At 50.6% G+C, this 71,124-nt stretch overlaps 1 protein-coding gene across 7 annotated transcripts; it reads right to left on the minus strand.

Annotated features, from left to right (window-relative positions):
• Window positions 1-201: 201 nt before the first annotated feature.
• On the minus strand, window positions 202-45,464 carry LOC101873575 (carboxyl-terminal PDZ ligand of neuronal nitric oxide synthase protein). Of its 7 annotated transcripts, none has more exons than XM_034063637.1 (12): window positions 45,317-45,464; window positions 35,276-35,347; window positions 15,097-15,189; window positions 14,648-14,706; window positions 14,081-14,189; window positions 13,704-13,845; window positions 12,364-12,527; window positions 11,661-11,828; window positions 8,667-8,832; window positions 7,953-8,102; window positions 2,403-2,664; window positions 202-2,318 (listed from the first exon to the last, which is right to left on the minus strand). In XM_034063637.1, the coding sequence occupies exons 1-12, from the start codon at window positions 45,419-45,421 to the stop codon at window positions 1,841-1,843; spliced, it is 1,968 nt and encodes a 655-aa protein (XP_033919528.1). In that variant the 5' UTR covers window positions 45,422-45,464; the 3' UTR covers window positions 202-1,840. The 7 variants fall into 7 exon arrangements, with proteins under 7 accessions (XP_033919528.1, XP_030903062.2, XP_033919527.1 ...); XM_031047202.2 differs by having other exon boundaries at window positions 12,364-12,506; window positions 14,648-14,721; XM_034063636.1 differs by having other exon boundaries at window positions 14,648-14,721.
• Between the last annotated feature and the right edge of the window lie 25,660 nt (window positions 45,465-71,124).

Genomic DNA, 71,124 nt, shown 5'->3' on the forward strand with positions numbered 1-71,124 from the left:
ATTGTCCTGTGTGATCACTCCAGCAAGCCTGGTGCTGGAGGGTGGCTTTCCCCAGCACCCCTCAGCATCACAGGGCTGCTGCCTTACTCTTTGGCTTTGCAGCCCCCATGCAGGAGCATCCAGCATGTCCCCAGGCTCATCAGGAGGCTTCAGGGCTATACCACAGGTGGTCCCTCCCATCAAAGGGCTGCTATGCATCAGTGGGTAAAAAAACAAACAAAGAAAATTTATTGTGCAATCTGCATCTTTTGTCCCAAACTACACAGACACTCTACACAAATTAAATAGAGGGACTGGACCAGCAGTGAGGTTCCCTTGTGATTGGCAGGGTTGGAAGATGCTGGTTCTTCAAAGAAGAGCTACAAGCCCTTTTTTCCATCTACATAAACAATGCAGTGTAGACCTAGGCAGCATACACATATACATACACAGATTTCTGTTTGTGGGGTGGAATCAGCCACGCACAATGTAATCGCATTATACACAGGGTGTGTTATACCTTAGCACTGACCACAGGCTGGCCACAGGCTCTGTGAGTCTCTGATGTCTCCTTTATCTCCAGCAAGGCCTTCCCTGGGGACAAGAGCTGCAGAGCCCCAGTGCTGCCACAGCATCCACCATGCCAACAGGCATGATGGCTGCTTTCAAAATGAAGGGATTCATGCTCACGGCCTTCATCCTTCAGGAGGCCCACAACATGGTTTTGGGTGGTGAAAGACGTTTCTTCAGCACAACCATCCTACATGGCATCAGAGGAGCTTCAAGCAGAGGTGTCCCATCCATGACTCCCTAGCATCCTCCAGCTCAAATGTGGTCTTGGGAGCTTTTCCTCTCAAAACCACCTTTGTGGTGAGGATGCAAAAACTGCCATCTCACAGCTGCTTCCTTGCACCAGCCCATGGATCCATGGGCTGTAATTCATGGGGAAACAGTCATAGAGGAGTATTGGAGGGCCATATGGCTTCCTGTGTCCCAGTTTCATAAAGACATCACCATGCCAACAAATAAAGAATGGTGGCACTGGCCTACACAGTGTGCTGCCTGCCTGGGCAGGTCATCCCTTTCCATGGTGGCTGGGGAGAGACCAGGAAACAAGCAGGAGCTAGAGGTGGGTCTCACAGATTGGCTCAGCTCTCAGCCAGAGCCTACTGGCCAGCAGCTGTGCAGCCCCAGGTGACCAGCCCTGCTCCCTACCAAAACTCACTCTGTGAGTGGGTCCCCCAAAACTGGGGCTCAGGTGCAGAGAGATGGCACTGGGCAGAGCAATGCTATAGGGTTAGCACCTGGAGAAGGTGCCATCCTGGCTCACTGGCACTAGACTCCAGGGGTGAGTAAGCCCACTAGCACCCTGGGACAGGCTATCTCAGCAAGCACATGGCATAAGCTGAGAAATCCTCCTGACCAGGGAAGCCAGCACAGTGTAGGACCCTTGCCCGGGCAGAGTGGGCAGAGCTGGGGGCAGGCTGGTGCTTGTGCACCCATGCACGAGCATCCAAGCTGCTGAGTGACCCCAACCCTTGGTCCGCAGCCCAGCATGGCTCCTGGCTGCAGACAGGATGGAACCACTGCGGCAGGATGGGAGCTTTGCACAGACCACAGCAAATAAACCCAGGATGGGGCTGCAGAAGCCATAGCAGGAAAAGGCTGTGCCCCTCCTGGGAATCTGGGAAGAAGTGGGGTGTTTCAGCTCCCCACACGGGCGGCAGGGGCTCCTGACACCCTGGGGATTCCCCCTCTCCAAACTAATGACCCCAAAGAGACATGGGGTCAGGATGTGGCAGCAAGAGACATGCTTGGGAGAGCCAGCCCCCACAGTGCCCCTGCTGTGGCTCCCCCACTGCTACTCAAATGACAGTAAGTCAGGATGGGGCCCCTCCACCTCCCAGCCAGGGGTACATGCCTCTGGCCGCCCTGTGCTCCCCAGTGGCTCATGCTCGAGCCCTGGTCTCCGGGAAGACTTCTCTGTGCTGAGTGACTCTCCTGCTCGCCGCTGGCTCTCCAGGTTGCCCTTATGGATTAGGTCAGGCACAGGAAGAGCACCAGTGGGCTGGTCCCCACTGGGACCTGGGGTGGCCATCATGCTGGGGACCCCAGGGCATTCCAGAGGGGATGGTTCCCTCATCCCTGGCTGCTCCTCTGAGGGGTCAGGGTGGGGTGTGGGTGGTTCAGGGGGCTCCTCCATGCTGCTCACTGGGGTGGTCAGCACTGGCTGTGGAGCAATGAGCATGTCCTGCGGGGTCTTCAAGGCACGTGGTGTCCGCTTCTTGGTGACAGGGGGTGGGGGGTCTAGCCGGGGAAAAGCATCCAGCCCCACAGCCCTGCAAGCACAGAGAAGTCACATACAGCCCCATGCTGAGGTCTCTCCCGCCTGTCCCAAATGGCCCTATCAAGGGAACACTCACCCGTCCTCACTAGCTGGCTGTCCCATGCCCAGAATGGCACCAGCTCTGGGATTCACCTCCATCACTCCTACAACAGGGATGCCGCCTGGCTCCTTGCGGCGCAGGAGATCATTCACCTTGGCCCCCATGGCCTTGCCCAGGTTGCGGAGGTGCTGGCTGCTGGCATGGCGGGAGGGCTGCGGTAGGGCTGCAGTGGGGCTGTGATGCGGCCGTGGGGTGGGTGCTGTGCTGGCACTGGCGTTCTCAAACATGCTCTGGTCCACTGGAGGGGGAAAGGGGACAGTGAAGGCTTGTGAGCCAAGCTGGAGAGGGGACCCCAGCAGGGACAGCATGTCCCAGAGCTGCCCACCAGCTCCCAACCCAGCAGCATGGGAGCAAATTCTGGGGGACAGGGAGGCTGCTTCTGAAGCCCCACAGAGGCTGTGGGCAGCCAGGCCATGCACTGAGGATAGCATGGGGTGGGATGGGGTAGCGATGAGCCCAGGGCTCCACACCGGCGCTGCTAACACGCCAAGAGCATCTCTTACCTGACACTGAGTGACTTGGGAAGCAGGTTGTGGAAAGAAAGAGGATTTACCAAGTGGACAGCAAGCTTGTCCCTTCTGCACTGCCAGGTGAGGTTTGCTGCTGACCCCTGCCTAGACCTGGCATACTGCCTGAGGAGATGGAACCCACGAGGAGCCCTTGTCAGCCAGGCACCTGCAGAGCAGCAAGGCCTTCCCTGGGGGCACCCACAGCCTGGGCTCTGCACTGCCCACCCTTCTAGTCTTCTGTCCAGCCCAGGCTGGCTGTCCCCTTGTGCTGGCCAAGCTCCTGAGATCCCAGGGCCTGAGCAGACTGCCCAGGAGCATCCTGCAGTACACCATCCCTTTGTGACATCAGCTGGATTACAGCATGGGTACCATGCTGCAGGAACTACACCATCACCAGCTACATGAGGGTGATGGAGCGCTTTGGCCTGCCCACCATTTCTGTCAAGACTGTACACTGTGGCACCAGGACAAGAAGCCCAAAGGCCTCGTGCCCCTGTGGCCCTGCCAGCCTATCAGGTGAGCATGGGGTGCATGCAGCCAGCACTGCATGTGGGGAGGGCCCCCCTTGCACCTCCTGGGCACGGCCATGGCACTGCTCAGTCTTCTGTGGCACAGCAAGGGCCTGTAGGAGGGGCATGTCTTCCTGCACAGGTGGAGAAAGGGGACCGGGTGGCTCTGTGGCAGTGGGTGCTTTCTGGGGACCTGATGGGGCTCTACAGTTACACCCCTCATCCAAACTACACTGGTGTCTCCTCCACGTCTTCCCAGTAGGAATCTTCAAAGTTGTGGATGCTGCCCTTGGAGTCACAGCTCAACCTTACCCGTCACTGCCCTTGTGCCAGTGCATGTCTCCATGGGAGGGCTCCAGTGAACTGCTGAATGAACTTTGTGCACTGCTGGTGCCTTGATGCCCACCACCATCCCTTTCCTATATCTACCCCTGCATTCCATAGTGGGAGGGGTGGTACCCTCCATGATGGGAGTGACAGAAGTAGACACCTCTGACATCCCATGGAAACAGAGAGGAACAGTGCAGTGCACAACACTGCTCCCAACCCCATGGGAGACCAGGCTCTTACAGGGACCCCTGACTCACTGCAGACCCTTTGCTCTACAGCCTGTGACCCTGCAGCCCCACCAAGCAGCAAGGTCCTTGCCCACACCTGCACCATCTACCGGCCCTGGTTCTCACCCTACAGCTACTTCATGTGCACCAAGGGAGATACTCAGCAGCACCAGGACAGCCCCTTCTCCAGCTTTGCCACCAGCACCCAGGAGCATGAGGAACCTGATGACCTCTTGGAGATAGTCTGCTCCTCCTCCGACTCCTCAAATGAGGCTCAGCTACCCAGGAGGGACAGGCTGCCCAGTAGCAGAACCAGCATTACAGTCCAGGACATCCTTGCTGCTTCCCAGCAGCACCCAGTGTCCCAGCATGGCTACCAGTGCGTATCATGCTGCTGCATGTTCCCCACGCTGTGGTCGATCAAGACCCACATCCAGAACAGCTCTCAGGAGGGCTACAGCTGTAAGGTGTACTACCGCAGGCTCAAGGCCATATGGGAGAAGCAGCGCACGCTGCAGGAGACTGCAGCCTCCGGGGTGTCCATGTAGCCCCACCAGCCGTGCTGCCGCCGCGGGAGGGCACTGCTCCTTTGCTCTTGTCAGCAGCAGAATAAATTGTTTCAGGAGCAGCCAGCCCTGTCTGCCTGCTGCTCTTGACTATATAATCCTTTAAAAAAGACTTCCTGACTTCGCCTTCACCAGCAGCCAAAAATCTCCCATGTCCCTGAAAGCACTGCTTAGCATCTCAGCATCTCTGCATCTCTGCATGGTGCTCTGCAGATGGCAGGAACCTCCTGGCATCCTCGAACTGCTGGGTCAGCCCTGGGATGAGCCTGTGCTGTGCAGTGGCTGAAGGGGAAGACTGAAACCCCTCTACTCCCAGCAGTATTCAGGGCACCTCTCTCTCACCAGCAGCCGGTAGCTGCCACCACAAGCAAGAGTTCCACAGAGGATGATGCTTAGTTTGGAGGTGTGCAAGGCCAGGGGATGCTACTGCTGGTGGTGGCTCCCAGCATGGAGGGGGAGAGAAGTACAGAAAGAGAGAGAGTCAGTGAGAAGGAAGAGACAACAGGAAGCCTTGAGAAATAGAAAGATTTATTTAGCAAAAGCCAGTTGACTAATGATAACACCCAAGGGTTAAGTGCACTTACATTGCAGATTGGTCTCCCAGATAGATTGAGTCAACAGTTAGTAACATGACAGTTGTAGGAAAAGAAAGGACAAAAAATATAGCTTTAAATTCCCAGTTAAGGTCCATAGCAAAAGTGAGAGGCTAGAGAGCCATCTTGGAGGCAGCACTGACTTAGGAGGAGGATCATTTACACATGTACACCAGGATGCTGGCAGGGTCCTCACCCAGCTCTGGCAGTGCCACATCAACCTGTGGGGCACCCACCACCTTCTTCTGTGGGCAGAGTGCTGGGCTGGAGCCTGAGCCCTCAGCTGGTCCCAGTGCTCCTTGCAGGGCACTGCCTGGGCTAGACCTGTGCAGCAGGGATGGGCAGGAGCAGTGGCTCAGGGAGAACGTTCAGACTGCCTGCTTTCTAAGGCAGCCCAGCCTGGAAGAGATCTGCTGCTGCTCCTCCTGGGCTCTCCTTTCATCTGCCCTGTGCATATGGCCAAGTTCCTGCTGTCCCCCTCCTGCATGATCTGTCTGCCCACATGGAAATCCCTCTCTGAGGTCACCATGCGACCCACACTATCTGTGCCATCTCCTGTGCCTGCTACCATACCCACCTCTTTCTCCTGGTGGGAGCAGCCTCGCAGCCCATGCTTTCACCTCCAGCTGCTGTAAGCTGGCAGAAGGATGTCAGGGTCCCCAGGAGAGGGCCTTGCACACAGCTGTACCCACAGCAGTGCAAGACAGGGCATACAGAAGTATTGGTGTCCAGAGGACAGGAGCAGTCCTGTCCCAAACAGCACCTGCTCCTATTCTGCCACTGTGGCTGGTGCAGGGGCTCCCCTGGACACCAGGCCACTGCTGGGGACACCAAAACATCTTCCTTCCCACTAGGACTCTCTAGCTCCTCAAAGTGTCCAGCCTCCTCCTGTGATGGAGGCTGCATAGCACAGTTTGTACCAACCACGGGAGTCTCACCCATACCTCATTCCTCATTAGCCCTCAGTCCCAAGGGTACTGGGGCAGAAAGAAGTGATGGACCTTCCTCAGCAGCCAGGAGGAGAGCAAGAGCTCGTGTCTGGGAGATCCTCTACTAGAGGTTAGTTGCAGGCAGACCTAGCAGAGACAGAGCTGATGAAGACAAAAGTAGCAGGGAAGCAACAAAGTGAAGCAGAAGCAGGATAGGAAGGTAGGTGGGGAGGAAGACAACTGTGCCAATCCCCACCTCATCGAATGTTTCCACGAGGAGCAGGATGGACATTACAACTCTGGCTCATACCCCTTCAGCTGCATCCTCTTAGAGACTGCAGCAACAGACAACTGATAAAATATGCTTGCAGAAAAGAAACACACTCTGGATCCCTTGGAAGCCCTCAGGATGGCTCTCAGCCATGGGTGTCTTGGTGTCTGTTGGGGAATCCTAAGATCTCAGATTCATTTTCTAGAGGGTGCAAACCAGAGCTGAAGAAGCCCCCTTGCAGACATCAGCAGTTCCCTCCCCACTGACGGATGGCAAGCATGCCCATCCCTGCACACAGACAATGCCAGCACTGCATTCCCCATCCCTGGTCCAGGGGCACATGATGGCTTGGAAATGGAATGGCTTGTCTATAAAGCAAAGCTGGGAGTTTGTGGTGAAGGGGGTGCAGGGAAGTGGTTGAAAATGTGACTTGAGAGCACCAGAAAGGCTTTGAAACCTGGCAGCCACGCTGAGGATCACAAGGACTGGATGATGAGATGAAGGGCACTGCACAGCCCTGTGCTACATGTCCTGGCTCCCTGCTCCACATCGAGCTGTGCCTTCCTACCCACTCCACAGAGAGAAGAGTGGACATTGCCTGCAGGCCTTCCACGTACCTCAGGCAGGGACAAACCCTTTCCCGGAAGCACAACAAATGCCATCAACCTGCCAGGAGCTGCCTGTGCATGGCCACCCTGCACGACCTCATCTCACTCCTTCAGCTCCTTCCCAGGCTTGTCCCCACTGCCTCACCTCTCACTTGTTCACCCCTGCCAACAGTGCACCATCACCAACCCTAACCACCCTGTCAGCGTGGCCCTGGCTTCATCTCCAACCCTCTCCACTATGCAGATAGCCAGACCACCTGACAGTGGTTCTGTCTCTGCTCATTGCCTTCACGTTGCCTCCTTGGTTCCTCTTGCCCCACACCTGCTCTCTCATTCCCCCAGCAAAACCTTCATCTACTTTCCTGCTTCCCCACCAGCAGCAGTGGCTAACCCGGCAGGGAGTCCCTTGCTTCTGCCTGACCTTGAAATGCAGCCTGCAGGGGGGCAGGGACCATGGGACAGCCCAAGCAGCTCAGCTCACTATCTGATGTGAAGTGGGGATGCTCCATCTCAGCACACAAGCCCTTGCATGCCGGAGCACAGCATGCCCAGCGCATCGCCTCGGCACAGCTCCATCCTCACCTCCACACAGCTCCCAGCTGTGTGCTGAAGCCTCATGTTCCCTCCTCCACCCCTCTACCTCCGAGATGTCCCGCTCCTGCCAGGGCCAGGGGGTTATGACCAGGGTCCACCCCGGCTCCGGCAGGTCCACACCACCTCCTGCCGACCTCTACACCGCGATCTCATCCTCCAGGCTGTCGCCCAGGTCCTGCCTGGTCTGGACATGGAGCAGGCGCGGTGGCTCCTCCTGGGACCAGGAGTCACGCTCCTCGCTCTCGTCCGTGTTGGACTCGTACTCGGAGGCAATGCCCGACTCGCGGAACTTGATGAGCTCCAGGCTGCCCAGCGCTGGCTCCGGGGCAGGTGGCCCCGAGTCAGGCAGGAAGCGGTAGCACTCCAGCTTCACCAGACAGTCGTTCCTACCTATGGGGCTGCCCATGGTGCTGGGGAAGCCTGAGCCAGAGCCCAGTGGCGGCGGGTGGGTGTCCTCGGGCTGCGGGGTGGTCGGGTCGCAGAGGACAGGGAGGACGTTTGAGCGGAAGGTGATCTCCAGCAGGCTGTCCTGGGAGCCCGCTGCAAGAGAAGAGCATGACTGAGAGGCAGGCAGTGCCACCCCAGCTTGCCTGGGCATACCCCAGCCACCACAGCTGGCTGCAGACTGGCCAGAGGAGGATGGCCTAGGCCGCTTGGGTGTCAGCCTCCCCGCCACAATCATTTAGAGGGGCTCATTTAGTGTCACTGGTGCCAGGAGCTGCTGCCAGCCAACAAAGAGCTAGTTTTGCAGGATAAAAAGTTATGTCTCCCATCCAAGCTTCTGCAGGGAGCCGATGGCCACATCTGCTGAAGAGCAAGGTCAAGGAGGGGCTCTTGAGCAGGTAAGGAGCTGGCCTAGAGCATGCGGCCATTGGTGAAAGTGGTCATATGGACATATGTGACCTGTCCATGCAGTCCTCCCCAAGCCATTCCCACACTGCTTGCAAGCACTCTGCCACATGCAAACCAACTAGGCAGGAAAGGCAATAATATTCCCCTACACACCCACTGGTCAAGCACAAAACCCCAAGAGAAACACCCACATGCATGTCCTCCACAGACCTGGCTAGCTGTGAGGGGAGAGTAAGGGGCAGGAGCACTTACTGGTGGTGTTCCCCGCTAGCTTCAGCTCCAGCTCCTGCACCTGTTTGACCAGGAGTGAGATGTGCTGCAGCAAGTCCTTGTTCTGGAGCAGGAGCTGATGCACGCGAGCCTGGGCTTCCAGCCGTGCTGCTGCCTCTGCAGCCAGCTGATCCTTCAGTAAGTGGACCTGTGTGACAGGAGAGAGCAGGTAAGTGTATAGGTGATGCTGCTCAAGGGCTGAGAGTGTCAATTCCAGCCAGCCCTGCTCATCTACCAGTGCTCCCTCCCCAGCATCCCACGGAATGATCTGATGAAGAAGCATTCTCTGTGGGTACCCACAGATGAGATGTGGAGCAGGGCAGGTGGCAGAGTCACACCAGTGCACATGCAGCAAATCCAGCACATGGTCCCCTGGCCTCTTGAATGGAAAAGCCCGAGGCAAAGGGAAGTAGCACTGACCAAACCATTGATCACATACATGTGCCATGAATGCACAAGGAAAGGGCAGCCCAGGAGGGAGCCAGATGGATGCAGAAGAAAAGACACGCTCAAACAATTGGACAGTGCTGCCCATGCATGAGTGTGCAGCCATGCACCATGGGCAGCCCTGTCCAAGCTGTCTTTCCAGGCAACTTTTCCAAGGACAGGGTCCTGCCAGTGGCGTCTTTCACAAGCAGGGGCTGGAGCATCAGAGTGGCCCTGGAGCTGCAGGTGGCTCTGGCTGCAACAGCACGACACGCCTCGAGCAACACAGATGGCAAAGCGCTGCTGAGACAAAGTGGCCCCAGGGATGTGAGCTGGCTGCTCATTTTATCCCTGGAAGTAATGCCTGGATGTTAGCCTTCAGGAAGTCCATGGGCAAGAAGCCCACTGATCCCAGCATAACTACCCACATGCAAGCAATCTGTATCACCAGCACCACATCCCAGAGAGGGTGGGATGCTCCTGGGTGAGACCAGCCAGGAGCCCTTGCCCAGGAGGAGCTCTTTGATCTGCCCTCCTGGATGGGTATCAGAAGGCAGCGCCAGGTCTGTTTGCAGGCAGGTTCTGCCTGCTTTGTCTGAACACAGCCAGCAAGGCAGCATGGCAGTGCCCCTGGCAGAGTTGAAGCACAGCAAGCTCAGGTGGTGGCAAGGGGCCAAGCAAAGTGCTGCAACCTGCAACTGTCTATGAAGCCAGACCAAGGGCAACAGGGTGCAACACTTCATACACTGAGCAGGCAGCACAGAGACCTTTTGGTTTGATTGTGGGCCTCCAGCCAGGTGAGATATGCCACATCACCACTACAGTCACCTCCTCTTCCTGACAGTGGTGGAACAGTAAGGCACAGCAGCAAGGTGCGACAGGGACCCTCTGCCAAATGCTGGTGGATGAAGCAGAGACCTGGAGCAGAGCTGGGATCATACTTAAATAACAAGTGTGTGCTAAAGCTCAGTACTGACAGTGTCAGCTTGGAAGTCATCTCTCCTCGCAACCGGCAGCTGTCTCCATCTGCAGCAGGGGCCAGGTGACACCCAAGTGATGCTAGGGGAAGATACCAGCAGAGCCCAAATGCCATGTCTTGCAGAGAGGCAGTGGCTCATGCCATCCTCCCCTTGGGAACAAGACCCAGGAAGGACTCCTGGCCTTAATTCAAGAGGAGGAACTTTCACAGGTGTCTATACACACCTTGCAAAAGCAAGTCTCTAGTCAATGAGGAAACTAAATGGCATTTCATCCTCAGCCAGCTAATTAGAGACTGAGACAATTACAGGATGGTCCCTGTAGTTATTGACCAACCATAGATCCTCCTCAAGACAGTGGATCTCCTGGCTTTGTTAGTAAACAATTAAGCCTATGCCCTTCATCACCTATTTAGAGACAAATCAGTACTTTCTGAAAGAAGATAACAAGTGCCATTAACAGTGGTGTTGATGTAACACATGCAGTCATCTGAAAGGCAGTTGACACAATAGGGCCCAATATTTTCATTACTAAATTACAATGATACAAAATCAACATGGTGCACACACTGAAGGGATTAGAAAGCAGCTAAGTGACAGCTCCTGTGTCAAGAACCACGCTATGGTGGGCAGAGGCCCAGAGCAGGGTGCCAGCCCTCGGAGAGAGGGGGATGAAGCCACTGGCTGCCCTCCCAGGAGCCAGCCAAGAGGTGGCATTACACTGTTGCAGATTTTTTTTTTTGTTTGGAAGTAGGAAGAAAAAGAAATGACCACTGCAAGGCTGTGCAGGTACACAGAGTGGGAGCTGCTGAAGGTGATCAGCCCCTGCCACAGAGGGCCTGGCTTTCCCTGGTGAGCTTTGTCTGTAACAACACTATGCTTGGTCAGACATAAAGAATGCAGGTCCCCCTTCCAGAGGGAAAAGCAACTTCCCAAGCCTGTGACCCCAGAAGACACTGAGCTCTCAAGAGCAGCAGCTCAGCCAGAAGAACCAATACTGATTTTCTGGTGTGAGAAGAGGAAAGCATGGGACAGCACAGAAAGGCTGCTGGAGCCAATCGCTCAGGACGGAAAGAAATGAAAGCAATTGCAGACAGCTCTTTGAGGAGTCAGGGAATGAGTAAAGCTAAGGTAACAAGCTGGATAAAGCAGCCAGAGCTGCTTAAACGAGAAATGTCTGCATAGAGAACAAGCTGCCAGCTGCACATCCCAGGCAGCAGTTGGCCAGGGTTAATGCTGAGGCCAGGCACTGGCAAACAGACAGGGGCTGAAGGACCAAGAACACTGGTGGCATGTGGACATAAGCACCTCTTCTTCTGTGACAGGGCCAGCGCAAATTGCCATTCCTCTTCCCCTGCTGCACAGCCCAGGAGTGGGTCCCTCCCCACAGCCTTTGCACCAGCTTCTCCCACAGCCACCGCCTGGGCTTCTCTGCCTGGAGGCAGCCTGCCCTCCCCATGTTGCTGCCTGTCTCCAACACTGCCTTCAGGCAGGGGTCACTCTTTCAGCAATGAGGATCTCAATAGCATGCCCCAGCCTTGACGCTGCCCCAGGAAAGAGTAGAGGGGAGAACCTGTGCCACAGCCACTTGTGTCTGCTGCTGTTGCTGCTGCAGGAGCTGCTGGAGGAGCTGCATCTGGTGGTGAGCAGAGAGGGGTGTTCCCAGGTCAGGCAGCTGTGCAGACGAGGGCAGCAGCATCTTAGGCGACGCTGTCAGGATATCTTCAGGGAGGAGGCAGCCCTGCAAAACACCAACATCCAAACTATGATCCTGTGCCCCTTGCCATGCAGAGCCCACAGGCACACACAGGCTGTACCCCTCAAAATACACAGGAAAGATGCTTCTGCATTCAAAACAAATGCAGGCTTTGCTGGGGGTGCTGAAAAATTAGGAAGATGGTATTTTTTCAGTTTTGACAACAGCCCAAATACTTCTGTAGAAAATTCCTGAAAAGGCTGACACTTCTCATGGGAATTTCCACTGTATCAAAAAAAGTCCTTTTTTAATTTTATTTGTTTGATGGAAAAAAAACCCTATCAGCTCTGCCCCGGACACTTTCCATGTGGCTGCACATAGCTGAGCCTCAGCACAGCACTCCCCAGGAGTGCCCTGGGCCCCAAGCCAAAGGGCAGCCCTGTGGCAGCAGACAGCTTTGATCTGGGAGCAGGGGAATGCTGCAGAATTCCTCCTGATCCCTGGGCCCTGGGATGCTCACCACAGCCATAGCGCCAGGGCCGTGCCATGCACCGGGAGTTGAGGGCAAGGACCCACGCACCTTGGCATCAGTGTAGGCACTTGCCTCCTTGCCCACGGCATCCAGGTCAGTCACGCCACGGCTGAAGTCGAGGATGTCAGCTCCGGGCAGTGGGAGCTCCACAGCATCGATGTCCGTCTCCTCTGCTGAGGTGGCTGCCCGCTCTGCACCAGTGAGGCGACAGGCTGTGGGAGCAGCATCAAAGCAGAGTACAGCCCGCTTGGAGTGAGAGCATGCTATGGTGCGCCCAGGGTATGGTGAGTGATGCCCTTTGGTCAGTCCCCACTGCCCCAGCCACCCACCCTCCAACTCTGCGGGAAGCAGGTACAGAACAACACAGCTGTGCTTCCTGGATGGAGCTTACAGCCAAAACCACACCCAGCCCCAGCACATCAAACCTGGGGAACAGTGGCCAAAACCCCTGATGTGGAACAAATAGGTCATCAAAAGCAAAAGACACATAGAAAGCTAAAGAAAGGTAAGCAAGAGATTACAAGGGGAAAAAACACAAACAAAACAAAAACAGATGCCCAGAAATCTCCAGGGAACTGCATATCATGGCCTGGACATTGTGTGGAGGGAAACCAAACAATGACTTGTCCAGGACAGCCCAATGGTTAGGTCATCAAAACAACACCGGCTGCAGACGAAAGCAGGAAAACACAGCACAGTCCAGTCTGTTGGGATCAGGGGAACTGGCACCCACCATGGGGTGGCAGGGAAGGGCAGGCAACCCACACCCAGATAGCAGGACCCATCAGCATCTCAATGGGCAATGCAGGTGTTTAACCAATCTCTTGCAAAACATCTGTCTCCCTTCCAGTTCAGTCACTGGCACTGAGGAGCACAGCAGCTTTCCAGGGCCCCACTGAGCCCTCTGCCCATGGGGCTGAGAAGGGAGAGAGGATCCACAGGCTGCCTGCAGCCTCAGGAGCTTGATGCAAGACCCCAGGCACAGCTTCATAATGCAGTGAATTGCAGAGAGCTGGACTTGGCCCCATGAGCACCTCAGGATGTGCGCAAGTGCTTAGTGCGTCTTCTGTGGAAGCAGTGAGGAAATGTTTGCAGCATGTGCAGCTGAGCATGGAGAGTACTCAGGCACCCAGCAGAGACCCAGGCACTGCTAATGGGCTCCCAGCAAGGGTGATGTCTGTGAGAATGACTACTAACACCTAGTGAAGGCTCCTTGCTGGGCCCCATCCCAGCTTCAGCATAAAGCACCACAGGCCAGGTTGCTGTGCAAATCCATTCCCTGCAGGTGTCAGACGGCAAGGAGCCGTATGGGAAGAGGGTAACTGCACACCACATCTGCCAGGCTCCAGGACCTTCACACCACACCTGCCTCCACCCTTGCAGAGTACCTGGGACATCCAGGTCATCCCCGTTCCTCTCACTGTCTCCATCCTCCTGCCCATCTGCATTTTGCTGGGTGTGCTGTAGGCTCAGCTTGTGGCAGACCTCAAATGCCTGGCCCACTGTCCGGACAATACGCATGGCTTGGCTCTGTGGGAGGAGAGGAGAGAAGGAGCTTAACCTCAGCTAGGCTGCCCCAGCCCAGTGACCTCCCCAGCCTGGCACAGCTCTTAGGGGTCTCTGTGTGCTGCCACATGGACTGAGGCACCAGCACTCAGATCACCAGAGTGCTCTGGGCTGCCAGCTGCAGCACAGTTACAGGGTCCTGTCCCAGCTGCCCCACTGAGACCCTGCAATGGCAGGATGCACATCCCAGCATCTCTACCTTCTTCTTGGATTTGAAGACGTTGCACCTGAAGACATTGCTAGACCCATCCCTGGCAATGTAACTGAAGATCTTTAGGTCCTGGGAGTCATGAGACACATAGAATATCCTACAAGGACAGTAAGGAAAGGAAAACATCAACATACATTGTACCCACATGCCCAGGAGACTGCCAAGGCCACAGCTATCGCTTTGCAGGGCACCGGGTGCCAGAATATGCCCAGCTTCTGCAGCACATCCCTGCAAAATCCCATCGGAAACATTTTTGGCAGTGGATTTGCCTCAACTGGGAAAATCAGCCTGCTGACACAGCAGCTGCAAGCATTCTGCAGAGGCAGCATGGGCTTTCTTTGCTCAGTCCCCAGGGACAGAGCCAGCAGCCCAGGAGCCCTCCAAGGACCAAGGAAAGCAAACCTCCCTCATCCACCTTGCCTGCTTGAAAAGCTGCTCTCAGTGGGCATGGTGGTAGCTCTCCATGGTCAGTCCCCAGCACAGTGCTGGTGTGGTGTGGGGTGAGTACCACAGTAGAAACACGCAAGCCTCCACCCCCTCACCATGCAGACTTACCGGTAGATGGGATCGTGCATGACAAGCATTTTGTTCTCATCCCAGGCCCATTCTTTTTTCTGCAATGAAAGAAGCTGAAAATGAGTACGTCAGATGCTGTCCTTGAGATCTATGACAGAACAAAGACAGTCTAGGGACAGATCTGGAAACTTGTCACAGCTCTGCTGATGCTCTTCTGCAACCCTTTGCCAAGGGTTGGGTCCTCCTAGGGACCAGCAATGTCCCACATCACTTCTCTTTGGGCTCCTGAGCCCCATGCATCAAGATACCCCTGCATCAAACTGGCCCTGGCACCCTGTGGGAACACAGCTCATCTGAGGCTGATCCCAGCCCTCCCTCTCCCAGCTCAATAGATTTTCACAGAACTCCAAGGATGCTGCAGGTCCCTGCACTGAGGGGAGTGCTCCTGCTGCTGAGGCACCACTGCTACAAGGACCAGGGCTGCCTACCTTCTTCTTCTTCCTCAGAATGACTTTCACACCATCCACTGACACAATGAGATTCACTTTCTTCTTCTTGATATTCTTGGCTTTAAATTCATACTGCAGGGGATGGAAGAAAACACCTGAATTAGCTTTCTTGCATCAGGGAAGCCCCAGAAAGGGCTGAGAAGACTGATGGGAAGGCACGAGAGCAGTAGGGAAAGGTTTGCTTCCCTGAGTACATGCCTGCACCAGCCTGCCCATCCATGCTAGGACAGGACAGGAGGCTGTTTTGCCTTGCAGTGTCCCTGTGCCCAGCATCCAGAGGAGCACACACTGAAGCAATCTGGCCCCTGGATGTGAATAATGTTTTGCTCAGGGTGCCCAGGGTGCTGCTGGAAATGTTAGCTTGTGTTCCTCTGCCCCTCTGAAGGGCTGTACCCACCCCGAGAAAGACTGCCACCTCCCCAGCCCTGCCAGCCCCTGGGGCTCCACAACCTGGCTGGGTTTGCTCCACTGACTGTGACCGTTGCTGAGCTCTCATAAGGGAAATGGCATTTCTTACTGGGCTCTTTTTTCTTGGGCTCAGTGTAAAAGTGAAGGTGATTGCTGAGGAAAATGTGAACTGCTCCAGGGGAGAGGGGATAATGCAATTACCCACTTCAATTAGAAGTCACTGGACTGGAAAGAAACCCAACAGGAACTTCCAAAGATCAAAGACTAAACACAAAGCTCTGGTCCAGCTGGGGCAGAGAACTGAGATCCCCCCAAATCCAGCCACTTTTGCATTTTGTCTTATGAGCAGGGAGTGGGCTGGCAGGGGAATAGGCTGGATAAGCCATTTAGGCTGAGCAACTCCTTCTGTGGGACTTTTAGGGATAGAACTAGTCTACCATGGCTGCACCTACATAGAATCATAGAATAGTTAGGATTGGAAAGGACCTCAAGATCATCTAGTTCCAACCTCTCTGCCATGGGCAGGGACACCTCACACTAAACCATATCACCCAAGGCTTCAGCCAACCTGGTCTTGAACACTGCCAGGGATGGAGTATTCACTACCTCCCCAAGCAACCCATTCCAGTGCCTCACCACCCTAACAGTAAAGAATTTCTTCCTTATATCCAATCTAAACCTCTGCTGTTTAAGTTTCAACCCATTACCTCTTGTCCTATCACTACAGTCCCTAATGAAGAGTCCATCCCCAGCACCCCTGTAGGCCCCCTTCAGATACTGGAAGGCTGCTATGAGGTCTCCATGCAGCCTTCTCTTCTCCAGGCTGAACAGCCCCAACTTTCTCAGCCTGTCTTCATATGGGAGGTGCTCCAGTCCCCTGATCATCCTCATGGCCTCCTCTGGATTTGTTCTAACAGTTCCCTCTCCTTTTTATGTTGAGGACACCAGAACTGCACACAATACTCCAAGTGAGGTCCCACAAGAGCAGAGTAGAGGGGCAGGATCACCTCCTTCAACCTGCTGGTCACGCTCCTCTTGATGCAGCCCAGGATACAGGTGGCTTTCTGGGCTGTGAGTGCACACTGCAGCCGGCTCATGTTCATTTTCTCATTGACTAACACCCCCAAGTCCTTTTCTGCAGGACTACCATGAATTTCCAGGTACCTGACACGCTGGTCCCGCAGGCAGGGTGCTCTGCACAGCCATGGGGACAGATCTTCTGTGCTCACCCAGCAACAGAAAAGCCCTGCATCCTGCACCTTGCACATCCAAGAAGAGGAATTCAATTTATCCTCTCATTATTTCACCAGTCTTTCTGCAGAGGGAGCATAGGGCAGGCGCCCTGAAGCAAAGCCTTGCCTCCAGTCCACACTGAGCCTTGAGCCTCAGTGTGACATTTCCAGCACTGCATGATGTATTCACTTTGGCAGCCAGAGCCAGCAGGCAGGAAAAGCTGCTGGCCCTGACTGGCGATTGAATGATAAAAGACCTGAAAATAAAATTCCTTACAGCCATTTTAAAGTTGCCGATGGGGATGAGACACACAGGTGACCCGGATAACAGCTAGAGGAGTGTGGCTCTGCCCTCCCCAGTGCACAGATCAGGCAAGCTGTGCCAGCCCACCTGCACTGGGGCTGAAGCCATGGTGATGGGCTGGGGAAAGCAGAGCTCAGGCTCCCACCATGAATACAGCCAGCCTCAAAATCCCCAGAACATACTCATATGCTGCTTGCAGGGCTTATTCCTCATGGACAAGGGTCTCACCAGAGTCCCTCAGCAAAGAGTCCATGAGGGTGGGTTTCTAAGCTCCATACTCCCCTTCCTTGTCATTACAAGAAGTGAAACTGCACATAAGAGCCTGTCTCTGTGCCTTGCCAAGACCAGTAGTAAGATCACAGCAGCTGTCTGGTACCTAGCACTAAAGAAACATCTTGATTCAGCCTTGAAAAGGTGAGCTCCAGCCCAGTTGCCTTGAAGTAATTAAACCAGCACCTCTGGAGCTCTGCATGTGACTTTTCCATGAGCCATGGGCTGATATATACGCTCTCCACAGCTCTCAGAGTCACCACATGGCACCTTGCAGCCTGATTTATTGGACCTAACAATCATTGATTATAAACATCAAGTTGCATTTCTGTGCTGCTGGAGCTGTGGGGTTTCTATTGTGGGCCATCCCAAGTGGTAACTAATGTGGGCTTGGAAGAGGCAGCAATCCTGAAAAATATCTCATGGTTAGAGAAAATATTTTTAGCTTGGTTTTGGGCAAGTAACAGCCCCAGGACAGCAATGCAGACAGGCCAGGATGTTTCAGCAAAGATGCTACCCAGCCCTGGCATATGTTTCAGGGACAGAATAGATGCAGAGCTCCTTGGAGACTCTGCTATAATCCTTGGCTGCCGGCAGAGGATTCTGCCCAAGCTCGCTCTGGCAGAGGGCAGTGCCACAGGGAAAGCTCTGCCATGCTGAAGCAAAATTCCCCTTGTGCTGATGGCTGAGGGCAAAATTCCAGCATGAACCAACAGAAGCAAAGAAGTCAAATTCTCAGAAGGGCCGACCAGTCAGATTTGCTAAGCCCTTGCATAAATCCAGACCTTTATTCTGACGCGAGGCGAGAGCCAGGCTCCTTTGCAAGTCCAAGCCATGTGCTTAAAAAGCTATTGCACACACTGCCCCATCCCGCCTTCGTTAGTACAATCATTCCAATGAGTCCAGATGCCCTTTGGGATACATTTCCCATGCATGGAAGCACAGCTCTAGCCAGTAAAACACTAATGAACTCATGCCCAGTGGGACTCTAATGAAACGCTACCCATAATTTAACAGCAAATTAGCAAGGAAGAGGATTCAATAAAACAGCAATTCAGCTGAGCAGCCTCTTGCATCCCTGGGCTGCATGGGTCAGGCACATTGAGCCCATGGGCCAGGAGATGCAGTTTTCAGATTTGAGTTTGGGTAAACAGCTGTAAGCAGGAAGGAAAAGCACTCAGGAGAGAGGGGCAGCAAACCAAACCTAGAGAGAGCATGTACCACTCTGCAGAGCCTGGCACACCATTCATGCACAGCTACCCTCCCTGCTTACAGACACTGTGCAATTTGCTCTGCCTTGCTCACAAGGCTAATTCTGCAAACCAGAGGGATTTCACCTAAAGCAGTACCTCTGGCTAGGGTCAAAGGGAGAGTTAGGTTTGCACAGTTCCTCTAAGTGAGATTTGAGCCACACAGACTGTAAGGGATGCACCCAAAACTGCATGGCAGAATGTGTTCTCAGACCTGCCAGCTTGTGGTGCAGCCCTTCACATTGGCAGTGACAGTGCGCTGCCATGCCAGGATGCTGCTCACTGGTTATGGCAGGAGAAAGGCATGTCTCACCACAAGTCCTTGCACAGCCCAGCAAGTCCCTGCAGCTCCCAGGAAGGCAGCAGCTGATGGTGGCAAGAAGGAAAGAGAATTTGTGCAATTCCCCATGATCCCCTTCGGTTGCACACCTCGCAGCATTTCACATTTCAATATACTACTTATAACTAACTAAATGGGGTAATGGTCAGAGGAGCTTTCTCGGCTGTCAGTTCTGGGCATGATTCTCAATCTTTAAGCACCTGTAATAATACTACAGGTTTGGGTTAATCACATTAATTCCTGGCTACAGCAGCATGGCAACCCCAGAAGATAGGTAAGAAATCGTTGCAGGGAAATACACAGAAAATGGAAAGAGTAACAAAGAAACCCAACTGTTCCTGGACTTGCACAGCTCCACAGTCTTCAACTGAAGCTCTATGCACTCTACTAAAATTGGTAAGCAAATATTGAAAATGGACATCTGAAATACGCCCAAGTTAAAAAAGTTGACATATTCAAGAAGAAAAGAAGTGGTCTTGCCAATGAAAAAGTATTAGATCACTTGTAAACTCCAACCAGCTGAGAAGTGAATAAAGATTATCCCTTTATTTTATACTGCCCACAATAAAAATATTCATCTCAATTAGAAAAGAAACATCTCTCTCAGCAGCGCAGGAGAGCCTTACCATTGACCTCAGGTTAGTGGGAGTCTATTTTCAACATGTATCCTTTATGCAGAGTTCACCATTTAAATAACTTTAGATGGAAAATAATGCCAGCTGGTGTATGCATCATTGCACAACACATTCCTACTGTCAGGGTATTAAAACTGCCCTTTCTGCAGAACAGAGTAACATATGTTGCTTAATAGAGAGAGCATGTAACCTTGTCAGCTTAGAGTAAAATTATGTCTGAACCCCAGCGGATGGGTATGTGTGAAAAGCACAGAAAACTCAGCCCTTAGAAACATGTTACCCATCCCTGTCACACTGTTTCTACACAGTAAAAGTGTAAGAAAGCTTGTAACCACTCACTGCAGGATAGGTTAGGCAGCTCAGACACTGAGGAGGAGAGATGATGGCTTTCTAGGTTCATCATCCCCCACATGAAAGCATCTGAAACAAGGTTAACCTGAATAGAAGTGTCCTCATTTCATTCCAGCCCATCTAAACTGCAGCAGTTAGAGATTTAAGTCTGTCCAGTAGCACTCTCCGCCAGTAAGGGAAGGTACCAGGTATCCTGAATGGTCAGATTGTGCTAGCAGAATACAAACAAACAGAAAATTCTTTAATGGAAGTTCCCCTAAATGCACCAAGCTGCCCCTGCCTCCTTCTAGCCCTTATCCCCCTCCTCCAAAGAAAAGAAAGTTAAAAGCTTGTACTGGGGATACTGGAGAGAGAGCAGTGGTTTGAGAATTCAATTGACAGGAAAAAAGCAATTTCCACAAAATGCATTGCTACTCTGCTAGGCTGGAAGGCAGGAGACAAAAATCTTCTATAAGAAAAAGCATAGAAAGGGTGCATTTATTTTTGCCAGAAAACTGTATTCCTTTGTGTTTATGCAAAAGGACATGAAACTGAGCAATGCCAGATCCCACAGAGCCACTGCTGCTGAATGCAAAGGGCTGGCTGCAAGGCCCCTGCGATGTGAGCAGCCTGTGGTGATGCCCCTGCAGCTCTCTGTCCCTTGGCACCTCATCATGCAACGAAAGCACAAGTGCAGGGCTGGTGCAGGCCCCACAGGGGAGCAGGGCAGGACGCTGGAAGCCAGTGTCCCACTGCCTTGGCACCCCATGGTGGCTCCTCCCTGCAGCTGGCTGGCACAGGAGCTAATGAAATACCTTCAGAGTTAGACTTTAACCCAAGGTCAGCCCAGGCTAATGAAAGGCATGGCAGACTAGGGAAGGCTTTCCCAGCACGCTGGGGGGAGGAGTGGTACTGTTCTCTTGAAGAAGAATTAACTTATTGCAAAGTGACAGCTGAGCTTGAGTTCAATTGGCACAGACTCCATGGCTCCAAGAATTAACGACTGGAGGGGAAACCACATACCTCCTCGCAATTTCTGCTGCTAAGAACACAGGGGATGAAAGTAAATCTCAGAAATGTACAAGAGATCAGGCATAACCCACAGGAGGGAAGCCTGAGAAACCTTGCTGGATCCTAACAGCGGTAATTGGGAGGAATGGCAAACAGCAGCACCGTGCAGGGGACAAGGATTTCACCTTATTGAACCACACAAGGAAATGGCACAAATACCAGTGCCTATGGATGACTGACAGCCACCCACAAGCTGTGTGGGAAAGGGAACCTGGGAGGGACACAGCCCTTTCCTGGCCAGAGGTGCCAAGCCACCCTGGGGATAGGCATGGAAAGCAGGAGGAGCAGGAAGGCAGCACTTGCTGCCCACTAGCCCTTTGTGGTGTGAACAACAATCAGAGCTTGGTGATGGGGTCCTGCCAGAGTGTTAAGAGCAGGGCACAGCCAGGAACATATCATTACTTCTTTTTTTTCCCTTTAGGTGCTCTGCTAACCGGAGGTGTGTAACTTCAAGCACTAGAGAGGCCACACCACTCCAAAGCAGGCAGCACAGTGAGCACAGGCCTGCAATGTGCTTGTGTGTCCTGTGAGCACAGGCCTGCAATGTGCTTGTGTGTCCTGTGAGCCAACAGTTTCCTGGGCCAAAAGGCTCAGAAAGCCTATGCATAGACAAGGCACACACTGCACTCAGCTTGCCAGGTGCAGAGGTGGTGTGCACTGGGCCTGGTGGCATGACTATGGGATCCATCAAATGCAACTGTGCCTGATAAGGACAAATAAACTGCAGCTCCACTGTGTTATTTTACACAGCTGGAGATCTTGTTAGGATCATGCAGCACAAGCCCAGACAATCTTAAGTGAGTGAGGAAGAGGCACAGAGAAAGGCTTCCCAATGAGTTTCATTCACCAGAAACCATTGGCCTCCTCCAAGAGGAGCCAAATCATCTCAGCTAAATGAGAGAACATGACCAGTATGGCTAAATACAGTGCCAGAAAGAAAAGAGCACTAGAGAGGAAAAGGGGATGATTTAAAACACAGCTTTGCCACAGTAGCAAACAGATGCAACCTGGCCAGGAGCAGCCTTACAGATCAGAAGTCCCTGATCATCCAAGCCACCCAGGGCAGGGAATATTGGAGTGCTCTCCAGGGCTGCATCAAAAGGAGCATGACAAGCAGGTGGAAGGAGGTGATTCTGCCCCTCTACTCTGCTCTTGTGAGACCTCACCTGGAGTATTGTGTGAGGTTCTGGTATCCTCAACATAAAAAGCACATGGAACTGTTGGAACAAGGCCAGAGGAGGCCACGAGGATGATCAGGGGACTGGAGCACCTCCCATATGAAGACAGGCTGAGAAAGTTGGGGCTGTTCAGCCTGGAGAAGAGAAGGCTGCGTGGAGACCTTATAGCAGCCTTCCAGTATTTGAAGGGGGCCTACAGGGATGCTGGGGATGGACTCTTCATTAGGGATTGCAGTGATAGGACAAGAGGTGATGGGTTAAAACTTAAACAGGTGAGGTTTAGACTGGATATAAAGAAGAAATTCTTTACTGTGAGGCACAGGAATGGGTTTCCCAGGGAAGTTGCGAATGCTCCATCCCTGGCAGTGTTCAAGGCCAGGCAGGACAGAGTGTGTGTGACATGGTTTAGTGTGAGGTGTCCCTGCCCATGGCAGGGGGGTTGGAACTAGATGATCTTAAGGCCCTTTCCAATCCTAACTATTCTATGATTCTATGGAAGAGAACAGAGGCAGCACTGCTTCTCCCAAGAACCCAGCTGTCAGAGAGGTAGGGCAGCAGAGAGCCAGCGGTCCTGCCAGCGGGGTACCTAGGGATGGAGCATTCCTTCCGCTGTGGGTTCCTGCCCCAAAAGCAGAAAGGGACCTGCCAACCTGCATCTCCTTCATGCATCACCCCAGCTCTACCAGAGCAGCAGTAGATGTCAGGTTACAAAGCATCTGGAAAGCAGGATACCTCCCAGGAGGGTGGTCAGCTTCATTCAAGAGACATTTCTGGACAAGGTTGCAAAATATCTGACAGTCCACTTTTCTGGGATTCACTTTAAGCCCACAGGGACTCAAGCTTGCTGGAGGAGAGCACACTGGAATACCTGCTTACCCTACTAACCTGATACGTAATGAATGGAATAAAACAGATTTTCAGAAGACTGCCTTAAACCACTCTACCAAAGTGCTGTGCTTCTGCTTGCATCTGTCAAGGACTTCCCTGACAGTGGTACATGGTAGGTATGCCCATGTACCACGAAGCAGCAGAGTGCTCACCCACAGGATGCCAGCAGCACCTCCCAGCTGCCTCCCTGGGCTGTGAGACAAAGGACAGCATGAAGATCACTTGAGGTGGTCATTTTGCTTGTGCTCCCCTCTCCTGCTACAAAAACCTGGGAAAAAAAAAGTCAGCCTGCAGCAGGGATAGCTCTGGCAGCAGGTCACAGAATCACAGAGACATTTGGGAGCAGAACCAAGGTTCCCACTGGCTCCATCAGCAAACCACTGACATGGCATGGGCAAACATGCTGGGCACCTCTGTCATTCTGCCAGCTCAGGTCTGAGGCTTAAATTTCCCCCATCATCCTGTCTACACTCCAATGTTAGTGGTTTTGCCAGTAGCTAGACTTTAATCAAAGGGCACAGTAGTTTGGAAGGGGGAGAGGAGTAATAAAGCATGGGATGTTCATTCTTGGGCTTAACGATGCTTTTTAAACTCTTCTACGGCTCCTCAGAGTCTGCATTTGCACATATGGGAAAATGCTGCTCCGAGGTGTAAGTGTTTGTCTGAAATAAGATACGATTTTGGTTTGTACTGACAAGGTCAGTGCCTATTTTCCCATCCAACTTCAGGTTTAATTTTGGTAACTGTCTGTGACGGTTGCAAGTACTGATGAGTATAAATGGGAATCAGTCTAAAAATACCCATGTTGCAAGAGCAGTAGAGCAGAGTTACGGTTGCTGCTTTGAAACAATCCTTGGATCACAGTATGCCCATCTATCACACAAAGTATGTTTTCTAATAACATTGAATACTTCACAAGAAATCCCTTGGTTTGCCATTTCCTAACAGATCCATTGTTAGGATCCAGCCTTGATCCATTTCCTCCAACCTACCCTCACTACCTCTGAGTTTCACAAGATGAGCTGACAAACTGGGATACATCCACAAGCCACTTCAGTCTAAGCAGTTTCACAGGAATGTCAGGGAAATCAGAACTGGTAAGAATTAAATCATTATCAATCATAGGATTAAACAAAGAAAGTTCTTCTAGGTAACAGCTCATTCTCACCCCCTCTTTTGCAGACTTCCATTTACAAGACTATTCACCTCCCTTAAGAAATCCTTAGGGGTCTCAGATCTCTGTCCCAGTCTTAAATTGCTGTGATTTAAAAAAAACCCAAACCCCTTAAGATCAGAGATTCAAAGGAGGCCTGAGACGTACCAGTGTACCTCCCCTCCCAAGACAGTTTGCAGCCACTCTGCATGCCATGGAAGCCCAGTGCTGTGCAGGGGGATGCAGCAGCATGGTGCACACAAGGGATGCAGCTGCTGGTGCAGGAGCACACTTCCTAGCAACATTCCTCAGCTCCACCCAGCAGCTCAACAAAGCCACCAGAAGTTCCCTGTGCACGTATTACTGTTTCATTGGGGCTTAACTAATACTGAGCTTATAAGAGAAAGCTGGAACCCCATCCCAGCCCAGACGTGACTTTTCCCCCCAAGCTTGGGTGCAAACAGCAATGGCTCTGAGCAGAAGTGATTGCGTGTGGGGTGGGAGAAGCCATGAAGGCTGATGGAGACCATGGCACAGGCTATCCCCAGCCTTGAAAACATCTCTAAATCCCTTTCAGAAATCCAAGGAAGCAATAACAACATGGACCAGACCTGTGTGGGAGGCAGTAGGCTCCCACCTGCCTTCACATGCTGCCATCTCTGATGACCAAGTGTGGTGCAGGCGAATTAACCAGTGGGAGGGTGCTATGGAATACTGGTCAAACTGGTTGCAGAAATAGCCAGGCTTCAAGCTGCTCCCTTTGGTTAACAAAAACAAGGGGCACGCTCTGTGCACATCTGCAGGCTCTGCTTTTCACAGCTCTAGAGACACAAGAGATGAGCTGTACATACATTAATATTTACCACCTGTTGCTAAAATAAGCAGAAAAATATTCCTTGAAAACCCCACATCTGACTGGAATTTGTGGTATTTTTAATCAGATACACATAGGTTCAACCTACGGGCAAAGGCAGCGGGTGCACAAGCTGTCTGGCGACAGCCATCACCCATCAAAGGTAAGAAGCCCCAAGAGCTTAGAAATGGCCTCTGTTCATCCAGCCTACAGTGGGTTTGAGCTCATGTGCTAGAATGAGCTTGGCTTCAAGAAAAGCATTGCCATTTGCAACAGTTTAGTCATGCCCTTTATGGTAATCCCTAATTAAACTCTTGCATCTTCCCGGCACTGGCATTACCTGATGCTCTGTGGGGCCCTGAGAGTGCCAGGTGCTGAGCAGCACAGGCAATACCCAGGCAGACAATTTCCTTCACCTCAGCAGGAAAACAAAAGTTCTGTGTTCAAGATTTGCTTTCTTCCCCAAAATCTTTCTCTCTAAGAGAAGCCCTGCTCAAGGCAGCTGAGATCATCCCCACCCGCGAGGACAGGGCTAGGGGCAGGGCTGACACCATGGAAGAGCACAGAGTCACCTCAATTTCACACCAAGGGCAGGTGACAAAGAGAGGGGCACCATAAGAAGATAGAAGATACCCACGCAGCACTTCAGGAAGGTGTCAGCTCAGCAGAGCGCACTGAATCAGAACACAGTGAGATTTACACCCCATGTTGTGAAACACAGCATTTACTTTGGTATTTTTTTACTGCTCACAAAGAGCTGCTATCCCACAGTTACACAAAAAGCTTGAGCAAGACCAGTTAGAAGGCAGATGAGAACAGCCAAGCAGAAGAGCAGTGAGAAACTGAAGGAAGGCAAGCTGGTAATGCTGTAACTAAATCAGCAATTTCAAATTCAGACAATTAATGAAGAATGAATGAGTAGCAGCATTAAATGCTTAACACACCAGAAACAAGCCAAGCCTCTGGGGCTCATTAGATGCTGGTGGTGCTCAGCAATGTTTCCGGATTGTATATTGGACAAAAAAGGTAATTATTCATATCACACTTGTTTTGTGGTTCCTATTTTGGTAGTAAGTAACGCATGTATTAAAAATCATTCACTAAATTCTACATGTTAAAGTCAAAAAGTCAGAAAAATGTCCTTTAGAGTGACTGAGAAAGAATCACAGAAAAAAATCCAAGCTCATGAAAGCTCCAAGATTTTAGGCAGAGTTAGAAAACAGACAATACAGGACTTAACAGCAAGCAAAAGGACTGCAGTACAATTCAGCACAGCACTAGTCCTATGCTAGTGAAATCCTATACTATCTCAGTGAAATTAGAAGTGTACTTCACAAAGCTATTAGGCTGGCTAAGAAACCAAAGAGAATGCACTGCCATTTCCACTTTTGCATGCATTTTTACAAACACAGCCCAGATTGAGGGGCTGAAACCCACCTCACCAGTGGAGCCCCAAATGAAGCAATGACAGACGACAGGATACTGCTGTGCATCCAGGAAACCCCACAGCAAGGAGAGCACAGCAATGTTAATTTTTATGCAGGTCTGTAAGAAGAAAAAAAAGTATTTGCTATCTAGGTTTAAGCATATGGGAATTTGGCATCTATTAATTTCAGGTTGATTTTATACAGTGTTGGCCAAGCAGACTTCCAGAGGAAAAAGGAGCTGCATCCACAAGACACAAAAAATGCATCTAGAAAAAACCCTGGAGATATCGAAGGTGTCATCCCAGTGGAAAGAACACTAAGAGGAGAGTGTGGTACTGGGCACATGAACAGGGAAACATGTAGCAAGACAGAAAAGTGACTATCTCAAAACATGGCACTGCTGAAATCACTACTAATATAATCCATCCTGGCTTAACATGTTCTGATTTATCGTACACTTCAAAGAAGCAATAGAAAAGAGTTTAGAAAAAAAGCAACAAGAACATGAGGTAGGTTTGCCAGTCCCAAGGTTTAAAACAAACTCTTACTTATCCAAAGAGTAGGCTAGGAGGTGACCTGTCCATGGCTCAGACCTGGCACTTGGGGAAGAGCTTCCTCATGCCAAAGGCTCTTCAGGCAAACACAGAAGATCAGCTAGCTGGGAGTTGAAGTTGGACCCATTCAAACCACAGAAAGACACATCATTTTTTTTTCCCACGGGAAGCTCAACAGGACCTGCACTCCAAAACACACTCCCCATCAGCTTTGGGGCAATTAGTCTGCATTTCTCTTTTTTACATAGCAAAGATTTCTTAGCCTGTATGTAGATATCAGCAAAAATACACTCTTTGTGTCTCCAGTACTGGAGAGATACACACACATCCCTGAAGTTCCTGGGAATTAGGGAGTGTTTGAAGGAGTCCAGACCAGCCCCATCCATCATGTTACAAGGGAGTAGAAAACAGGAGCAAATGCCAAAACAAAACTGGAGGCCTTTGAAGGGATAAAGAGAGAGATGGCTTTCCATAACACATATTAGTATTGCAATCCAAGAGCATCACTGTAAAAGATCACAGTTGGGCTCTTTAACTAAAAAGAGTTATGCTGAAATTTAACCATCTTTGCTCGAGTTTCCTGTGGTGAATACTGACTTCAGGATTATTTTTGCCATTTCTGCTGAAACAGAACAGCAGTTTCTATGGGCAAGCATATGGCAGGAGAACTGGGGTCTTCTTCCAACCATGTTAAACTCCTGCTGGTGAAAAGCAAGTGACAGATTAAGAATCACTAGGGTCCTCATTCTCCATCAGGGAAGCCTGGCCTGAGAGGAAACATTTTATTCTCTAAAAATTCATGCAAATTTGGCTACGTTCTTAATCCATAGTCTTTGCCCCGGGTAGACATCACTCCAGTATGGGAAAGTCCAGAGTCTCCAAAAATCCCAGTTGAAGCACAGCACCCACTGGCTACCACATACAGGGACACCAGAGCTGCTGGAGACAGTGTCTGATCACAGTGCCATGCAGAAAGCTGTAGCCCTTGTGTGGCCATCACAGCCTCCCCAAAGGACGAGGAGGTGCAGGCAGGAGGGGGCAGGAGACTTCCAGGGCTTCCATTGTGCTTCGCATGCTACAACCCTTCACTGGGACTGGTAGAATGCAGTCTCGGCTCCTTTATCTTGTTCTCGGCTGTGCTTGTTCTGCTGTCCTACAATAGACACATTCTTTCCTCCAGCTCCCTAATTAAACGAGATTCATTCCACAGACCAGCTCACACAATAGCTTTTGCAGCCCCTCCTCTTAAACAGATGTGATCCTTTCCTCTGCTCCCATCCACTGCAGGAACAGGCCATAACAAACCCACCCTTACAGCTCTCACAGCCACAAAACCCCGTGCCAAAATCCTTCTCACCTTGCTGCAGGCTGCCAGGCAGGCTCTGATGCTGCTCTTCCCCCTTGGCCATTTGGTGTACAGCATCCCCTGGAACATCCTCCTGCTGCACCAAGCCAAAACCACCACGAGTTAATTTTAGCAGTGAAGAAACTGGGGCATGTGGCCTTTTTTTTTTCTGCAAGACTGCATCTCCATACTTTGCCTCTTTTCTGAGAGGACAATACTTCAACAAACTAAATCAAGGGGTCCTTGGCCTTTGAGGACCAGCAGAGAAGCACAAGAACAGAAAGGATCATACACAAGAGTAGTGTTTAAAGTGTTGATTTTAGCTATAATTCAGTTTGGTTCCCTGTGCAGGCATGCCTCCCTCAGAAGGAATCTGACAAGTCACTCAGTCTCCCTGTGTCTCGGTTTTGCATCCATAAACCAGGTACTAAATATTGCTCGAACCCTGACCTTCTGCTTGTGAGGTTTTTTTCAGTCTTTGCTCCCCTTTTCCTAAACCATTTCTCCCCTTAATCACAGAGCAAGAGCCAGGTACCGTCTCTGGACACACTCATGCCTGGCTGGAAAAGGTGACTGACTGCTCAGGATGCAGCCACCTGCATCCCTCATGCTCAGGTCCGTACACCAGTTTTGGTGTTCAGCACAAGGGAACACTTGGACCTCACTTCATCCCAAGAGTAAAGCGCTGCCATGACAGCAGCAAACTGACGAAAGCCCTTGATTTATTAAAAAACACAGGAAAATTCCATCTTGCAGTAAATCAGAAGGAAAACTCCAAATAAAAGCAATGCCATGCATGTGAGGAGACATTTATAGAGAATGGAAAAGGGGGATGGGGCCAGCTTTCCACTATGTTGATCAGGAAAGTGCTGAGAGGTATCAGGATGAGTTGCAGACACTGAAATCAGCCACACCTCAGTGTACCCCTCTTAAACCTGTTTTCTCACCTCAACAACCTCTCAGGTGCACCAGAAGCTTATCCTTACACACAGGGATTTACTTTAAAATGCAAAGATAAGTGGAGATGGTTATCTTTGCTAGCAAGTTTCTAGCAGCAGAAGAGGCTGTCACCTCTTCATGACCATGGTGGGGCTAGAGAACACTGAGCTGGGTGTGTTATGGCTTGTGATACCGAATACAGCCTTCACCCTCAGTAGCAATGCTTTTTGCAGGGGTTTTTACAAGTTAGAGGGTCGGGCAATCAAAGGCAGCTCTGTCACCTTGCTGAAGGAGCAGAGAGCTCTCAAAGGTTGATTGTTTCCGTAAGAACTCTTCAAATCCTCACAAACAGCAATTACCAGAGCTCTCATGACCCCAAATCTCCCAGAACAAGCTGCAGACCTTCCCCTTGACAGCCAGGCTAAATCCATTCATGCCCTTCAGCCAGACTGTGCAACAAATCACTCCCTTCTAAGCAGGAGGAGAAGCCAGCGCAAGCACGGAGAGCAGGAGAGCCACCTACGCACCACCAACAGCTTCCGCGGCATCTGCAGTACCACAGACGTTACATGTGTCAGTGCTCCAGCTACACCATGTCCCGGCGGAAAGCAAGGATTGAGGTGCCAGATTCCCTGCTTCTATTGCAGCTCAGCCCTGGCACCGAGCTGGGCCTGCTGTGCTACCAGAACTATGTGTGCAACAGGAGGAGCCTCTAAGGAAGGAGCCATGCACCTGTCCAGCACACACCAACACCCCCTCCCATGCTCTGCTGAGCCCAACAGGTAACACAGCCCACTAGTGCAATGTTTAAAGCCTGCTTGAAGAAACATTTCTAAGGAAGAACAAGTGTAAAGCAGGAGGAAAAGAAGGGAGCACAAGAACACAAACGGGGACAGACATTTGTGCGATGACTTTACATGCATATGAATTTAGAGAAGCAGTGGGAGCTGGCAGAGCACCCACTGGCTGGGAAGGAGCAATGCCAAAGGTCTGCACTCTCCCCCACATTCAGGGAGCCTGGCAGACATTATTCCCCTTCTTCTCCCTTGAACTCCCAGCAGATATTTGCTGATGGCTCAGATGATGGCATCAGCAAGCTGGAAACGTGACTCACTGAGAGCAATGGTGAGGAAAGCCCCCAGCCAGGAAGCCAGATGAGTCACAGGGAGACACTGTAGGTCCCAAGAGAAGGAATGAAGATCAACCAAGGAAAGGCCAACCCAAGAAAACAATAGCAAGGATGCCTGACAGGGACACAGAGGGCAGGAGTCACTACCACCTCCCAGCTTTTTTCCAGCAGCTCCAGTTCTGCCCTGGGCTCAGTGCCTACTTGGCTCCCAGCCCTCTCAAAGGCACTTCAGTGGCTATAGGCCAGCATCACCCACCAGGACACCACTGTTTGCACTGGCATGCCTTGCATCAGCTGATGTGTTCCTGCCAGAGCCCTGAACACTCTCATGCCCACAGGACACTTGCCCAGAGCAGAAGTGTTCATAGAGGAAAGGAGGTGTGGGTAAGACCACACACCAGCATGCGTCTCCTGGCATGCACCTCCCAAAGCATGGTCCCCCATCTGGGTTATGGTTTCCTTCATCCTCGCTGGCTCCACAGCCAAAGTCACTATCCAGCTAGGAAACCTCTGCTCTTTCCCAGGCTGGACCCCCTGCCACCAAGCTCTCCTCCCCACCATGGTTTGGAACCTGGCCATAAGTGACAGGCTGCTCCAAGCCTGGAAGAGAACTGTTAGTTAGGTCATTGCTGGAAGCCAAAAAGCAGTGAGTCTATCATGACTTATCCACAAGGCCAGTGACCAGGAGAAGAGGAGCATGCCCATTCCTCATTTCCTCAGGACCCATCAGGTCACACGTCTGGCTGAGCCATGTCATTCCTGCCACCGTGTGACCCTACAAGACTGGCAGACAGCAACACAGGCAGTACTTGCTCATGTCTGCCAGGAAGCACCTTCCCAAAGTCCCTCTGGCAAGCAGTGCTCAAAACCCCGTTCCTACCCTGCTTCCTCTTTGGCTCAGACCTTGCTTTCCAGCATTAATGGCTCACACTTCACACATTCGTACCAGTTCAGATGCCTGCCCCCTGCCACATGGGGTAATTTTCCTCCTTAAACTTGTAATTTTACTATATGTGCATTACAACAAAGTGTGCCTACAGCTCACACTACTTAATGCTGCCAGTAACCTTCAAAGCTTCACTGGAAAGCACTCGTCACATCCTGGCCATGGTATTAAATGAGACAGCCAAGCCAGGGCCACCATGCTTTGGCCAACCCTTCTGGAAACCATCTCTTCCCTATGGGCAGTCTTGGTCAAGAGGGATGCTCTGGTGAATCTGAATTTATTGATTAAATACTCACCACAGGAATAGATCCTGACCTATTTCATGCAATCGAGTAGGCAGCATGTTGTTAGCAATATCAGGCTAGTCATTATTTTATTATGAAGTTAAGTGCCACTGGTGGTGCTGGGAGAAATACAGTGAACCTGCCCGGAAGCCTTCACCCTTTTTACTGCGATTGTCAGAGCACTGAAAGAGCAATTGAAATTATTACAGATATCCCTTCAGTTCCTCTCAGATCTAATACAACATAATCTTCTTCATCTCAGAAAATCACGTCGAGTCATTAGCTTGCAGATAATTCACCTCACGCCGAGTGCCGTGGCTTGGCAAAGAGCAGGCTGTGCTCTTCAGGCAGCCAAAGCCTGAGCATCTCCCAGCCAGCCCACTGCCCACCGTGCAGGTCCCCCATTGGAGCCAGGGGAGGGCTGTCCCCAGGGCAGGGCTCTCATGCACACAGGGCCAGCTCGCTTTCAAATCCTGCTCCATTTTATGTTGGGTACAGTCATGCTGCTCCTTGCATGATGAAAGAAAAAGAAAAAGAAAAAGAAGACATCACTGTAAATTACTTAATGCTTTAAAAAATTCCCCATGGCAGGAACAGGAGTATTTCAGAAATATTTTAATTAAATGAGCTCAATATGACACCAGACGCTCTACACAAATAACTGGCCACATGCATCAATTTTCACACCAGTCCGACTGTGCATGTGGCTTGCAGGCGAAGCAAGATCTTATTTTAAAACAAGCTAGTTGAAATTCAAGAATTTTGCCAATTTGCTAAGATCGAGCTCAGCTATGCAAAGCAGCAGAAGCCCCACAGAATCAGATGTACCTGACAGAGTAGGAGGTGTAGAGGAACTATATTTTAAAGCGCTTGAAATGCCTCCTTGTTTTGAGCCTGCAAAACTCAGCTGGACCTTTCCCAGAAACAGCCTTGAAGAAGACTTCCACAGAAACCGCTTTTAAGAAGCATCTATAAAGGATTTCATCCTTTCTGGCACCAAAGAAAATCTAGATTAAAGCTGCACTCAGCAACACAAGGATCAAAAACGGATGATCCCAAATTCTCTCTGCTACCAAGCCCCAGCCAGGCAGAATTGGCAGCACTGGAGACATACCAGGAACACAAAGAGGAAAGCATTTACGTACATTTACATCATGACAACATAAAAATATATATAGTTATCATTGTCATTTATAGTTGGGAAGATGCATCAGTTGAGCTCTTGCTCTCCAGCTCCCTGTAGAAAGTTCCTCTCAACTCAGATCCACAAAATGGACTATATTTGGACTTAATATATACATCTTGCTCTGTTGGAGATGTTCTGCTTTGCTTGTGGGAGAATGGCAGCAGGGCGGCAGATCCCAGCCCAGAACAGGAATCTCAGCAATGCTGGCTATGCCTCCTCTCTGCCCCCAGAGGGTCAGGTCTCTATCTAAACAGGAAGCCGTGAGGAAGACAGGCTCAGCCAAGGCTCAAGATGCTGACCCTCCAGTCCCGACTGCCAGGGAAGAGAAGGGAGGCAGCTGCTGCTCATGGCACCATTCCTCCCTGCTCCCAGCTCAGCACAGGCAGTTATGGGGGGCTTCCAGGATGTCCTCTCCCGTGGCACCCCCACTGGTGGGCAGGATGCTTCCCTACGTCTTTGCATTTAGTAAATAGAGGCAAAGCCCAGTGAGTGGCCAAGCTGAAGGCACCACTGAGAAAGGGGATTTGCAGTGGCAACTCCCCCTCCTTCACCAACACTGACTGACTGAACAAACTGGGACACAGCACATTCCTCTAAACTGCATTAAAACCATACAAAACCTCAGGGTCAGCAGCTGCTTCACACACCACATACAGAACCGCTGCAACTTGCTCCTGGTGATCTCCCATCACTTGCTTTCTGTGCCTAAATAAGGTTTCTCTTCCTCTGGTTTCCCCATGCCAATATTTGGGGATTACTTTATTCCTTAAAGAACACAACTACAGTTCTGCTTTAAGAAGGACACACATTCCTTGACCTCCAGCCACACCAAAACCAGCCTCAGGCTCCAGCCCAGCCAGCAAATGCCCTTGCAGTGCCAGGGTAACATCTTGCTGCTGGGTGCAAGGCCAGTGCAGAACATGGGAAACCAGGGAAGGGCTATACACATAAACTCCCATCACACAAACTATCTTGGCATCCTCTTTACAAACAGTACCCCACAACAAATAAACAGACAGTCTCCCTAGCAGATCCCATCTGCAAAAGCATGGACTTCCAATGACTTGTGTCTCTCAACACCTGAGATCAACTCAGATCAGGAACACTTGAGTACACATTTTGAGCACATCATTCACCATAAGAAATCATTATTTTACCCTGAATTGTGTCCTTTCTCTGCTATTCAGAGTTTTATCTGTTACTTTTCTAGACTATGCTTAAATTTCTTCATATTGGTCAACAAGGACATTTTGGTGTTTATTTGGCTGGAAGGCTTTTTTCCCTAGTGTTCATCTAAGCCCTCAAAGTTGTCAGGCCAAGGTCCAACCATGGCCCAAGGAGCTGTCTAATGCAAAGAGCAATCAAGCTCCTGCTGTTTTAAGCCTGGGGGCAGTGAGCTTGCTGAGTGTATGGCTTGTTTGCCTCCCAACCTGTCCTTGATCCCCTTCTAGTTGTGCAGGTGAGGCCAGAGATCAGAAAAGCAGCTCTTCTCCTGGCTATTGGCCAAGTATTATATGGCGAGAGCTCCCCATATCCTGACTGTAATTATTTTGGGAAGCCAGATGACTTCATTGCCAGCTGACATCCCCTGACCTACTCACTGTTAGACAAGCTTGCTGCTGGCAGGCCCCAGAGCTCGTTACTCAGTGCTTTAATTTGCACATTGCCATTTACCTGGCACTAACATGCTGGTGTATCGAGGCAGAACTCAAATTTTCATGCAGCTGAAACGCTTGTGCAAGCAGTGAAACACAAATCTGCCTCTTCACAACTAGTTTGCTGTTACTTTTGAACTGGGACTGACACTGTAAGAGTGACAGAGCACTGGAACAGGTTGCCCAGGGAGGCTGTGGAGTCTCCTACGTTGGAGATATTCGAGGCCCACCTGGACAAGTTCCTGTGTGATGTACTCTAGGTTACCCTGCTCTTGCAGGGGGATTGGACTAGATGATCCTTCGAGGTCCCTTCCAACCCTTGGAATTCTGTGATTCTGTGACACATGAGGGAATCCTCTGAATCATGGACATGCTACGGTTTCCGTCCAGTGCCAACAGCTCCTCATCCTACACTCACCTTCCACTTCATCCCTGCTGCCACAGCACATGCTCCTGCACGGGACATAGCACTGGGAGCATGGATACAGCCCTGCTGCCACCAGGGCTGCAGCTAACTCCAGCCACAGCACACAGGATACCAGGTACCACAGGAGACAGCTAGTGCCAGGGATGCTCAAACGTGACAGTGTGGCACATGAGGCTTGCAGGCATTGTGCTTGGGTAACATGGAGAGCTCAGTGGAGAGAGTGACAGTGAAAAATACAGTTCTGGACAAGTTGGAGGACAGGACTTATGCGAGAGAAGGCTGTAAGTGGAGATGGAGGACCGGTGATCCTGCCACCCCAGCACAGAAGGGAAGGAACATCCCCACCACACTCACCCTGATCCGTCGCATGGCTGTCACAATCTCCACCCGGCTGTTCGGCCTTGGCACATCCAGGCTCCCAATGTACTGAATAGAACGAAAGAGCAGATTAGTCAAGTTTCCATGGCACCAGAAACCTCATGGTCCCACTATTGCTTCAACTGCATCCCAAGGGGGAACTGAGGGTCACTTCTGTGAAAGAGGCAGCAATTTGCCTACTGCACCTGAAGCCTCACAGCCCTCCCACCATGAAGATGTTCCCTCAACACAAAGCTTCAAGGATTCAGCAGCCCTTATTCTAACAATAAAACAACTTCAGTAATCAGGCCACCAAACCTTATGCATCTAAGCTGTGATCAAAGTATGGAGCTATAAGCCAATATCCCATCAGCTGCACTGAGTCACCTACTATAGAACTGGATATTGAAATATACTTAAAATAGCTGGAGCAACCTGTCCTGTGACAGGCCCTTCAGCGTTTAATTACAGCCCTGCCAAACCCTTGTCTGTTTTTGCAGCAATGCTGAGCCTCCAGGCCAAGCCTCCAGAATAAAGGAGCCGCTTTGCTATTCAAAGGGGACCAAAGGCAGCACCACTGCAACCCAGCATGGAGAGGAGCTGAACAAAAACCTTTTTAAAGATAAAATGGAAGAGGGCAGATTCAGAAGAAGGTTCAGAAAACAGACAGGCAATGAAGAGTCAATGCTGAGCACTAAAAACGTGTAGTTAGAAGAAAAGCGTTTTGAGTCTATTTACTAGCCCTGTGTGCTCCCACGCTTCATCTCGACACGAGCACTGACGTAACCCCCAGCAGCACAGCATGGGCACTAAACCCAGCAGGGCTATGTGTTCCTGTGAATACAGCTATAGCCTTCACTGACAGCATGAAAACTCAGGTCACTGGTTTCAAGCACTGTTGCGGAGATGGGTGCTTAAATGGCTGAACATGTGCTAGGGGTCACTGTAGAAGCAAAGACCACGGAGAAGGGTTATTTCTCACCCTGATAATTCCCAGCTCCTCTCCACTGGGACACTGCTGTCACCTCTATCCATGGCACAGCCCTGTGGCTGCATAACCACACCTGGACTTTGTGTGTCCATCCTGTTCCAGAGAGCCTTCCTTGCTAACTCTCCACATCTCAAACTCAACAGGGCCACCTGCCTGGTACAGCCATCCCCAGCTGCATGGCTACTGCCCTGGGTGGAGATGGGGCAGGTGTCCAGTGACCAGCACCAGGCAGCCAGTGCTGAGAGGAGATGAGGATATAAAAATAAACACCAAACAGCTGGCGTGTGCATCACATGCCGAGTGCAGGGCAGCTTTATGTAACTGGGCATTACAGCCCACAATGCATGCTGCTGGCAAACATGGTTTTAGCTGCCCAGACCCCAACCACTGGCTGCCTGACTGCAAAAGCACAGGTCTCAGTAAGTTTTCAGTTGCATCCCCTAAACAGAGCCTTCCAACTCCTCAAAGGTGCAAGTCATATGAAGAGAAGCATCTTTGACATCAATCAATTCCCTTTTCTTATATAAAGCCTGGAAACCATCAATAAAAAGTAGGAGACTACGAGACGACAAGAAGGGCCAAGGCCATGGGCACAGGGTCACCACGCAGTATATAAGGAAGAGACCTTTCCCCACCTTCCTGTGCCAGGCAAAAGTCTCAGCTGCACGGCATCTCTCCCACCATGCCTGCTCATGCCACTCTTCTGCAGAGGACCACCCAGCACTCCTTCCCACTCAACTGCAATGGATGCTTCTTAGCTTAAATAACAAGGACAGACTTTTGCAGCCAGAGGATGCCTATCTTCTACTAGCTATTCCTGACAGCATGAGATCACTGCCAGTGGAGGGGTAATCACTTCTCCCTGTTTTCCTTTCCCAGGCAAGCACAGAATGCAGCCACTTGCAAGGACAAGGTGAGCAGTGGCAGCTATAAGCTGGGCAGAAGATGGCCACATCCACCAATGGCTTCCACAGCCATATGAATTTGAGCAATGCCAACCTCCTGGCTGATGACCACAGCAGCAATGTTCAATCATGCCCATAATTGCACGCGTGAGCTTGGGAGGGCTTGGCAGCCCCACGAGCGAGTGATAGAACAGAAACCAAACACCTCCTGGGACTGGGCAGCACCTCTTTGGACATCCCTCCTGGGAAACTGCAACAGCAGTAGGAATGTCTTGATGCTGTCCTACCTACACCCCTTTGTTCAGCTATTCCCCTGCAGCCTATGTTACCATGTACCCAAACCAAGGGGCTCCAGTCACAAAGCATGGAAGATTTGCCTCTGCTCCCAAACTTGGGCTCCTGCGCATCCTGCTTCATCCCGCATCCTGTGGGAGTGTGCCCCCACCAGAGCCTGTGGCACCTCCTGCCCCAGCGTGGGCTCACTTCACACAATTACTGTGCTCATAACTCCAAAACCACCCACCTCTTCCTCCGCTCTGGAGGCAGGTATTTCTTGCATGTTTCACTAAACTCAACAGATGGACAAAGTCTCCGCAAATTATTTTTGCCTTCTGGGCATAAATCACATGCGGGAACTGCACTGCAGAGGAGCAAACCTTCACAATGTGGTGAATGTTGCCCAAAAACATGTGCCCTTGGAGGTCAGCCTATCAGCTAAACTACTATTTCCCAGGCAGGGAGTGTGGATGGCCTGCGAAATCATCTGTATTTACCAATGATTTGCAGGCAATAAGTGCATTGAGGGTTGCTCCTGCTCTGCTCTCCTCCAGCCTTCCTACTCACACCACTGACCTTCATTCTAGGCAGAGGTGCGGGAAAAAGCAGGCAAGGCAGAGGTGAGGATCAGTAAAGCAGCAGGGAACAGAACTCCCCATTCATTCCACTCCAATGCTGAAACCCAGCCCCAAGGACCCCAGAGCATAGGGGCTCCCAGACCCCAAGCATGGACTTCTGCCTTCCTCTATAATCCATGTTCCCCAAGCGAGGTGTCAGGTGCAGCAGTGGTCCTGGTCCCCACAGGGGCCCGTGTCCCCAGCTCCCAAGCCTCAAGCCAGTATCTGTGCCAGCATCCATGCCAGCAGGTTGACCCACAGGAAAGGGAGGCAGTGGAGCTGGGTCTGAGCATGGGGAGGAGAAAGGAAGGTGCCCACAACAAAAGGAAGGAAAATAAAGCTGTGTGAAAAAGTGCTGACAAAGACAATGAACCCATGAAAGAACCTACCCTCCCCAAGCCCCCGGGAACCAGGAGGAAATCATATGTATGCATGCAGGACACAGCTTTTCCAAATAATCACTTCCAGACCCATGGCCCCACCACCCTGCAGTGGATGGGGGGCAGAGGTGGAGCCTCCCTCCTGCATCCAAGAGCCAGGCAGGCTCAGGAGGTCACTGATCCCCATGCTCTGAAGGTGGGAGGTGCAGCCCAGGGCAGCCCCCTTCTCCCCGGCCCAATTAGGAGAAGAAAGGCCACTCACTCATAGAGCCAGTGAATGGGTGGCCAAGGGGGTTCCTTCTGTAAGGAGGTGCCCTGGCAGCCCCACAAAGGCAGCCCTCGGACTGCAAACAGAGCTGCGCGGGCTGTGTCGCCCAGCAGCACAGTGGGCAGGCACAAAGGACCTATTTTGCAGGGTGCTTTCAGTTCCCCAGGCACCCTGCTGCTCCTCAGCCTCATGTGTGAGATCCAGCCTTCCACTGGTTCTTCCAGGGCCACTCTCTCTGCCATGGCTTGGTGGCCGTCATCCATCAGGCTTCTCAACATCAGAATGGAGCTTGTTCACTGTACCCCTCCTGTGCAAACAGGCTCCCCCGTCTGTCCCAGGCATGGCCGGAAGGGGCCTCCAGACACAGCCCATACCATGCACCCTCTGCCCATGGCCTACAAAAGACCTGTCCAGGTCAAGGAAACACCAGTCCTGCCTTGGCCAGAGGAAAAAAAAACAAAGGGGAGCATTTTGCCAAAGCAGTGTTTGCACAAGTGACTTAGTTTCTCATTTTCCCTTAAGGCTGTTCAATGCTGCTTGTTTTCTACTCTGTCACAAGTGAATTTCCTTGAGAAGCTGGTTTTTGTGTGACAGCAGGTGGCAGGTATTTTCGGAAAGCCAAAGGCTGATTGCATCCGTGACAGGGAACACCTTCCAAGGGGTGTTGATGAGATCCCTTGCAGGTGATGGGCAGTGGTGGGCAGCAAAAGGCTTTCTGGAGAGGAGCTGCCACCTTCCTGAGGGAGGCACGCTGCTGCTCTGCCAGCCCAATATTGTGTGCAAAGGTCAGGGCTGAATCATACCCAACAAACAGGGAAGCCCACATTGCCTGGCTACTGGGTTTCCAGCTTCTAAAGCCACCCTGAGTTAGAGAGCTTGCCAGGGATGAGGAGACACTGCTCCTGCAGATGAGCTGTACGCAGGCAGGCAGGCAGCAGGGCAAGCGCAGGCAAAGGAGACAGGCTGGCACCAGCTCAGGCTAGGGCATCACACCAAGGGTTACACAGCCATCCCTAGGGACAGAAGAGTCTTGTCCAAAGAGGGGATCCTCAGCCTGGGCTGGGGAGGGATTACTGAAGGTACCAGCAGCGCGGCTGGAGACATCACATACGGGCCACAAGGGTCTCAAGGTTTCTGCAGAATCCAGGGCAGTGTGAGGCTGCACGAGGTACTGAGACATTGGCCCGATGATACAAGTCTGAGCCACAAAGCAAGGCTCAAAGTGCTTGGGCACGTGTTCCCAGCCAGGTGCTCTGAGATCTGAAGCCTCTTTATTTCCCCAGTGGCCTGTCTGCAGCCTGGCTAATGAGAGCTTCTTTCCAGGCTGCTGCCATCAGGGAAAGCAAGGAGAAATCCAGCTCCCAGGTTTTCTCTGTCCCAGTGCTCCCGCTCTCCTGCTGTCCACATACAGCCTGTGCCCAGGGAGCCAAAGGGCTGGGCTTGCACAGCCCGGCTCTGTCCTGCACAGCAGGAACACCCAGCCTCGCTGGAAGAAAAAGAGGGAAGTTTACTCAGACTGCAGTGGTGCAGGTTCAGAGGCCAAAGGGGGTGGAAAAGTCGGGATACCAGCTGACTGGAATGGAAACTCACCCCCCCTTTCCAGCCTGAGCTCAGCAGGAGGGGGCAGGGTGCTCTCTGTTGAGCTGGAGGGTGCCAGCCCTGCCCAGACCCTTTAACAGGGTTCTGCACCTTGAGAACACGAGGGTGCACCCAGCCCTGGGAGCCAGGTAATTTAACACAGCATGTCAGACCTATCAACCCATCAGAGCTACACAACCAGACACGGGACACCTCATGCCAGGCAGCACTGGTCAGTCTGATGCCCTAAGGATATTAGTGCTCCTCTGTCTGCTGATCCTACAAATGCTTGCACTGCCTAGAAGGTGCACAGAAACACGGAGCTCTTGGGGGTCCCAAGACAAGACCCAGCACCTACCAGAGCCATGTGCACAGCACCCACCCCCCCCCTCACCAGCCAAAAAAGGGGTCATGTGATAATGGGAGACACCTTTACAGCAGGATGCAGCCCTGCAGCAGGGACACTAAGGCACAGAGTGGGCGGGTGCAGCAGAAGAGCTGGAGTTTTTCCATACCAATGAAGCAGGGCTGTCCACTCGCTCCTGTTTCCACACCCCACCCAGCCCACAGCTGCCCCCCACGCAGAGGCTGAGCTTCCTGCACTTACACACAGTTACAGCCTTAACAGGTATTCCATGGACAGGATACAAAGGACCTGAGCACTTCAGCAGCCAGAAGGAGAGCTGGGAGCATCCCACTTCCATTGCATCCTCCTCAGGGCCTTCTGGCATCTGTCAGAGCCCATTGCAGTGCCCAGCTGGGACCCACAGTCTGGGCACACACAGCTCTGCCAAATCCCGGCAGAGATTTTTTCTTCTTCACTAAGAGCTTCACTAAGCAGCCTGTGAATTGACTTAACAAGTATGGCAGAAATATGCCACTGTTTCAGAGAACTTCTGTAGCACTTGGGAAGGTTATTTATAGCCTTGAGCAAGCAATCCCAGACTAAATCACACTGCAGCTTTGCTCTGCGCTGCACAGCCCTGACAGAGCATGTCATACTCCAGAGGTGCCAGCACAAACAGCCCCCAAAGCCGCCAAGTCGCTCCTAGCCAGCTAAAGAGGTGCAGAGCTTCACATAACCAGTCTTGAGCTTCCCATCCCTCCAGGAAAAGGGACCTGCTGGGTAGGGAGTCTGAAGCAGAGATCGGAAACTGAAGACCCCATCAGAGCTGCCTGCAATTCAACTCACTCCTAATGCTTTTGTGTATGGCCCCTATGTACACAACAAAACACACAGGAGTGGAAACACACATGCACTCACTGCTTAGTGTTCATCTGGGGCTACAATCCTTTTCCTGGTGTAGGATGTATCTTTGCAGCAATCAGCAGGCACCTCCAGAGCTCACAGCCTTGGGAGGGCAGCAGGCAGTTTTGCTGAAGGGGTTCATAGGAAGGGATGTGCTAAATCAGACTAAAGTCTCTTTCATGTCCCATCTCCAAACATAGACAGCAGCAGATGCTTGGTTCAACTTCAGTTTCCCACACAAAGTACTGACAAATACGAGAGAAAATGCCTGGTTGCCAAGATCCCTTAAGGGGAAAAAAAAGAAACCTGCCACCCAAACCCCCAAACCCCACCTGCTGCCCAGAAGAACAGCATTTCCCTCCCAAACCTCTAGTGTCACATTTATCTGCAAACAGGTCTGGTATCAGGGACTCCAGGTTTCAGCATGCCTATGGCAGTCCCAGACTGCAGGCAATGGGTCTGCCCAAAGACCAAGGTTTATTTAGCCCCTTCTCCCTGTGCCTGCAGATGACATGCGGCAAAGAGGGACCTTACACTCATCCACCCCTTTGTTGGGAACCACACACATTAGGATATTGTGAATGGATTAACGAGTCTCAGGACTGAAGGACTGACATCTGTTTCTAAATAATAGGTATATGGTACATGGGATCTTGCTCTGGACCACAAGGTCTCCAGGGCAGGAGGAGAACCTAGCCCACTGAGCTCCTGAGCCAGTAACCTCCTGAGGGGCCACTAACAGCTTCACTGTGCAAACTCAGCAGTACTCAGCACCCCTGCACTTAGGAGTGAGCAGGTCTGGCACTCAGGTGACAGGCTTCACCACCCCATTTACCTCCCTCTACATGCAGATCTCCCTGGAGGTGTTGGAGTAGCCTGAGTCATGATCTCTGAATGTGCAGAATTGCTGGTGTTGCACAAGGTGGCCCTTGGGTTTTGTTCTGCAGCACTGAGGGTTCGAGAAGATAAGGAGTAAGCTCACATCCCCCTTCTCCTTGCACAGACCTGGAGGAGCTGTGCTGGGTGGAGAAGGACAGGAGGCATCTTTACTCTCTGCATACCCATTTATTTAATCAGAAAATCACTGCACAAGTGGGAATTTCTGTCCACTCCCCTGCACCCTGCTGCAGCTCCCAGCTCTCATCCAGATGCTTCAACTAACCCAAGAGGCCAGGCTTTTGATTTTATTAAACACTTCAGACCACAAGACACAGAAGAAAATGAATGTCCTGCCTCCCCTTGGAGACAGCTCCTCCAATTCCCAGCAGCCCAGCCAAGGCACCTCTGGGACACAGAAGTGTTTGGTGCCAGGAGAGGTGGCCAATGAGAACAGATCCAGAAGTGTAAAATCTATTACTGTTCTAAGAAGATGGAGTGGCATTTTCCAGCTATTGGATATATCTCCAGAAAATGGATTAACATAATCCTTAGAGGACAGTTTGCTCAGACTTGGTGTCCCTGTGCCAGGGCATACGGCTTCACTGAGGACAAGCAACACAAGTCTCCTGATAGCATTGCATGTGACAACATTTCTTGCTTCAGACAGAGTCCATCACTCTGTGCTGGAATATGGCCCAAACCCTGACTGCCCGCAACTACCCAGGCCAGGATGCCAGGACTCCCTCAGGAGAAATGACACCATGGATGCCAGCAGCTAGTGTTGAACCACTACATACCACGATGTGTGCCATTTAAAGGCAGCAGCAGACAGTGTAGGTCTAAATGTAAAAATAAAAGTAAAAACTAAACCAATCAACCAGCACATACCAACTCAGACCAGCATTGCTCCCCTGCAGTGAGCCCCAAGCAACTTCGTCAGGAATCCCAGGCTGCAGGAGCAAAGAGCAGTGATTCAGCTGCCGAGGGCTGTAACACCAGGATCCCCACTACCCTCACTAGAAGCAATCCCAGGAGGCTTTTAGGAGACAGGCACGCGAGTCCCGGCGCCCCAGATGAGCATTTTTCTTCGTTAATCTTCCCCAAAGTTCTGCTCTAAATCAGAGTTCCTCATTGTTGTGACTCGCACTGGATGCCTGGCCAAAACAAGAGCAGTGCAGGTTTAAACGTTTGGGATTTTTTTTGGATAAAAGGAACTAAAGGAGTAAGCATTTAATTAATCTCCAGAAATCTAATAAAAGGTTGGAGCAATTGCCTAAGCCATCTGTGTTCTGTGTCTGGCATCAGGGACTGCTGGAGAAGCCCACAGATTCGGAAGCTGGGTTTCATACAGACTGTGCTTCGCATTAATGCATGCCACAGGATACCAAATAAGAGAAAGAGGAGCTAACAAAGACTAATACGCACCACCCCATTAAGGCAGCCAGGCTGGCAGCATGAAAAAGAGATGAGCCATGAGCAGACCGAGGGCAATTGAAGCCCTTTCGCACTTCTAACCCCCCAAGATGGGCCACCCAAAACTGGCATAGAAGAGGTACATGGGATTTAGAAAGAGAGATGCTTTCAGCTTCCCTGCAGATGAGGAGTGAGCAGGTGCTGGCAGCAATCAGCTCCAGTAATTCAGCAGCAAAAGGCTGCAGAGCTGAATTTGAACAGCCTTTCCCAAGAAACAGTTGCAAAGCAGGTTTAAGTTTGTTCCATAAACAACTCCTGGGCTGTTTTGCTCTGCAGCAAAGCGCCTGCGGTCAGGCAGGAATGGCCTCTGCAGAAAAACCCTCCCAGCCCTGAGAAAAGGTGAAAAATATCACACCCTACAAGGAGCTGCAGCCTCGCCCCAGGTCACTGCACACAATTAGTGCCAAAACTGTGATTTATTATTTTTTTTCCCTGCCAACACACGTGCTCCAAGAACAGCAGCGTGCGAGGGATGCTTGCCTCCCTGCCACTCAAAACTGTTGTACACTGGGCTTTTCCCAACTCAGCCTCACCAAGTATCTTGTCAGTGTGATAACTGTATCCCCTGGGAACAGCAAAAGGAGCAGGATTTTATGTTTCCCCTTTACAAATTTCATGGCCAGCTACTTCTCAGTTAGCTGCTGGCCAGCGCTACCTGCTCAGGGCTGGGCAACACGAACAGGTAACTCGGCTTTTCCCAGCCTGCTGTGAGATTGCAAGTACTCAGCCTGTGGGAAGCCACAGCCTAAGTGGAGTAAGAATAAGAGGTCGGGAAAAAAAAGGAAGAAAGAAAAAAAGCGTGCTTCCTGCCAAATCCACTAGCAAGAATGGCTTATATATATGAGGAAAAACAGCAATCTTTTATTTTGGGCAGGCAGCCCTGACCTCAAATGGCATGCAGTCTTTCCTTCTGCTTACAGAGTTTATCCCATCAGGGAGCACCAGGGTACACGGCATCCTACAGACACCAGCCGTTCCCCATCACACCAGCACTCCAGCATTACCCACCGCACTGGGAGCACAGAGCAAAGCCCGAGACGCCGCTCTTTCCCGGGGAGATACACACACACATGGGAGAGTCCATAGCTCTCTGGGGCCAGCGTCCCCAAGCAACACCCTGCAGAGCCATGGAGGGATGCAGGGCCAAGGAGGGATGCTCGGGTGAGGCAGCAGGGTGACCCCGCTCCAGTTTGACCCATCCAACCTGCTCCGGCATCCTTACGGGATAGGCGGGAAGCCTCGCCCAACTCTTTGCAGCTGAGTTCGGGGAATAGCAGGCAACGCCAACAGGAAGGGCTGTCGGGGAAAGAGGGGAAATCCTAAGGCTATGCCAACAGAGAGCTAGAAAACGGAATCCCGAGGGGTCGGAGTGTGAGCGCTGGGCAGGGACCCCCGCGGAACCCCTCCGCGCCCGACGCCCACCTTGGCCTCGAAGCAGATGCCGTGCTGGAAGGCGTCCTCGTTGTGCAGGGGGATGCGGAGGTCGTGCCGGTCGTCCACCAGGTTGTACTTGGACTTGGCGGGCATGGCGGCCCCGCGGCGGCCGGGCTGCCCCTGCAGCGCGCCCGGCGCCGCCGCGGAACCTCCGCCCTTCGCCGCCGGCCGGCCCCGGGGCGGGGACGCGCCGCCGCGGAGCGCGGAGGAAGGGCGGGGAGCGGAGGGGGTCTGGCAGTGCGGGGCTCCCCCTCTTGCAGCGGGAGGGGCGGGAAGGCGTTCCGAAACGAGCCCCCGGAGGGGCGCTGGGGATGGCGCCGCTGACACCTAGTGAGTGGTGCCGGGTCTGCACCCAGCCCCGCCGAAGTTCCGAACAGAGGAAAGGGGCCGGGGCACAGCTCAGCCCGGGGTGTGCTGCCGAACGCCGTGAAGCCTCCCCGGGCGCACATGGCAAGCCTTCGGCTGGGAGCGGCGCCCCGAGAAACGTGTACCTCCTCTCTCGGGGAGCCTGGAGTGCTGCAAGCGCTCAAGCCATCCACGTCTTGGTGTCAACACCAGACATGATGGAAATCAAGCAAGCTGGAAGTAAAAATATCTCCATCTTGTGCTAAATAAAAGGCCAGTCCGTGTGGTCAAACTAGATCCTATTGTGCCCTACTTTATAAAACCCCTAAAAGCTGTGAATGTGCTCACACACACCCTGAAAGCACCCCAGAGTTGCCTTCCAGCTGTGCAGGGACCCAATCATGTATCTCTGACTGCAAGTCCAGGCTGTTTCACCCCTTACCCACACATACAGAGTACACCCTAAGGTATGGCTCCATTCTTCTGTGTTTTAATACCCACAGATGCTGTATAACTACTGCAAAGCTCATCTTACTGCAGTATGGCCAAAGAGTTCACACTGGCCTTCACACACGCTAGAGGCACCATTTGGAATTAGCCTTTCCCAAGGCAGATGCATCCTCCCTCTCCACAGGAGACCCATAATTCCCAAAGCTCTTGTCCCACCCTGTTTGTGCAGTCCTACACACCAGAGTACATTTCCTCTTCTAAATGACTGCAGTGCAAACCACACTGCTGGCTTTTGACCCTACTCTGGGCATACAGGGCCATTGATTTTTCAGACTGAATCAATGTGGTGAAACTTTGAGTTCATAACATAGTTCAGAGCCAGCCACGCCATTTCAGCCACATCTAAGAAATTTTTCTCAAACTGGATCAGGTTTTCTACTATTCCCAGCAGCTCAGATAACAGGCTGGTCACACACTGCCTTTTCTGGGCAGAAAGGGTGAACACCCACAATGGACTTGGAATCACTTAAGCCTTGGCCAGGTAGATATTAGTGGTGGGATAGTCTTGAGCCTGGATGTGTTCCGTGGTGCTTGATGCTCTGAGTTCTTACAGAAAGTTTCTGTTTACCTCTAGCAAAGTCTTAGCTGACAACACTGAAGAGGTTCCAGGTGCTGTGAGTAATACAACCACTGGAGAAGTCTCCTGTCCAATACCAGCTCCAAGCAAGGTAAGCTTCAGGATGAGAGCAGCAGGTCAGGACTGTGCCTAGGTGATCTGAAAGTATTCCAAAGGACAGAGAACCCACAGCTTCTTTGGAGCCTTGTGCTAGATTTGCTTAAAGTTATACAGTCTGCCAGCTGCTGTCTTTCCACAGCTAGCAAAGGCCCATAGATTTAGTGAAGAGCTGAATTCCTGCGTGGAAAGCTTGCAAGCATCTCTTCAGTGAATGGCGCCTTCAGGGGGGTTTTCCCAGGCAGACGTGTTTGATAGAAAAAGCCTTCAGAGCCTGACAAGCAAACCAGCTGCTCCCAGGGGGTCCCAGTGGGTTTACTTGGCAGCACTGTGGCAGCTCACAGACCCTTGTGTGGTGGGTGCTCTGGGCAGCCCCACACCCTGCTCCTCTGCCTCTTCTGCCGTGACAGTGGCTATTCTCACCGACTGCTGCAGTGCCCAGAGTCAACCTGTAGACTGCCCTTAAATACTGGGGGTGAGCCAAAGGACAAGCCTCACTGCAGTTCTGAACTCTGTTAGTGTGCCTCTAGCACCAGCAGCTCAGTGCTGCTGCCCCATATGGAACAGCAGCCCTGGGAGGGGAAGCAGCAACTCTTCCTGCAACCAGTTTGTCCCAAACCCCCACCTGCCTGTTGCCCCAAGTGTGATTAGGTGGTATTTGCTGCATCAGGCAGTGGTCCAAAGTCACACGAGCTCTGCAGGTGGCTTCTCATATGATTCTACCTTCCTGTTATGTTACAAAGATTAACTGTGTCTTTTTTTTTTGTCCCAGGATTCCCCTGACTTTGCACTATGCCTGCTAAACCATCACCTTTTCCTGGAAGAGCTTTTCTTGGCTTTTGATCCTAGGACATTGAGACTAGTCCACCACCACCACACAAAAAGATACAGGAGATCCCCAAAGAATAGGAAGAGGATTAAACTCACACTCTTGTTTGCCCTGAAAGTGCAGAACCTGTCTCCTCCCTTTCCAAATCAATAATTAGAAACCCTGGAATTGCAGGCTGAAGTTGTATAACCGGTTTGGTTGGTTTTGAGGACACGGTGGCTGGCCTGCCTTGGCGCAGCAGTCTGGGACAAAGGTCCCATGTGCCACCCGGGCAGGAGGGGATCTCACCTGAGCCTAGGAGACACACGGCAGGGGACATGGCCCGGGCCACCCTGAGGGCTCATCAAGGGCATTTGAAGGACACCTCCACTAGCGGTGGACCCCAGTCAGCCCCGGGGCTGTTCAGCCGCGGGCGGGCCAGTGTAAGAGGAATCGCTCCCCGCCTGTCCCCGGTGCTGCGGTCCTGCCCCGGCCGCTCCCGCCGCCTGTTGCTACTGCTCGCTGCCTGCCGCGGGTTGTGCATTCATAAAACTGGCCTGCCATCTCCTGGGAAGGCCGTGAAATGCATCACAGAGAGCCCACACCGGAGCTGCCATCTCCAGCCTTGCGTGTCCCAGCTCCCCCGCCGGCGGCCCAGAGCTGTCGGGGTGGGGGGTCCTGCCCCAGCACCCAGGGAAGCCAGTCCCACGCCGCATCTCTGCCATTCACAGGCCTCCTTTCTTCATCCCGCTAAGCTGAAATGATGTTCTTGCAGCACTTATGCAAAAGCCAGACAAAAAAAAGCATATCACCATATGCCAGCTGCAGTGGGGCACAGTTGGGAGAATGTCTGTCACCCCAGCTGGTAGCACACCTGTGCACTGGTCTGCACTCACCAATATATCCAAAAGCAAAGGACCTTGAAGAGTTGGTCAGGAGTTCTAAGTTTGCCCATAGTGGTTTTCAAAGCATCAGTAGATTTCAGAACCAGAAAAGACCTGATACTGTGCAAATATTTTTTAAAGGCAGTCTGGCCTGCCAGTGTCAGCATGCATTGTCTAGTCTCACCCTTTAAAAAAAACAAAAACATTATGGAAATCCGGTGATATTTCCAGCAAGAAGATGTATCTGTTACTGTAACTTCCACAGCCTGTAACAGAAGGCACCTGCAATCTAGCCTGAGAGACATGGGGAAACACAGTGTTCGCAGTGCACTTTGTACCTCTAACACTGTGCCAGCACAAGTCTGCCATTCTCGAACAGCTCGTGTGCCGCACCACTGTTAGAAACGAGGACATTCACCTGCAAACGAGGCAGCGGCGAGCACCCACCGCAGCCCCAGTAGGCCACTGGAGCCGTTCTCATGCTGCTCTGAGTGCTCTCAAAGCGAGCAATTCAATGTACCCACAGCTGGTCACTCCCCAGCCATCACTACACGTGTCGCTTCTACAGCAATAGCGCAGCACAGTGGTTTTGGGGAAAACACACTGCACGCTGTTTGTGCTCAGGGCCCCTCCTCTGGAGAGCAATAATAAAAGGGCTTTGGGCCAGGTATGCAAATCATTTTTTTATTGTGCTGGATGTGGGTGGGAATGAGAAACATGGAAGAGCACGGATACGAGAGGAAATGAGCAGATGGCAGATTCTGCAGCTCTGAGCAATAAATTGTAAAGCAAATTGGCCCTTAGGCAGGCATTCAGACAGGAAAGGTAGGATCCAGCTCTTAGCTGGGTGCTCCAGATCGCTTTAATGTCCTTCCACAAAATCTGTAGCTGCGAATTCTTTTAGCGCCACACTCCTGCAGCTGACGGGTGTTCTAGAGCACACACCTCTGTAACACCAGAGCATCCCAGAGCCTGTTCCCTGGGAGCCCACAAGGAGGCTCCCTCCAAGTCACCTGCACAGTCCCCAGTGGAGGAAGCATCGAGAAAGGTGTGAGGGTCGGCGCAGTAAGCACATGCCTTTCCTGCTCAATAAAACCTGGTGATTAACATCTAATTAGTAAGGGCTAGGGAGGAAGCAAAAGTCTTCAGAAAGGCGAGGAAGGCAACTGCTGGAATTAAGGTCAGGAACTTGCTGGCATTTGCTGACATTTTGTTCTGATGAGCTGGCAGAGCTCATGCTCTTCTGGCACACATTTATGCATGCATTTATTTACTTTAGAGGTGAGACTGAGAACCATCTCAGAGCTGTTTTTAAAAACACAGACACATCTTTGGTATCCACTGTAGTGCAGACAAACTGTTACTGGAATAACCTGAAAACTCAGATTTTGTCTTCATAGACATCTTGATTCTTTGCATGACAATTTCCTTTCAAATTGCAGCTATCCCAGGTTTTTGGAAGCTCTCCACAAACCTCAAGTCTTGAAACATTTTTGTTTCAGAAAGACAACACATGGTGCTTCTGGAATAAATACACTCCCCAAAGCAGAGCAGGTGCCAGCTAAAATTAACATTCCTTCCTACCAGCTTCTCCACAGTCTGCAAGCAAGCCATGAGAGCCTGGAAGCTTTGGGGCACCCAGAGTCCCAGTACTACTTCAGGGAGCTGGTGGCAGTGGGATCTCATCCCTGGGAGCCTCCCACAGTGCTCCACACGTGAGAGCTACTCAGGACCAGGAGTACTCCCACAGCAGACTGAAGCAGTGCCCACATCCACTGAATGTTTCACAGCCACCCAGGAGCCAATCCATGCAGTATTCATATTATTCTGATCTCACTGGCCCATTAATGATAAACAAACCTAAATGGTACTATAAGAAATACACACTGCATATACACAACTCTTAGCCATCCTCAGCATGATCAATTGTACCAGTTGTCAGTAAATTTATCAATAAATAGATTAGCTTCTCGTTATAAAAATCAGTGCTTACCTCCTCAATGTACAGTGTTTCCCAACCCCACAGCAAGCATAGCATACGGCCCCAGGACTCAGCTCCTTTCCCAGCTCCCAGAATCTTTAGGCTATATCTAAACACAGCTGGACAACACCTGCAGCAAGCCATTAAGGGCTGCACATAGGGTACAGTTCCTACCACCCTCTCTATCCAGACCAAACCATCTCACTGCAAGGGGAGTCACATCCCCTTAAATCACCACTTCTCCAGGCTCTTCCAATGACTGAAACAAGTTGCCCCACATGGCCTGCCATACTACAGAGAGGAAAAAAATAATGCAGAAGTGGAAAAAATCCAACAAGGGGGCTTGTTCCCAGGTGGCTGCATGAGGCCTGGGCTGCCCACAGCTATGGCGATGGGAATTGCTGTGGGCAGATGCCCAAGAGAAGGTGAGGACCTGAAGCAAGAGGGAGCTGTTCTAGTAATGCCACAGTGGGATGGCAGAAGCACCTGCTTCAAGTGTGTGACACTGCAAGGTGCTGACTCTGTGAGCTGTCTGTCTGAAATTCATTCACGGTTTGTCTTGATGCTGTTCCCAAGGTAGGATCACTGCAAAAGGAATGCTTTTGGGGTTGGTTTTGGCTGGATATATGGGAATTTATACAGCAAGACTTTCCATCTCTACAGGAAGAGCCCAGGGCATCTGGGACTCCAGGCTAGCCTTGTCACTATGATTCCAATACAGAGGGCATGACTTTGGCTATAGCTTTTATGTTGCACCAGAGACAAGAAGGAATCTGAAGAAGTATGACTCTTCTCAGCTTCAATACCAAGGAGTAAGGAAGGAGAGCATCTTCTTCATTTGTGTGACAAGCAAGTAGCCATATTCAAATGATATGTTAATTGCTGCATCTAGCTGTCAAGCTTCTTGCAATCCCTCATAAATACAATACTTGGCATTCTTCATTTGGGAATGCAGCTTATGATCTTCAGACATGGTTCCCAAGTGCAAAACACCAAGCTGACGAGGAGCTGTTATTCTGGGTGCTCTCCCCTGTGAATCACTGCGGCTAATTGGAACTACCTTTGATATGTTTATAATTTGCCAAGGCTTATTTGTTGTATAATCAGACACATGGCCCCTTCCTTTAATTGCCTTATAAACTGCCAGAATGATTAATTCTGACACAAGCTTGCATCTGTCTGGGGATTGACATGCAGTGACTTATGAGGATGGCAAGGCAAGGGCTGGGACACCCCCCATCGGATGGGGGGAGCATCTCTCCCGCTAGGTGTAAGAGATTGGTCCTCATCCTTGAGAAACATGAGAGCACAGCTTCCCCCATGCAAGGGGACATGAAAACCCACGGGTGCTCAAATCACAGTTGTGCCTGTGCAGTAGCTGTGCCCATGGACCAGTGCCTGCCAACGGGTGCAGCATTCTCAGAAACACTCTTTGTGCCCAGCCCCATTTGGTCAAAGTCCATGGCAAATATGACCCTCAGTGCTCATGCAAACCCTCAGAGACACATTAGTCCTGGCCCTCACCTGGGAAACCTCCCCTAGCTCTGCCCTGCTCTGACAGCCTGTTGAAAGGCAATGGCCTGTGAAGGCAATATTTCACTTTCCCACATATTTTACATGCTAATGCTGTAACTCTGATATATTATCCTAAGGGACCTCTCATATCTGGGCAATGAACATTTCTGTTTGCTGCTCAGCTTTCTTGCCTGGAGATGTACTGATATAAAAAAATGTACTCTCAGCCCCCAGATCCCAGCAACTACAATTGCTGGGGGAGAATTAGAGCAGCACAGTTCCAGCTCCAGCTTCCAGAACTACAGACTTTACGTAATTTCACTGTGGCTGGACCCCAGTAAAAGGAGGGGCAAGCAGCTCAGGTGGGTGCATGGGTGCTCAGCTGCTTGCTGCTGATGGGACATCATGACAGACGTGTGGAAGGTGGTGTGGGGAGAGATGTGGAAATGCAATGGGCATGCCAGCAGGGTGACAACAATTGAGCAAGAGAGGGACATGGGGAGGTGACTGCAGGTGGTGTGATGGGGACATGGAAGTGACCAAGCCTCACAGGAGGAGCTGGGAGTTGGGATCCAGAGGGAACTATTTCTATAGCCTCAGCTGAAGGTGTCACCCAGAGAAGGGTCATCTGTCCAAACATACAGGGCACAGAATTTGCCCTGGGTTATGAGTGAGTGCCTGGGGTTTCAGAGGACCACATGTGGGGAAATGTGCCTGCATCCCCAGGCACCTAGGATCTGCTTCCCTGCAGAAGGCTTTGGTGCTGCTGGAAACACAGGGAGGTCAGTGGAAAGGGCAGTATGCCAGTGGGAATGCCCAGCAGGAAGACAGCTCTTGAGATTGTCCCTCTCTTACCTTACCTCTGTTTTAAGGAGCAGGTTATTCTAGAAACATACTGTAGGTGGAAAGATGCCCACAAAGAAAAGAAGGCAAGGTGGGAAAAGGGTAGCTGTGGGTGTTTAGCAGAAAGACAGCAGCTACACACTGGAGCCATTGGGTTCCCACTTAAATTTCCCTTTCTGATCCTTTTCAGAGCCTGATTAGGCTTCAGCTGAACCCTGCTGTAGCTGGCTCAGCCCCCTCCCAGTGCCAAGTGAGAAATTAAAGAGGACTTTGTTTCCAAACAATTGTAAATGCATAGTTTGAGAATCTGTAATTTAAACTCAAACCCTCCTCCTGCTAACAGTGATGGATGGCTTTTTCCTACTGCTTTGAGAGCCCTTGGATCCTGAACGGCAGATGCCTTCCTGATTTATGGCTTGCATCTTCATCCAACAGGAAACTAACAGCCCAATCCTAATTACCTCACTCTTATTAGGATGGTTTCCTATATTGCTTCCATCTTATTACCAGGGATCCCCACTCCACCTTTGTGCAGCTGACTTGTGTTTTATGGGTAACCTTAGCATGGATTCAAATAATTGCTGTTGCACTCATTTCACTTTCACTGACAAATAAGTTCATGTGCACTATAGATGGATGGCATACTAGAAACTGTACTTATTTCTGAGTGGCTCAGTCAGTGAGGGGGGGGGCAAAATGTGGGGATGGGGATAATGGGGGGGAAGGAGAAAAGCTAATGCCAGCAGTATTTGCCCGCCTCTGAAGGGGGCTGACAGAAAAGAGGGAGGGATGGGGGTACACGAGGCACTAAAAATAAATGTTTTTCTTCCTAAAGAGAATCTTGCTGGTTCAACTCTTTCCCATTCTTTTCTGTGTGAGAGTGGTTAATTCTCCTTGGGAGCCCATTCACTTCGCAGATGTTGCTTTTCTTTGTGTGATTAGCCTGAAATCAACAGAAAATAATCCTGTCTTTTGACGAATATTGGAGCACACGATTCCAGTGTTACAAGGTGCTTCAGCAGCCCGAACAGATGCTGAAATTGCTGTCTGTAAGAAAAGCGCACATGGATGTATTTATGCTTTTAAAATAGCACATTGACTAAGTTTGTGATGATGTGAGAAAAATGCCTGTTTGCATCTGCAGAGCTGGGGCTGGCTGGGGCTCCCCAGCACAAGGATGGTGACATCCTGGAGTGAGTCTTGTGAGGTCACCGCTGTGGCCAGGACGGGAGCACAAGGCTCTACGAGGAGAGCCCAGACAATAGAAGCAGATCTATCTAAAAAGCCTCTGTCCCTATGCCCCCTGTTTGGCTCAGGCTGCAAAGCTCAGCCCTGTGTTCACTATCTTGGCTATTCTGCTCATCCTGATCAAGGGGCAAATGCTGGTGGCCAACAGAATGGCAGAAATTACCCCCACAGCCCCCAGCAAATGTCCTCAGCTGAGGGCTTCTGGCTCACACTGAATTCTTAAAAAGGTCTTGTCAGCTGCGCTTTAATTCACCTAATGTGCCTTTTCCTGATAACTTTTAAATTCAGATTGTTGTGCTATCTGGACTCAAATGCCAGCAAAGCCCAAGTATTTCACATCTGTGCTGTTACCTTCACCAACAAAAGTCATAATCTCATCAAAGAGCAAAATCAGAATTATCTGATAAGCACAGAGTCCTTGTAAAAGTCAGAGGATGAGAATGAATTTTCCTCCTATCTCCCACTCTAAAACCATTGAATCCAAGTAAACTTGCTCTTTATTTGCTGTTTGAAAGATATGAGGGATACTATCCACAGCAGTGTCCCAGTCTAGCCCTCCACCAACTCCTTTATTGCCCTTCAGTAGATGTTTATAAATGGAACACTCTCTGGTGCTCACCTCTTCTCCCTCTCATGCAATTTGGGAAAATAAAGTTATTTCAGATGACCCCCTCCTACTTGTGCTCAGCAGCCAGGGCAAGCCCCTGGTGCAGGGATGCCTGTGTTGCTGCTGTATGGAGCTCAGATCTCAAACTGCTGCTTGCTGCTACCACCAGTCATGTCCTTCTACTTGCTCAGGTGATAATTTTCCCCACCAAGAAATCCTTTGGGTCACAAAACATGCACTTTTATTTCAACTAATTTGCAGCCAATGCCGTTTCATATTTCAAAGTCACTTCTTATGTACTGAGGAGAGAGAGCAGAATAGCCCACAAGAGCTTTCTTGAAGGTGGTGTCTCTAATCTTCCTTTCAGACATATGAAAATGCAAATCCTTTCTAAACGGCATTAGATCGTTGAATTCAGCAATATATTTGTACAGCCAATTTGTTACTGGTCCCTGAAATCATTGCCTTGCCTCAGTGCAGCACTGGAGTGCTCTCTGCTGTGACGGCTCCAAATCAGCATCTACCCACTGGCTGAAGCCTTGTTGGGCACAGAGGGCTGGTGCTGCTGGAGTGCCCAAGTGTGCTTACTCAAGCAGGGCTGATCCTGCATGGTATCGGGATACTGACACCAGCCCTGAAAAACTTCTCTCCCTTGCCCAGATCCCAGGATTGTTTCAAGGAATAAGGAGCTCTTCTGGTCTATGCTGCACTGCAAGCCAGCAGTGAGCTGCACTGGCCAAGCGCCCACTCCCTCTGGCTCCAGGGGAAGCTGGGGACAGCCCCTGCAGATGGGGAGACATGAAACCCATTAATCATCTCCCTGGTACTGTGCTGTTGCATGAAATTGAATTTAGCACCATTAGACAAGCAGCTTCTGAGCAGCTCCTTGACTCCTGCTGAAACCACTCTCCCATTGCAAAGCTGATTAACAGAGTGCGTCCACGGTATTTAATTAACCTAATGAACCCTGACGATAAAATTAGAGTCCACTTAATTCTTAGTCCTCCACTGTGGTGTGTAGGTGAAACAGATCACGGTGCCACAACAACCTGTAGCCGTTTTGCAGTGGGTGCGAGGGAGCTGGCACTGGGGCTGGTTGCCCTGTGCAGCCCTGGGCTGCAGGGAATGAATCAGTCTCTTTTTCCACTGCACTTGTAAAACTCTTCGAAGCCTCAAAAGAGAGGATTAGAGGTAATGGATCGACAACTCCCATCGGAGCAATTAACTGGTCCTCACACCCCGGGGGCTGGAGTGCCTGCTGCTTCTGCAAACGACCCCAAGTCTCATCTCTAAGCATTTCCCCACATAGGAAAGGGTAATAAATGAAAGGCTCGGGGAGTCTGGCAGAGTCTGTGATGTCCAATTGTGCTGCCCTGGATGTTACAGACGCTGGTGCCCGTAGGGAGAAGGGAGGTGATGAACGGGGTGAGGAGGTGGGTACCGAGCTCCAGGCTGGGCTCTCCGGGGCTGGCAGAACCCTGAGGGTGCGCGCTCCTGCCATAGGTGGCAGCAGCCGTTTGGATTGGTGCTGCCAGCCCAGCCTGAGCTCATCCTTCCTCTGCAATTGCTCCAGACTTTTGGAAGAAAACCGATAAAGCAGAGAGGTGTTTTTACTGGTATAAACAGAGCTCTGTCTCAACGACAGCGAGCTGGGAGCTGGCTGCAGCAGAGCGTGGGCTGCCCCCCGCTGTGCTCAAGATGTCTGGGGAGCAGAATTGACAAGCACTCCATGCAGGTACAGGGCACCTGCTGGTGGTGTAAATTCTCCAGCACTTGAAGTTTTCTGGTTATGTCTGGATTTCTGTCTGTGGGAGTATGGATCATCGCTTGGCCAGAAATGCTGGGCTTGAGGGAGGAATCATCAGGCGAGCTTCTCTGGCTGAGGCTCTGCAGATCATAATAGTCCCTTCTGGCCCTTATGCTTATGAATCTATAAACCAGATAATTACTGAAATAGCTATGCCATTTCCCTGTGACATAACAGTAATTTAAAATATATTTTAATATACAAAATTAAAAAGAGAAGTGTCCCAGGGAAACAGAAATGTCAAAGAGCATCAGTTCTGCCACTTGTAGCAAAGCAAGTGGCTTTTTGTGATGCAAGTCTTGTTTTTAGGAAAATGAGAAGCCCCTCTCCCCTTCCAGGTTCCCAGGAGCCTTTTTCCCTGATCTGAATGATGTCTACCTCTCCACTAACCCCTACATCTTGCAGCCTGTTTGGTATTTAGGTCTGTGGTGAGAAGTGACAGTGGTGGAGCACCAGGTAGTGTTCTAAGGGAAAGCTGCCTTTCCTCACAGAAAGTCAATTATTCCTCTTGTGTCAAATTTCTAGAGCCCAGATGCTTGCAGTCTTCTAGGGCTCAGTGATTCAGTGGAGGACTTTCAGTGGCTAAAGGCAGATGTGATGATGGGGGAGTCTCATCCTACACTTGCTTTGTGCTTGGCCATCCACAGACTGCTCTGTTTGGAGAAAAAGATCCAAAACACATGGGAGAAAAAAGCTTCTGAACCCAGAACAAAGAAATACAACACACGTAGTCCTGGAGACAGCATAGCAAAAACATGACCCTAGCATAAGATTTTGTGGCAGTGATTTCCTATCTGGGTTTGTCTTTAAAGACTCCAGGTTTGGGATCAGGGCATTGAAACTGGGGAGAAACAAAACAGTTCTGCTGTTCACAAGTGCAAGACAAAAACTGTGGGGAGAAACGTGGAAAAGTAAATGAGAAATTTTTTTTTCAATCTTGAACTTGAGATAATTTACACTTGTCGTGGTTTAAAACCAAGTCCACACACAGCTCGTTCACTCCTCCCCCCCTTGCTCCCCTGACCCCTGGAGAGTTAGGAAGGAGAATCCAAACAATGTAGCCCCCACGGATTGAGATAAGAATGGTTTAATTGCTAAGGTATAACACAAATCATTACTGCCACTACTACTACAAATAATAATGAAAAAGCAAACAACGAGTGAAGAGAATACAACACCTCACCAGCCACCGACCCATAACTCACCCCACCCTGCCCGACCGAGCACTGACCGATAGCTCCTCCATCCCCCCAGAGCTCCAGCCCTTCCGGGTCTCTCCCAGTTACATCCTGGGTATGACGTGCTACGGTATGGAATACCTCATTGGCTAGCCTGGGTCAGGTGTCCTGTCTCTCCTTCCTCCCGGCCTCACCTCCTCCCTGGCAGAGCATGAGCTCAGAAAAGGCCTTGGACAAACCAAACATTTGAGCAGTAGCTCAAAACATACTTGCTATCAGCAACCGTTCTCAGCCTGAAAGTCAAAACACAGCACTGCACCAGCTACCAAGAAGGAGAAAAATGACTGCTACTGCTCAAACCAGGACAACACTGTTGCTTGTTATGCAGATAAGCAAATGACAGATACTCCAAATCCACCCGGGTGGAGTTATTTAGTATGCTTTGGACATGGAGAGAAACAGAAATGAAGTCTAACAAGGCTCACAAACTCTTTCTTTACTCCCCTCAGATACAACTGAAAAGTGTTTTATTTCCTGCAACTCAAGAGCATAAACTGCACTCAGACACTTTACAAAACCCATCAGGCATCTTTTGGAAAGATTAAATAAGTGGACGACATCTTCAAGAAGCAGAACTGGGGCTGAATGAGGAAACTGCTTGGCCAGAGCTGCACCTGCCTCTGACTGCTCCATTGTGTGGCTCTTCTATTGCTGTCAGTGAAGAAGAAATGAGCCTTCAATTCCATCATCCATTCCCCCCAAGTAGTGGCAGTGCCCTGTACCTGCCTGTCCCCTGCAAACAGGGGGACAGGGCTTGTTTTGGCACCTGCACATCCCCTTTAAGAGGTCAGAGCTCCTAGCACAGCTGGAGGACCAGATGCAGAAGTTGCTGTCCTTCTGGGGGGGGGGGGGATATGCTGCTGTCTGACCCCTCTTCCAGGGCCGCTCAGCAAGACAGCAGAAGTTTGAAGTGTCTGTCTATCAGAGCAGCCCCTACAGCTATTGCAATGAGTGTGTGGGGTGCTGTGTGCCCGTCCATGAGTGCTGATCTCCTGTAGTGTGTGGGAAGCTTGGTCAAGATTATATTTAGGATGTGGTTTGTTTAAGTGGAGGGAACAGAGTCAGATTTATAAACACACTGTCTTTTCCATGGGAGCAGTTTATGGCTCTAAACAGGGGCCAGAAAGATAATTCTACCTGCAGGCTGTATGGCATGGGGATGGGGGCTCTGCTGACCTACAGCACTGGAGAAACTGCAGTGTTCAGGATAAGAATAAGCAAGAATCAAGAACAATAAAGTCTGACCTCTAAGCACAGAGAATGCAGAGATGATGGGGACACCTCCATCCACATTATCCTCCTTTCCTGCTGGATTAGGGTAATTCAGAAAAATGGAACATGTGAGGGAACATTCATTTGCCCCATGCAGGAAATTGGGATCTACCAGCTTCCCCTGCAGCCAGGCAAGCAGGTCCTCCCAAGAGACTTCTAGATTCCCATACTTCTCTGGAGACAAACAGCCATGCCATTTGGGCAGTTTGCCTTCTTTGCCATACATCTTGCAGCAAAATTATTCAGGAAGCAAACTACCTGTGTTAAAGGGAGACTTCAGTTAAGGAAATGCTTCCAGTGCTTTCAGGAAAGAGCTTCGGGTAGAGGAAGCTGTTGGCTTGGGCAGAAGACCTTCTCAGGTCTGCACTCTCCAAAGCCTTTGCCATGGGCAATAAATCCTTAAAAGTGCAGGGAACGTTCCTGTGCGTGCCAGCTCCTGTCCTGCTCTCTAGGCATGGGAGAAAGCATGTTCGGGGAGCATTGCAGGGGTGATGGGCTGGATCCTGTGTACGGATGGACAGCTCATTTCTGTACAGAAGGCAGAATTTCTATATCAGACACGGAAGCTGGAAGGAGCCCAAAAACTGCAGCTGTGTTGAGCCAATTGGAACATTATATTAGAAACCGAACAGGAGGAATCTGTGAACAAGAGCAGCTTGATGCTAGCTATTTTTCATCTGAAGAGGGATTCAACAAGGCGAACCCACTTCCCACAGTTACCTTGGCCACAAGATGATGGAGATGACAGTTTGATATTCACTCCCATCGTACCTCCTGCCATCAATGCAAACAGCCCAACAAGCTTCTCCCACTCCTGCCTGCCTCTTTGGCTGACATGGTCATGTTGGGAGCACACAGAGCACCCAAGCCCCAGGAGTCTGGAGAGCAGAAGGGCTGAGACACAAATCAAGGAGAGACATATTGGTGACAGGAGCCCTCCACAACCTCAGGCACCTTCCAAAAACCCCTGCACTAGGGTCAGGGCGGCTGCAGGGCACAGGCAATTAGAGCCAGGCTGGAGGGGGATGCCACAGACCCACCCAGTTCTGGATTCCCTTTGATGCTCACTGTGCTCTCTGCATGCACTGGTGAGAACCTGAGCTGGGAACAAAAGACATGGACTACCCTGGCTGTCAGACTTCAGGGTTGGGCTCTTGACCATGCTCCATGGCTTTATTTAGGAGAAAAGTGGCCTGCAGGCCCATAGAATTAGCTGCTGGCACAGTGAGCTGTGGCTCCACTTCCAGCATCTTTTCTAGAGGAAAATCCAGCCCCTTGCTTTGCTGGCCACATGGAAGGGGAGATAGGTTCTTCTGTAGGATGTATGTGATCGTGCCTGGTTAAAGAGGCATCAAGGGCACAATCCAAGACTGTGAAGGAGTTGCAGCTTGCAGGGGAGGTTCAACCAGGAGCTGTGCTGCCTGTGGTCATTAGCTCCTGGCAATGGCAGCACTTTCATCCTCTATCATCAGCTGCAGAGGTGAGCCTACTTGCTGAGGTTTTGGGCTCCTCTTGCCTTCACTGGCACAAGCCTGCTGGAGCAGGCTCCCATGCCTGTTGTAGCACACACGGCAAGGAGAGTTTCAGTTAAATGTCAGCTGTGATTTGGCATTTTATCTCCAATGAGGGTGAGTGACCTTTCCAGCTGTGGCCAGCATGTGTTCCCAGCCCCACGGCAAAAGGCTCAGGTGTCTGTGGGAGGAGGCACAGGGCCATGCACTGATTTTTGGCAGGAACATTAATTCTTTGCTGTTTGCTGTTTCTTTGCTGCCCTTGAGTCATTGTTAAATTTGTCAGCAGTGATTTACAACTGTAACAAGAAGTGGGATCCACACTGCTTGTCCTCACAGTGGGGAGGAAGAGGGGGAATAGCTCCTGAGACACATGCAGTACAAACTGGAAGACTTGAAAAGGGAAACACAGCTTAGGAGACACAGGCTTGCCTAGTTGTATGTTGCTGTAATTGATCTGCATTTCCCAGGATCTGACATCACCCCAGGACACTTCTCTTGCCATTCCAATGTGGCTGAGTCTGTTTAGCAGGGCTGAAATTCAGACTATGGTTCACAGGGGTTCAGTGTCTTCAGCTTGGTTTTGCAGCACGCCAAGAAGTGACATGTTTGTTTCCCCAAAGATGTCATAGCAATTCCCTTTCAGAAAAGGCTCTGCATGTTGAACAACAGAATCACCAAAGGTTGCAGTTTGGTCTCTAGTCCAGTCCCTGGCTAGGGGTAGGATTATTATCAGTGCTATATCTGCCCCTGACTATCTTAGTAGCCTTTTGTTTCTCTGTGTCTCTCCTGAACTGGGGGCAAAGACCCAAACAGGGCTCTGCGTCAGGTGCAGTCTTGCCAACACCAAGCAGAGTTGGGTAGTAACTCCCTGCCATGTCCTGGCCTCGCTCTTTCTAAAGTAGCCCAGGAGGATGGTTGCCTTGCTCTGTGGTGTGTCTGCGGACTGGCAGGCCTGTGGGCCTGTTTCTGAGGCACAAATCCATCTCCTGCCTTAGATGACAGAGAGCTAGTCACTGACCAGTCACCCACCACAGAACAAATGCTCTGGGCTTGCAGTGCATGTAGCTGGATCAATGCATGAAGGAGATGACAGCTTCTGCATCACCTCAATCAAATCAAGCACCCTCTCCTTTGCAAAGCACTGATGGGTTCAGCAAGCCAAGCCAAGGAAAGACACGATTCACTATTATTTAACATCACTCATCAATGCCTGCACAGCCCTTCTGCTCTGTTTGTGATGTTGCAGAGCCCTTCAGCTGGCATCAGGCACTGCAAGAAAGCAGTGGCAACAGGTCTTGCTTCTTGTGTACTTTTCTGCCTCCTGTGTCCTGACTCCGAGCAGAGGACTGTGGCACTTCCTGGTCACAAATTCCTGCCATGATGCTTGACTGAGGTTGGGTGGGGAAGGACACGCTGTTGCTCCCAGGAGACCACTGGAAGCAATACTGGGGATACATGAGATTTTCTTTCTGCTTTAGCACTTTAGCAATCTGGACATACAGCAGTTGTCTGATGGGGCAAAATACAGCTGCTGTCATGTAGTTGCATATAGCTGATGTTTATTTCCCATTAAGAGAATTACTGTAACCACAAATCTATAATCACCAATAAAAACCAACAATAGAAGCAAGTGCATACTGGAGCAATGCACCCCATTGCTGTGAAATGCATCTATGGAAACAGCCATTATCCCTCCCTTACTTTCAATAGGTAAAGAAATTGCCACACATTTGTACTGCGGGATGTCAGACCCAAGCGGGTCTTCTTACCATCCAAATGGCCTGGGGATCACGTCATACCAGGTCTGAGGAGCTGGAAAATTCCATTCTCTATTTCCCTGTAAAATTTCCATGTGACAAATGGGTTCTGCTCCTCATTAGGGGCTATTCGCATGTGAGTCAACTGTGGTTCAGCTAATTTAAATGTACCATCCTGATAATATTACCTTAATGAGAAATCCTCAGAAGGGTTGGAGTGATTGTCCTCACAGCACCACAGAAGAAACTCTTAGAGTGGAGCATGGGTGTCTGCTAGGCAAAGGAAGATGTATGCTAAAGTCAGTTGCTGCACTGGGGAGGGTTTTGAAGCTGCAAGGAGGGTCTGCTTGCAGAGAAGGAGTCCTGCTGTTGTGCCCACCTTTCACATGTTAAAGGGCTTACAAATAATCTGACTCCCATGGCTTGGCAAATAACATGCACCGGGGCTGTTCTGCAAAGGGCTACATCCAAGCAGGAATTCCCCACTTATTTCCTTTCTATCAGCATCCTCCCACAGACATGGCCTATTACTGTCATTATTGTTATTGCTGTTATTATTATTACATATCGCTTTCTAATTGCCTGGTAAATTTGCAATAGCTTGGAGGAAAAAAAAACAACAAAGGAGGACGTGTAATTTGAAATGCTAAAGAGACAAGAGTAAAGACAGGGAAAATGCAGCACATCCAGTATGATTATTGAAAAGGTGATGAGGACATTCTTAACCTTAATTATTTCAAATCAACTCATTTTGGAGAGTGTGTAGGTTTATGAATCAGATGAAACATAAAGTGATTCATAATTTCCTTTAATTTTTGGTTCTTTGGAGAATTTAAATCCTTATTAACATAACCTGTACCAGCCAGTTACTAAGAGACAGGAAAAAATTAGTATGGGTGAAGCTGGAAGGTTGGCATTTTAATGTGTTTGAGCCCGACTGCTGCAAGGAGTTTGTGATTGGGACTTATCAGTACTGGGTTGCTCCCAGCTCCACCCTGAGTTCCCAGCTGCTGCCTCCTATGGGACCCCCATCATGGGAAACAGAGGGGTCAGGGAAGAGCGAGGTGGGCACAGGTAGAGGGCATGGTCTGAGCTTGTTTCTGCTGCTCCATGGAAATAAAAGCAACTAAAGAACTAGTAAAAATTAAACTTCATCCATCACACAGGTTGAGATCCGATCCATTGACCAGTCCCCTCCAGGCAGCCTCATCTTGCTTTTTGCAAGTAGTTTTCCTTCCAGTTTTTGTGATGTTCTCCTCATAATTTGTTGTCTTGAAATTATCCCTCTGGTGCCTGCGTTCGGCTACCCAGAATTGCACATTAAGGGAAATGCATGACTCAATCGTGTCATGCAGCGCTGGAAAATAAGGGTTTTGCTGTAAGTCCAATACAAAAGGATTGCATAGAAATTTTAAAAGCTTCTTGCTCTCTGCCACTTGATGTTCTAAGCCAGTCAGTGATGCAAAGTGACACCATGACTCCCAGGTACCAGCTCTCTGCCCTGGCAGGCTGCACAGGAATGTGCAAGCTTCTGAAGCACCGTATGAATGTAACACCAGCATTTGTCATTTCTGGTTTCAAAGAGAAATCTTTCTTTTAGGAAATAAGCAAAGGCAAGAGTTACCAGCTACAGGAAAAAAAATAATCAGGTTTGCTGGGCTGGAAGAATAAGCATGTTTATAAACAAAATTGCTTTCTTGCCCTTTTAATCTGTACTGAGCCTGTACGGTCGCTGTTTCCTTTGCTGTGCGCATGGAGGCTGAGAGGGGATGCAGACAGAGGTTTTTGTGATGATACTTTCATGCCCATGCAAAGCACCAGCAAACTGCGCTGCTGTGGTCTGGGCTGACCTTGCTTGCAAGTCCTTTGGGCAGTGCCAAATGCTTTCCTTCAGAGACAGCTCTTATTTCAGGTTGGACAAAAACCAAACGTAAAAAGCAAGCAGGACAGCTGGCTGTGTGGGAAGCTGGCTCTGAGCGCTCTCACTCTGCAATGAGAACACTTCCTTTACCATTTTCCCTTGTCCTGTATGCTGTCCTCCTTGAGTCAGCTGAAATAGTGTGCTGCGCAGCTCAGGCATCTCCACTGCTGCCAGTGCTGGCAATGGGTGATACGTGGAGCTCAGCAGGGATGCATGCAGTCACCTGAACAAGTCACTACGATGCCCTTCATTTGGCCGCCATGCTGGATCCTGCAACCATCAGTGGAAATATGCGGGGAAGCAGCAGCAAAGTTGCTCCCAGACCAGGCAGGTGTCAGCAGAACAAAACATAACCCAACCAGAAACATTCTGAGGTGGTGCTTACTGTTCACACTCCTGGCTGCAGCTTCATTGCTGTTCCACCAGGCACGGATTATTATTTCCTTGCAAGAGTGCCAAGACAGGGGAGATGCATGTGCCCCATTGGGCCCCATTGGGAAATGTGGTTTGCGGAAAAGAGGTGCATGGTACATTCTTGCTGGTGTTTTCAGTGCGCTGAGTAAAACAACAGGTTGTGGTAATATTAATCCAATAAAGCAAAAATCAATAGTGGAATCCAGTTCAGGAGGGAGGGATTTCACGGCTGCCTTTTGCAAGTACAAACACACATTATGTCATCAGCAGAGCGGTAAATCAGCATTTTTGAGACCAGCTGCCCAATTACTGAGGCAGTTAAATGATGGGAACTGTAAATTAGATGTATGCAAATACATAGCATAAGACAGTAAAATAAACACCTCCAAGAATTACTAAGAAATCTTTGTACCAAGTCACTTGACCAGGCAGTTGGCCAGGTGTGCAGGGTCACAGAGCATGGTGCAGAACATGTGTCTGGATGATTTTGGTGCTCTCTACCATCCCCAGGGCCCTGCCAGGCCCACTCATGACCTGCAAGACCCCACAGCTATGGCTTGCAGGAGCACCAAGTGCCTGGCACAGATTGGGCTGTCGAGAAAAATACATCTTCTCTGTATACTGCTTTCCATCTCCTTCAGCATCCTTTGGTGTTTGGATGTCTGGATTTCTACAAAGCTAGAAGCTAGGAGCTGCAAGATATGGCCAGCTCCATGCTACCAGTCCTAAAGGTGAGGTAGCCACCGTGTTTCCATGTTTTCACTCTGAACTGTGTCTTTCCTGAGCACACATTGTGCTAAGAAATGAGGTCAGTTTTGCCTCTTCAACAACTTTAAAAAAGTGAACTTTTTTAATAGCTTTCCTCCATGTAGAATTTCTCCCCTCTATTGTTCTTACAAAGGTTTAGAAAAGCTGTGATTCAGAGGGAAACTGAAGAATTTGTAGCAACAACAATGAGAGAAGTCAAAGCCTACGTCTGTGCCCACAGAGATGATGAGGAAAAGCAGTTAGTTCTGTGAGCTTGCAGGGAATACCCCTGTGCCAGAGCATGCTGTGAAAGCCTGCCTGGAGCACACCTTCTCCTGTGCCTTTTTTAAAGGACTTCTGCTTGACTTCTTTCTCTAGTTTTCATTCCCTTACATCTATTATCTTAATTCCCAGGTTTTCCTCCTGCTCCATGCACCATTTTCATTCTCCACAGGTCTGCCCATCCACTACTTCCTGCTCAGGACAGCAATTCTTGTGCACTGCTGTGCTTACCTACAGGTTAGGAGGCTGGAGGGATTTGTAGGTTTTCTCTTTTGAGCACCTGCATAAGTCTGAATGAGGGGGTTTTCCTGCTCATCTGCAGAGGACACCAACAGTTTGTGGGTGACCTGATTCTGAGAGGTACTGAGCCTATCACGTGTCTTGGTAATCTCTTAGACAGCATTTTCTTCTTGAAATTTGTTGAGTTTTCAGTGCTGGACATTGTGGTGTCTTCATAATCTACTGCAAAGACCTATTTAATGTCATACATCATATCCATGGACAGGTGCTTACGAACTGTGGTCAGGTTTCTTCATTACCCATTTTTTTATAAGCTAAACAGATTGAGTTGCTTAGATCACTCTTCAGTGTAAAGACAGCTATAGAACTAATTACCTTGGAGGCAGGACTCAGAACCCAAAGCAACATGAACATGGTTTGGCAGATATGACGTTTAGCCTGGCTTTCTAAGGAAGATGGCACTCATGCACCTGGGCTGTTTGTCTGTTACTTGTCTGTCTGCAGTCTCATCCTATTCTCTCCTCCTCCTCTTCATCTCAGCCTATTGCAACCCTATTTGCCAGAGGGATGTAATGCCATGGAGATGCATACTGGAAACCTCCTGAGTGTAGAGACCTGGCAGGTGTAACTCTCCCAGTTGTAACAGGGGGGTTCTTGTGCCCCAAGTACTGTGATAAGCTGTGAGTTTATTGTGTGCCTCTCACAGTGCTGACAAACCACAGGCACCCTGCCGAGGGAGGTATTGATTGTGAACTAATAGCAGCTAGCCTGAGACGGGCACATTGAGGTGCATGACAGGCTTCTGGCCCTAGCTATGGAGAGCTCCTTGACAGGAAGATAAAATCTCCTCAGATTACCTGGGCGGTCCTGGGGCTGAGGCCAGAGCTACAGGGGTAGCAGTCTGCAACAGTGAGCAGAGCATGTCTCCAGGGTGAACCTCTATCCCATTGCACCTCATTGCACCTACCAGGGCCTCAGACCCAACAGGAGAACCCTTGATTTCACTGCTGGTTTGGCCCAAGAGCACTGTTAGGTGTTCCAGCAGGACCAACAGCAGGGGGGGAGAGGAGGAGATGCTTCCCTCTCTACAGTGCCCCAAGGACCCCCATGCTTCAGCAATGCAGCATCATCTCCATTTGGTCTCTGACCTGTAACAGCATGAGGAAAGCTTCAGGTAAGAACCTTGCTGCTTTCACTTTGTGGTGCCTGAACTGCACTAGCTGAAGCAGCAAAGAGGAGCAGCCCAGCTCAGAACTCCTGCTTGCCCTGAGGAACACTTCCCTGAGCATGCCTGCCACGGCACATGTGTGGCTGCAGCTGGCAAGAGCTTCTCTGCTGTTCAGTCCCCCCTGCAATCTCAGTGGGATGTTTCCAAGCTTAGCCTGGCATTGTGACACTGCAAAAATCTCCTGCCAAAACCAGTGTCTGCCAGACCAGGGAGTGGGTTAAAAATAACCCTGCATCTGTGGGATCGAGACTGGAAACTGCTCCTGGGCAAAACATGGCCATGCTGCCGAACGATGGAAGGGGAGACTGTGCGCTGGAGGCCACGCAACGATTTGGAAGGGGTTTGTTGAATTTGCCATCATTGGCCCCTGGGTGACCTAGGGCTGGAAGGCTCTGTTACTGCTGCAGGACATGGGTGCTTGTCCAGCGGATGGAGCAGGCAGCGCTCAGTAGAGCAGCACAAGTGGCGAGGACAAGACACTGCTGCTGCTCCCCCAGCCTGGCCTCTGTTCTAATCTGTGTTTGGTTTAATTCTAACTATCCAAGCCTATTTTAATTGGCAGCCAACCAGGGTCAACCCACAACAGACAGTTCCCAGTGAGAACTGCCATGCCTGGGCCAGGGGTCTGGTCTCCATGAGCTGTCATGGACATGGATGTGTTGAGGGAAAGGCAATGGGCCCCATGGTGCAAGGGGAAAGGGTGGCTGTTAGTAGAACCTGGTGTCTGCAGGGAAATGATGCTGCACTTCCATCCCACTGCTGGAAATTTAAATATTTCATTATGCATTTATTATAATTTAGTCTCAAGCCAGCCAAGTGCGTAATGAGTTGTATCAGGACCGGCACAGGGAAATGCAACTCCTGCTTGGCACTGGCTGCTCACCCACTACTCCAAACGTCCTTGGGTGGTGAAGAATGCCCTTGACAGGGACAATTGCTGCCCAATGACCACTCTAAGGACAGGGCCATTGGTTACCAGGCCTGGGCTAGCAGAGCTATCTCAGGATGTATGAGAACTGCTGGCTGTCCCCAGGGGACATGGTGTGGGAATGGGCAGAGACAGGAGCTCTGGGGGTGGTAGGATCTCACTAATTACCCTTCCAGGTGGGAGGTGAGCAATGGGACCAGCAGAGCTACAGAAACCCTCCTCTTCAAACTCTGAACCATGAAGCCCTCAGCATGGTGGTGGCCCTTTGGGACTCGTGTGCCCTGTCAAATGCTGGAGGGTGCTGAGAGCCTCTGGACAGGGTCTTGAGGGTATCCCAAGGGCAGAGCCAGGCTTTAAGAGCAGGCTGCTGCTGTCCCAAGGCAATGGCATGCTCCAGAAATGTCTTCACAGCCCAATCCTGGGAAACTGGCAAAATGAGGGAGGGAGTTGAGAGCCTGAGTTTTGCTGTAAGGTCAGCACTCTGCCTGTGCCCATGCATCACTGCCCATGGCCAGTGCTGCTCTGAATGCTACCCATAAGTTATCTACTTCTCCTCTTTCCTCTCTGTGGGAAAAACACTTTGGAAGTAGATATCTCACATAGAGATGCTGCTCTTCAGGCTGAGCTGCTCCAGAACACAGCTTCTGCGCATGCTCCTCCCGTGCTGGGCTAGCAGGTCACTCTGACCATCGTTTCATAGAGCAGCAAAGCCAGAGTCACTGCCTGGCTAGTCCTGGTGTGCACAAGGAGGGTGACACTCCCCATAACACCATGCTGCACCTCGGATTTGGAATATCCCCCACAAATCTTGTCTGGAGCTAACCTGCTCTCATGCTTGGCCTGGAGGCTTGAATTATTTTAATCCAGGCTTGATAATATGATTAATTCTGATGGACGATTCATTATGTCTGTTTTCTTAATGATAAGTTCTTTAGTATTTCATTTTCTGTTGCTTTTAAGGTTACACAGTTTACCCCACAAACAAGAGTCTGGGACAGTCATTAGCGTGTGAAATCAGAAACACATGCATCAGTAACTATGGCAACTCCAGAAAGAACACCAGTTTCTAGTAAAATCAAGAATTAAGCTTACATGAAAATGCTGAAGTGGGAGAGGCCCTATCTGCTGGGGGCATAGCGTACATTTAGAAAAGGAAAGAATGGTCTGAAGTACTCAGGTAAACTGAGCCCACCCGAAGCCCAGAGTACAAGCAGCCCTGCGACCTGGCCATGCTGGTGTATCCTCATATGAGGGCAAGCCTGCTCATGTCTGGAAAATAAATGTATCTAACAACAGAGCCCACCAGTATCACCCTGAGACCTCTTGTGCTGCCCTGGCACTCCTCTCCCTGCTCATGGGTGTTTGTGTTTCTCACAAGCAAGCTGATGCTGTAGTGTAGCTCACAGAGCAGTGAAGCTCCAAGCAGAGGGTGTCTGCCAGGGGATGCTTGGAGCAGCATCCATAATTAATGCTGGAAAAACAACACTGCCAGTTTGGGCTGTCTTATGATGTTAGGTGTCAGATGCCAGTGCAGCTGCTTTCTGTACAGCTTGTAGATACAGTGGTTTCCTTCACTGTGTGAAGACATCAGAGTCCTCCCTAAATAATTCAGGCTATATTTTGACAGCTTCAGTATGTAAGGTCTTTTCCTTGCCACGATGATTTTCCTTGCTTTGTGCTCTGATTATTGCCTCTGCAATATTTCCCTTACCTATTGTATAATTGAAAAAACATAAGCAGAATAACAGCACTGGAGAGAAGTTCTTAGAGGCTGTCCCCTCTGCTGAGCAGCGAGGCTGAGCCCTGTTTGTCAGGGCTGCAGAGATTACACATATGATTGGTTGCTATTAATCTGCAAGGTACCAGGCACCAAGTCCAGGTATTGCTCCATGGACAGCAGGGATTTTAATGCCACACCAAACAAGGCACTATAAATACCTCAGCAGCCCAGTGAAAGGCAGGAATTAAAGGAAATTAAGTTTTTTGGAAGAGGATGCTTTTTCAGAGCTTGATTTAGTGATGCTAATACTGCTACCTGTGATTATGTTTGCCTTATTCCCAGATGCTTTTCCAGTGTAATCAGCCTTGAAGCTTTCAAATGGAAATCATTCCTGCTGCTTTCTGCTTCACACTGATTTGGGAATAGGAAAGGGAAGGAAACAGTCACCAGCTGGTGGGGGCCATGGAAACAAGGGATGGTCTTTGGATGGTGGGAGCTGAGTGGTGCAGGATGCAAGGCGAGCAGCATGCATGGGGAGCAGCCTGCATACAGCAGGCCATCCTGCTTGCCCAGGGTCACCCTGCTTTACACAATGGTTCTGCTGTCAGAACACTGTATGAACTACTTACATTCTCCTTAAAAACATGTGTACATGAAACAGAGAGCAGTTAAGAAGTCACTTTGCATGTTACAACTGCATTACAGCAGATACAACACAGGTTGTACCTGTCAGCAACAGAGGACATCTTCATTAGCTTGTCTCTGAGCCAGAAGACACCAGCTCTTCACCCAAGGGACCCTTTTCAAACCCAGGCTTGTTGAGGGTTGCATTGTTCCACCACTCTCCATGTGCAGATCTTATCATGGAAATGCCAAGGTTGGCCCAGAAAGCTCCTAACATGCAGACTAGCTTCCAGCTATCTTTGCACCAAAGTAGACACGGTTAGACTGTATGGCCTCCATCAGCTAAAGCATCTGGACCCTGTGAGCTGCCTTCTTGGTAAATGCACTGCCAGTTATCATCCTCAGATGTGTTTTCAGGTGTGGGCTCATGGATGCACAAACATAATTTGCATGGTGGATATTCAGAAAAATCACAGGGCTTATCAGAGATGCCTTGCACTCCAAGAAATAGAGCTCTTACAGAGAATCTGTGTGTTTCTGCTGAAAGGTCATCAGGAAATATTTAGATGTTGAAAAGTGATCACTTTCAACCCTCAAGATACAAATGTTCATGGTTCTTTCACTGGGATCATCAGAAAGATGGTACCATGTGTGAGGGGTGTGATTTGCAAAGGCACTTAGCGTGAGTTT

Source organism: Melopsittacus undulatus, chromosome 6 (genome assembly GCF_012275295.1).
Source record: "Melopsittacus undulatus isolate bMelUnd1 chromosome 6, bMelUnd1.mat.Z, whole genome shotgun sequence".
Lineage (NCBI taxonomy): Eukaryota > Metazoa > Chordata > Aves > Psittaciformes > Psittaculidae > Melopsittacus > Melopsittacus undulatus.

Excerpts from the sequence above, each read along its gene's own strand:
- LOC101873575 (XM_034063636.1), bottom strand. The coding sequence starts at position 45,421 with ATGCCCGCCAAGTCCAAGTACAACCTGGTGGACGACCGGCACGACCTC. Across the intron at positions 12,528-13,703 it reads GGATGACCTGGATGTCCCAG|CCTGTCGCCTCACTGGTGCA; the intron begins GTACTCTGCAAG and ends CTGCTCCCACAG. Across the intron at positions 2,665-7,952 it reads CACCATGGGCAGCCCCATAG|TGGACCAGAGCATGTTTGAG; the intron begins GTAGGAACGACT and ends TTCCCCCTCCAG.